Source organism: Panthera uncia, assembly GCF_023721935.1.
Source record: "Panthera uncia isolate 11264 chromosome A1 unlocalized genomic scaffold, Puncia_PCG_1.0 HiC_scaffold_17, whole genome shotgun sequence".
In the NCBI taxonomy this organism is placed as follows: domain Eukaryota; kingdom Metazoa; phylum Chordata; class Mammalia; order Carnivora; family Felidae; genus Panthera; species Panthera uncia.
In genome coordinates this window covers 25,692,123-25,764,211 of record NW_026057577.1, presented here as the reverse complement: position 1 = coordinate 25,764,211, position 72,089 = coordinate 25,692,123, and the positions used below count along the sequence as shown (strand labels likewise).

General features: G+C 45.0%; 1 protein-coding gene across 1 annotated transcript; it reads right to left on the bottom strand.

The window, feature by feature from the left end:
- Window positions 1-41,418: 41,418 nt before the first annotated feature.
- Window positions 41,419-67,105, bottom strand: LOC125935469 (solute carrier family 22 member 5). Its single transcript, XM_049649140.1, has 10 exons — window positions 66,672-67,105; window positions 59,446-59,549; window positions 52,989-53,143; window positions 51,815-51,986; window positions 50,488-50,614; window positions 48,682-48,782; window positions 46,788-47,002; window positions 44,444-44,626; window positions 43,283-43,418; window positions 41,419-42,918 (listed from the first exon to the last, which is right to left on the bottom strand). Exons 1-10 carry the CDS (start codon window positions 67,062-67,064, stop codon window positions 42,831-42,833), a joined length of 1,674 nt encoding a protein of 557 aa, XP_049505097.1. The 5' UTR covers window positions 67,065-67,105; the 3' UTR covers window positions 41,419-42,830.
- Between the last annotated feature and the right edge of the window lie 4,984 nt (window positions 67,106-72,089).

The window sequence follows — 72,089 nt, the reverse complement described above, 5'->3', positions numbered from 1 at the left end:
GCAGTGGTTTGGATCATAAACTTCACCGGTAAAAAAAGAATTTGATGAGAATTATGTGCCCACCAAATGCACAATTTGATACCACTTAGGAGAGAGGGTGGGTCCAACCCCAGAAGATAAGCCTGTGAACCCAGAGATAAGGACTTTGACCTTACAACTGGCGTCCTCGCACTACAAAGCTCTAAGAATTCCCAACCACTGCCAAATCATCACCAACAGCCAAGGCCTCAGCATAGAACCCTCCTTGCTGATACCTGCACTGAACACAGTAATAGAGAAGACAGAGGCGCATGGCCCTCGCCCTGATAAGAAAACTGTAGAGGGTATCCTGAGGAGAAGCCCAGGGAAGAGTGGAGGGTGTGGCCACCCCAGCCACAGCCTCCTTCAGATAAGGGACAGTGGCCAAGGGACATCTAAAGTGCGTAGAGAGTCTGGGCCAGCAGTTCTTCCTCTGTTCTCTCCACCCACCCTCATCCCTGCCAAGCTTTGATGTTAGCCCAACTATGCCCACCCCAGAGATCCTCAGCCATTTCCCACAGGTCCCCTCCCAGAGGAGTTCTTTAATTTCTTCTTACACCCATAAGGAGAACGAGCGATGAAGAAATGCAAAATCCCAACTCCCAAAAATGTGGTTTAAAAAGGGAAGCCCCCCAAAAGTTCCCATCTGTCGACTGAGGCAATAAAATGATGACTTAAAAAATTTGGGGTCTTTCCAAGTCATGGAGGAATATATGAACAGAGGAAGATGTGCTGTAGTTTTGAAACTCTGGCTTGGTGCCACACTTAGGTGATACCCAATGACAGTAAACACCCTCTCCCCAAAACCCTCTGCCCACCTCACCCTGCCCATATGAAGCCCAGACAATTCAACATTTATTGACCACGGACTGTGTGCTTCCAACCCTTCCAGGCGGTGGAGTCCGCAGCGTCGAGGTGCTTTGAGGGGCAGGTCAATATTTCAGTCAATATTTTCTGTGTACCTACACTGTGGTGGGTTTTGAGGTTTGAGGGGGCAAGATTTTGAGAAAAGCGTGGCTAAGAATACTCCAGCTTGGGAAGTATTGACCTACAAATAGCACCACAGGTGCAAGGAACAATTGACTGCATGGGGCGATCAAGGAAGGTGACCCAGAGGGGTAACATTTTAGCTGGGCTTTGAAAACACATTTTGAGAGGTATAACTGGGGAGAAGTGGCATTCCAGGCAGAAAAAACAAGGTGAACAAAGGTCAGGGTTGGGGTGGGGAGTGGGAGGGTTATGGACAGCTGGTTGTGTGGTGTGTGGCAGGTAGTCAGGACAGTGGTGCCAGAGCAGGGGATCTGGGAGCAGGAAATAAAAGGCAGGCTGCAGTTCCTGGCGGGCATGGACAGAGTGGCAGCTTGCAACTTCAGGATCTGCCAAACCATTCGGGTCAAGGTCACATTTTCTCCTGGGAACCTCCCAGCCAATGGCAGATCAAGGCAGGAATGCTAGGACCTGTCTATTTCTACCCAGAGTGTGACTCACCTCATGGGCAATCATCTCTGCATTGGAACCATTCCCTGGGCTGGCTGAGACCTTCTCCACACTGCAACATGGTTGTAGGATCTTCCCACCCACTTCTTCCTCAGGACTGAGACCCCTACCACAGTCAGACTGCCTCCTCCTGCCCCCTTCCCTTTCTCTTTCACAGATGTTACCTCCATAAGTCTCTTGCACTCCACGTGCCATCTGGGTGCGTGCCTCCCAGAGGGGACCCAAACAGACTGGAAAGGTCCCTGGATGGATGCTCAGTGTCTGGGCTCTGTCCTGTTGGCAGTGAGAAGCCATCGAGGCCTCCTCAACAGGGAGAGGTGCGATCACATCTGAATTTTGTGAAAGTAATCCAGCAGCAGAGTGAGGAAGGAACCAGTGAGGAGGAGCGGTATGGTGAAATGACCGTTTAAAAGGACACGGCAGGGGCGCCTGGGTGGCTCAGTTGGTTAAGTGTCCGACTTCAGCTCAGGTCACGATCTCACGGTCCGTGAGTTCGAGCCCCGCGTCGGGCTCTGGGCTGATGGCTCAGAGCCTGGAGCATGCTTCCGATTCTGTGTCTCCCTCTCTCTCTGCCCCTCCCCCGTTCATGCTCTGTCTCTCTCTGTCTCAAAAATAAATAAAAATTAAAAAAAAATAAATAAAAGAACACGGCACTTATTGATAAGAGGTTTTGGCAGCATGCACAATTTACTATGTAGGTACCCGTTTACTCAACAACCTCAATTTTAGAAGTCCTATAGGAACAATGGCACAAATGCGTAAAAATATAAAGACGAGGATGTTTATAGTAGCCTCACATATCAGTCACATGACAGTGGAAAACTCCACATTCATCTGCAGGAGGGAAGATGAAAAAATGGTGCATTCATGCAGTGAGATAATACCATGCAGCCTTTGAAACATAGGTGGTATAGGTCTCTTTGTACCATCTCAGAAAGACATACACAGTATATCGCTATTTTAAAAAGCTAGTTGCCGGGGCGCCTGGGTGGCTCAGTCGGTTAAGCGTCCGACTTCAGCTCAGGTCATGATCTCACGGTCCATGAGTTCGAGCCCCGCGTCAGGCACTGTGCTGACCGCTCAGAGCCTGGAGCCTGTTTCAGATTCTGTGTCTCCCTCTCTCTCTGCCCCTCCCCTGTTCATGCTCTGTCTCTCTCTGTCCCAAAAATAAATAAACGTTAAAAAAAAAAAAAAAAAAGCTAGTTGCCGAACGCATATACAGCACAATCTAATATTCATGAACAAAACTGTGCCTATGTGTATCTTTTACGTTTGTTTGTATAAATAAGTCTGGAAGGAGCTACTTCAACTATTGATAGAGGTTACTTCTTGAGGTGGTAGAGATTTCACTTTTACTATGTATTTTTTTTTAATTGAAGTAGAGTTGACAAACAATATTACATTAGTTTCAAGCGTACAACATAGTCATTCAAAAAATCTATATGTAATACTATGCTCACCACAAGTGTAGCTACCATCTGTCATCACACAAGGCTATGTTTTGTGTTTTTATAAAGCAGTATTCATACAGAACTTCTGGCTTTTATTTATATTTTGTTTGGGACTTTTTTACATTTTCTAATTTTTTAGGTGATGAATATGTTTCATTTCTCTTATCAGAAAACAAAATTTTAATTAAAAAACCTCCATGTCCACTTAGAAAAAGATATAAAAATTCTTCATATTATCTTTCCATAGAAAAAATAATTAAAAAAAAATGGGACAGTTAGGAAATCTGTCAATGGCCTGGTCTAGGTAAATAGGAATTTGAGGTGAGCTGGAATAGCGCTGAACACAGGGTGGTGAAGACAGGAGTCCCAGAAGAAGCCAAGAGTGCTACCCTGGGTAGTGGGTGGAGAGATCAAAGAGGGGGGAGTGGGGGAAGGCGCAGGGGGAGTATGTGTGCTGAGTGTGCTGGCCTTCAGGAGGCTCAGGCCAGGACAGCTGGTGTACGTGAGAGGTGATATTGGCTCTTGTCCCACACCTCAGGAGGCCAGTTGGGGATCAAAATTGATGACCTACAGGAGATTCAAAACTCACCAACAGCACTCACCAATGGACAAAAATGCTAAATATAAACAGTGAACCATTAGGAAAAAAACCTAGAAAGATATTGGTGGATATTTATCTCATCTGAATGGAGAAGGACTTCAAATACAAAAGCAAGTAGCATTTTAAAACTCTAGAAATTTTAACATTAAAAAAAACGCAACACCTCTGCTTTAAAAACAAAACTCATAAACAAAATCAAAAGGCAAGCAAAAATGGGGAGAATAATCACACTTACAGAGAAAATATTCTTCCTATGTAAAGAACACAGATAAGTAATGAAAAAACATGGTCCAGAATTTAAAAAAAACCCAAAAAACACAGAGCACTTTGTATTAGTTAGAATTTGGTGCAGTTACATATAACAGAAAACAACACTGGCTTAAACAAGATGGAGGTGATTTCTTTCTCATGTTAAAAAAAAAAAAAAATGCCCAGAGGTGTCAGTCCAGGGCCAGCATGGTGGTTCTAAGAGTCATTAGGGACCTATACTTTTTCTAGCTCATTCTACCCCAACCCTAGGGCACACTCTCATGGTCAATGTTGGTTGCTTGAACTCTAGTTATAGTGCTCTCATTTAAAAAAGTAGGCTGGGGAGGGGCGCCTGGGTGACTCAGTTAAGCATCCGACTTCAGCTCAGGTCATGATCTTGTGATTTGTGGGTTCAAGCCCTGCATCAGGCTCTGTGCTGACAGCTTGAAGCCTGGAGCCTGCTTTGGATTCTGTGTCTCCCTCTGCCCCTCCCCCTCCCCCTCCTCCTCCTCCTCCTCCTCCTCCTTCTCTCTCTCTCTCTCTCAAATAAATAAAACAAACAAAAATAAAGCAGGTGGGAGAAAGGGAGAATGAGTAGAAGGGCACACGCCTCTCCTTTTCAGGCAACTTCTTGGAAGTACCTCATGATACTCTCACCTTACATCTCATTAGCCACAAGTCAGTAACATGGCCATACCTAGCTGCAAGGAAGTCTGGGAAACATAATCATTTGGTTGGCCAGCAAAGGGCTCAGCTAACATCTGGGTTCGTTACTAAGACAGGGGACAATGGATACTGGGAAGCAACTAGCAAGTTCTTGCATACATGTGAACGGAATTATCAAAATTAATACAAATGTAAAAGATTTTTAAAGGGTCAACCTTACTAATAATCAAGTAAAATGTAAAGCAGCCCTCTTATGGTTTCCTCCAGCTATGATCTTGAAGGACTGGCCAGACAGGCAGGAGATGATGTCCTAATAACAACCTCCATATAGCTGTCCATGGAGAGAGTCCCAGGGTAAAGGCCCTTCCACCCGCTGAATGCTCCTGGCGCTTCTCCCCAGGGTCTTCCTCCAACCTAAGTGACATCAGATTCTGTAAATGCTAGGAATGGACAAAATTCTTCACCCAGGGATTCTCTAACTAAACTATGGCTACAGTTAAATTTTAGGTGTTTTTGAAAGTTCCTTAAAAAGTAATATCCTCATGCAAACTGAATCAGCAGTTTCAGAACTAAAAAAACCTCTGCCCTGTGCTTGGGGTGTTACAAACTAAGCATGAAAACTGACCACTGAAATAAAAACCAATGTCAGGCAGAATTAGGCAACCCCAAGTTAAGTCTTTTCGCAAATTCAGAAACTCTACTTCAGCTCCGAAGGATCGTAATGTCAATGCTGCCATACCTCAGAACACACAGAAGATATGGCAAGTGTGGAGTATGAAGGCTTGTCAAGTTCTGAGGCCTATTTTTAATAGTTACTATGCCTTTCTGCATTGCGGACTGTCTCCAGGCCCTTCTCATTATTTACTAGAAAGCCTGTCTTTAGCACCCATTTCTAATTTTTGCTCTTCTTAAATGGTTGTGGATAGGGAAACAAAAGTAGTAACAGATATTTAGTGGAATCTGGGGAGATAGGTGGTCTTCTCTGCATGGGGAACAGTGGGATGTAATGATTAAACATACACATGCTTAGCCACAAGTATCAGGAACACTTGGATTTGAGTCTTAGTTCTACCCTCTGCCCCATAGGCCCTTGGACAAGTTATCAAACTTCTCTGAGGCTCACGTTCCCTGTCTTACAATGGGGTGAATACAGTGCTTACCTCCTAGAGTTTATCATACTGTCAGGGTCCTGCAGGAAACAGATGGCATTCTCAAACTGGAAGGGTTTAAGGAAACCAACAAGGAATAGAGGGGTACTTTGGGTTAGCAACGGTGGGGAGCTGTTACCACCTCCAGCCTGAAGGTGTGAAGGACGAGGGTAGGGAGCCCAGAGAAGGTGGCTGTCAGAATGGGTGAGTTAGGCTGTAATGACCTGGGGTGGAGCCAGAGGAATAAATTCTTTACCTAATTTTCCTGTGTCCACTGATCTCCACTGGCCAAAGTCCGAAGCCAGAGACAAGGTACGTGATGACGTACTGCATACAGGTCAGCCTCCTGGGGCACAAAGGAGGTGGAGGGGGTGGGGAGCAGATGTGATGGGGCACGTGGAAGAGCATTTGGGAAGGTTAAACAAAAACAGAATGTGATGAGCTTAGCACAGTGCTTGAACATAGTAAGTCCACAAATCCTCAATAAATATTGATTAATTTTAGACTTTGGTCTCTCTCCCTCTCACTCTCTTTCTGGCTACCTTTTTTATTTACTGCTTACTTCCTGGTTTTCAACAGGTTGAGATGAGTTCCAAGTAATCAAGTGCGGTTATCTATACTGGAGGGTTTTGAGAGAGTAATGAGTGTGTAAAAAAGATTACCAGGGACTCTGGGGGCTGGAAATGAGAGAGGGAAACAAAAGAAGGGGAGAAGGTAAGAGGCAAGGAGGAGAGAAAGCGTATGTTCCCTATCAGGCTGGAATAAACACAGCATTATTTTACTTTATGATCATACTATGCATTTATTGGGATGTGATAACAGTCTTGGCAATTTTACAGCCTATTGAGACTCACCAGAGAGCCTAGTGAGACTTGCAAAGAAGGTCTTCCTGCCCTAAACACAAACTTTTGTTCCTACTTCTAGATTAATAGATTTTATCTCAGGGCTCCCTTCCCTCTAAAAAACCAGCAGTCAGATGTGTTCACGTGGAGGGTTCAGGTGACTCTTCTATTCTGATTTGGGAAATGGCTGCTCCGAGTGAGTTCGTCCTCCCATGGACGGCTCCTGGTGGGAAGGGAGGCCCGAGATTGGTCTGAGCTCGTGAACCTCAGCAGTCCTTTTCTCAAGACTTTGCCCGGCACTCACTTGGCCCCCTGGGAACCTCTTAACTCCACAAGCCACTCTCAGATGTCTGGTGCAGGCTCTGGAGCATAGTCTTCTCACATCTGCCTCACCTCCCCTCCCCTGCGAACCTTCGCACAGGTCGCTGTGCCTGGAACACACGCGTTCTCTTCTTTGCCTGGCTAACCTCATCCCCTCCACGACCCCTCAGGTGTCATCTCACCCAGGGAGCCTCACAGATAGTGTCTCCTCCCCTCAAGGCCCACAGGGATTGGGAAGCCCCTCCTTGGTTCTCTCCTCCACAGCACTTCCCACACAGCCTTGGTTTCCTGGCCTTAACTGTCACAACAGATTCAACACCCTTGAGAAGGGACGCTGGCAGGTCCATTTTACTTTCACCATGTCCAGTAGAGTGCATGGCACACAGAGGACACTCAGTAAAGGTTTCCTGAATGGATGTTTAGGGCATGATTCAGAAAATAAGAAATGTTACAAATCCCAGAGCATCAAGTTAACTAAGCTGTGTGTTCTAGAACATCCTTCCTCTCCTACTGGCACCCTGGCTCTCCTGCCCCAACAGCTATCAGGACAGGTAATCTTGTGACTATTCACCTCCTCCAAACTCCCTCTTCTTTTTCAGGTATTCTCTTGAACACCACTTCCTCAGAGGCCATCCCTGACCACCCAGTGCAACATAGCTACTTGGTCACTTGGTTACATATTAGTGTACTTTAATTTGCTACACACCACTTAATCCTACTGTTAACATTTTATTTATGTGTTTAATTACCTCCTATCTTCACCATTAGAGTAAGCAAGCTCCGTTTGATCAGGGATAGGTGTTCACGGTTTTAAGCCCAGCATCTAGCACAGTGTGTGCCACACAGCGAAGTGTTCATTACATATTTGTTAAGTGAATGCATGCTACTGTTACTGTGTTCTGATTTAATTCTACGCGTGTCTTCTATCTTTGCTGTTGGATCGGATACTCCAGAGAAACTTAGAAGGGCCTCCTTTATGGTATTGGAAGTGGGGAGGGGGAGCTCAGGTCCCTTCCCAGGCCAAGATGGGGTATGCTGCCTGCCTAGAGCTTCCACGTGGCCAGATGCTGAGGGTTCTCAGCCCAGTGTCTGCAGGTCCCAGATGCTGGAAATGCTCCTCTGGCTTTCTGTGAGAGCAGCTCCAGCTGCCCACGGCCCAGACGTACAGAGGAATGTGTCCAAGGCTCCTAGCTGGCCTGGCAGCTGGGTAGCAGGAAGCAGGCACAATGGCCACAGCACTGCGGATAGATGTCTTCCTTTCCCCGTATGGCCACCCCCAGAGTGCACATCACTGTGTGGCTAGCTGCAGAAACTGGCCCTGCTTCATGGTGGCTGGGCAGTGTGGCTCTCTGGCTCTGCTGTAGAGCAGGGCTAGCTTTGAGAAGCTGGAGCCCTGCTCCCGCCCCTCCTATTCCTGCAGAAATTGCTCTGCCAGCTCAGTGGTGGGCCAGGCTTGGAGTCTCTCACCTGCCCCTGGGCCTTCCTTGAAGCCCTCTAGTTTACTGGAAATCATAAACTGTTAGAGACAGCCTTTATCACACCCTGAACAGTGCACTCTTAATATTTAACGCCAGAGGCTGAAACAACCAGGGACGCTGGCCTCCTGGTTACTCCCAGTGACTGATATTTGCACCTGGTAATTGAGGTCAGATTTGCTTCTCTTAAGTCACATGATTTGCCTCAAGGCAGGAAGGTGTCGGGGGCCACTTGTTGCAAAGGGCCCAGGAGGTGATTATAGAAGCTGCAAAGGTTGTGCTTCTCAGGGAGCCAGACCTGGGAGCATGGAGCTGAGCTGGCAGCTGGTATATGACCCATGTGGGGCCTAAACCCCAACATTTCACTGAGAGCAAGCTTAGGATACCTTCTTCCCTCTAAAACACCTGCTGTATGGAGCCACTTTAAATCCTTCCTGGAATTGGGTGGGGCATTAATTAATTAACTAAAAAACTAATTAGATAGGTTGAATAGGCCACCTGGAAGATTCTGGTCACTTAAGGGTCTCCAAATCACAGTATAGGCCCCACCCTATCCAGACACCTAATCTTGCTCCAGGCTTTGCTTGACCTCAGGTATTTATCTCCTGGTTGTCATGGAAGCTGCTCAGATAAACAGAAACACAGCCAACCCGGCCCCTCTGCCAGCCTTGGATCCTTCTGAGAGCAGTGGAGCTCCCTGGTGGCCACTGGTGGCCCTGCCCGCTGGGCTGGAAGCAGCACTACACCAACTCACACGTGAGGTCTCTTTCACACGGTCTCCTGAGGCACACAGTGGATGCTCAATAAGTGCTCATTGCATGAAGGCACACCCGGGGGGTATGTTAGTTCTCAGGCCTCAAGGTCCCTAAAAAACCCCTCAGTGGCTGCTGTGGTCGGAGCTGATCCACCCACCCCAGTCACGTCAGGGACCACAGGCCAGGCTGGATACAGCCACTCAGCTCCTCAAGCCATCCAGTTGGCCCACAGGCCACCTCTCTGCTCTAGAGCCCAGTAGACACAAACCTGTGGGGAAGGAGCCAGCTGTGGTCTGGTGACTCAGTTGGAGGGAAGGCGGAGACGATGTCTGGTTACACCAGCACTGGATGCCACATACCACAGACACAGCGGCAGAAGGCCCCACCATCCACATACCAGTGGAACGTCACCCTTGCTGTCTGTGCCCAACCCAGGACTGAGCACACTCTCAAAGTGAGTCCCTAACTACTCCTGAGGATGTATGGATAGCCTGAAGGGGACACTGCAAGAGGACTGAGGACGAAGCCACTGTCCCTACAGACCCTAAAATGGCTTCCGGAACAGGATCTGCAGCGTCCTCAGAAAAGCTTCTAAGGTCAGGCAGATGTTCACCTCTGTGGCACACAGCTTCGTCCAGAGAGAGGGCTGGGGAACAGACCAGACTACGTGATCTCTCGAGGCCACCAAAGTCAACCACTGCCCTGTTTAAGGGAGGCAGGCAGGGGCTGAGTGCGGGCTCTGGCGTTGGGCCTGGGAAGCTGGGGTCTGCTGTACAAAAGCAGTGTAGCCTTGGGCATCATTCAACCTCTGTCTCTTCATTTGGTTGTTACATGAATTAAAGAAGATAATATAAGTAAAACTTTATTAGAGTAAACCCTCAATACATTTTAGCTATATAGTTATTTTTTTCATTCAAAAACACCAAACTAAACAGAGAAGAAACTGTGAAAGATGACATGGCATTACACAGCAGCAGGAACCGAATGATCCCCCCCAGATAACAGAAATGACTGCACATAACAACACAGCAAAGAGAGGTTTAAGCTCCTCGGCTCATTTTAAGCTCCTGAGTCATGGCAGATGCACAGCCTCTGCGAGGCTGAGCCACACGTGAAAGCTGTTTCCACCCACATATTAGTGGAGCCCAGTGATGTGCTTAATAACAATCAGAATGATAAAAATAGCCACAACAGGCCATGCACATGCACGTTTGCATATGTTACTTTATTTCATACTGCATATGCGTGAGGTAGGTATTCTCATTCCCATTTTACAGATATAGAAACTGAGAACTAAAGGGGCTAAATAACTTTCCAAGCATGCCCCACCCATCCACCCCTGCATGCAGAGAAGCAGAGCTGGGATTCAAATCCAGGCCTGACTGTGGACTTCTCCACTGCACTATCCCACCTGAAGCAAAATTCCAAGTGCTATCCACTTCCTGGGAAAACCCATCTGGGCAGTTCTTAACTCTCCCTTACCAGCAGTAAGGGCACCCCACTGTGTACCTAAGACCAATGGGAACAGTCCTCTGACCACAGGGTGACCAGGGAAGCTGCAAGGGACATCTGCTGCCCCTGCCCCAATGGCAAATGTCAGGTTTCCTTTTCCAAAGGGTTTTAAGGAGACTCCTCCCATACCCAGTTCCCAGGCTTAAGCCTGAGAGTCCTCCTACAGCAGTAAGGGCCCAGCTCTGCTCAAGGATGGAGAATTCTAGAACACCCAGCTGCCATCTGCATGCCTAGCCCAGCGCCCACCCCAGGCCAGGCTTGGTCCCTGTGAAGCCCCAGGGGGGGTCCGCAGGATCTGGCCAGCACCAGGCAAGGGTGGAGCAGAGGAGTACTGGAATCACACCGCCCCCAGGCCCACTATGCCTCTCAGAAAACAAAGAAGGAGGCCCCCAATCCTCTGCTCCCACAGGTGCCCGGGATTGAGAATCTTGTGTGTTGAGGAAGCCTTGCCCTTCAATCCCCGATAAAAGCCAAAACCAGCTACCAGAGGATTAGCCTCAGACACAATTATCCATGTGTATTAACATATTCTCTTGGAGACCAAAACGAATCTCAAGGCCAGAGCACTGGCCTGGGACCCCGTAAGCCCTGGCTCCTACTTCCAGCTTTGCCTCTAACTCTCTACATGACCTTAAGCAAGTCACTTAACCTCCCAGGTCTAAGGCTTTCCTTCCTGTTAAATGGAAATAATTACAGACAGTCATCATTGTAACCATCATTCCCTGAGGTTTTTCTCTGAGCCAGGCCCTGTGCCAGGAGCATCGTCACCTCTATCCCCGGAGTGCCCTCTAAGGTAGGTACTGTTTTCATTCCCGTTTTCAGACAAGGAAATTTTGGAGGAACCAGGGTCCACTGTTAGTATAGGTAGACGTGGGTCTCAGTATCATGTCTGTATATCTACTGTGACATAAAGAATTAATTCATAAAGATCAAGGACAGAAGTAAAAGTGTTTTGAAAGAAAAAAAAAAAGAGGAGGGGTGCGCTGCATAATAGAAATACAAATTGCAACCCCCTGGACATGATTTAAGGGATATTCCTAATCCATTTAAGAACCTTCTGTGAGATCTGTCTACAGAATCAGAGACCTCTAAGATGAGGAAAACCCTCAATAACTCATTTTTTTCCTTTCTCTCTCCCGTTGGACAGGAATGCTCTGCCTACTCAAATTCCATAGGTGAGACCAGAAGGATCAAGCAAAGGCAACCCAGGGACTCAGGTTGTTTTGTGTGTTGCCTTAGGGCGGCTCAGGACATCTTAGGTACTTAACTATTTGTTGCATAGTCTGTGAAGGAGTGAGCAAAGGAATGAATGGAAAACTTCAGTACAGACGGAGTCCTCTTGTTCTCCTGCCTGCGCTAAAGGATCAGGGCAGTGACAAGAGTCGACTTGTGCTGTGGCTGCAGCTGTGCTGACACCCTGCCCAGATCACAATCAGCCCTGCGGCTCCCATTTTGGAGGAAAGGCTTGCCCAGGGACCTGTAGCTCCAAAACTCCTCAGGCACTCTCTGCAGCTCTTGGAACGTGCCTGGACTGTTGCTGTGCAGACTATGGAGGCCTGGCTGGGTGCCTGCCCCTGCTTTCCCAGGGCTTCATAAAGGCTGGGAAGTGACTTACCCCAAATCCCCCATCTCCCCCTTATCGGTTCAGCCCAGGGAGTGACGCTGACAAACAAATGCAGTCATGTATAGACTCCCAGGGTCACACAAGGGTGGAGCTGGCTGAAGCCTTGGTGATCTGAAGATTCAGGCCAGTGCACGCATATATATATATCTACCCTGGGCTCTGGGGGATCCAACCTCCACTAGCCATGTGACCTTGGAGAGTTATTTGAAAAGAAAATATTTGAAAAGCACTGGTTTCCTCAGGTGTAAAATGGAAATAAAAGTCTCTCCTTTATTTTTTTTTATTTTTTATTTTTTATAAATTTTTTTTTTCAACGTTTTTTATTTATTTTTGAGACAGAGAGAGACAGAGCATGAACAGGGGAGGGGCAGAGAGAGAGGGAGACACAGAATCGGAAACAGGCTCCAGGCTCCAAGCCATCAGCCCAGAGCCTGACGCGGGGCTCGAACTCACGGACCGTGAGATCGTGACCTGGCTGAAGTCGGACGCTTAACCGACTGCGCCACCCAGGCGCCCCAAAAGTCTCTCCTTTAAACAGTAAGCTTGTGTTCCTGTTCAAAAGTCTTTACTTCCTATTCTTTTTTTTTTTTAAATACTTTTTTAAGTAATCTCTATACCCAACGTGGGGCTCAAACTCACAACTGCAAGATCAAGAGTTGCATGCTCCACTGACTCAGCCAAGCAGGCGCCCCCTTACTTCGTATTCTTTAGGGTTATTAAAGTCAAACTGCTTGGCTTGATAGTCAAATCCTACCATCACCCAAATCTTGTCAACTACCCTACTCATCATCACACCTCCCAACTCCAGTTTGCTGTCATGTCTGTATGCCTACGACTATTACCCACTTTCTTTCTCCCATTTGAGTTTACTAAAGTCTCAGGGGCAGGCCTCACAAAGCCTTCCCTCACTTGGGCTTCTCTGGCCATTCACAATTGGGCACTCAGAGGTGTTAGTACTGTATGTCAACAGGTAGGAATAAAGCTTTGACTCTCAAACCAGAAGGTGGGATCCTTGAGGGCTACCATCTCTTATGATATCTCTCCTGTCATGCATTGAATGATACCTAAAAATTCCTGTTGACTCACCCGAAGTCAGAATTCAGTTAAAATACCCCCAAAGGAAGGAAAATAGAGATAAAGAAAGAAACTGGAGGCAAACTCAAATCACTCCTATTTCTGCAGGTATGGTTGGTGTGAAAAGAAAAACAATGCTCTCTAACTTCAACCGAGACATGAGAAGTAGAGGAACTCCCTAAAAACAATGCATAGAATAAATCACAAAGACTAGCCTCACTTAGAGATTTCAGGAAGGAAAACACAGTTAAACTGAAAACTGTTAAGTCCTGTTTAAAAAAACAAAACAAAACAAACATAATAACAAAAAACAGCCCGGAAATGTTTTTTAGTACTGCATCTATCAAAGTCCCTTAGGGGCTTGATTTGTCTTTTAGTACATTCTTCCTAACACCTGCTTTTACTAAAAACCAACAGCTCAACACCAGAGCTTTGTGAGTCAGAAGCAGAGTGAAACTGGACACAGAGGTTCTCAGCTGTGAAGCACGTCACCCAGTTAACAAGCAATAACCATACTAAGTATTACCAGTCAGTGCCCTGCAGCCATGAGGGTGGGCCAGGGGAAGCTGGGCCGAAGGCAGATGGGTGTCACACATCACCCCAGATTCTCCTCCCACCTCGTTCCTCTCTCTGGTCCCGGCTTCCACTTCAACCACCCAGCAGCCAAACACACCCAGAAAAAAATCCTTGTACCACCCTCCACCCAGACTAATTCCACATCATTTCAAGTGAGACCTCAGGACCAATACGTATTTCTTTCCTAATTTTTTTAAAGTTTATTTATTTATTTTGAGGGGGGGGAGGATGAGGAGGGACAGAGAGAGAGGGAGAGAGAGAATAGCAAGGAGGCTTCATGCCATCAGTGCAGAGCCTGATGAAGGGCTTGAACCCATGAACCATGAGATCATGATCTGAGTTGACATAAAGAGTCGATACTTAACCAACTGAGCCACCCAGGCACCCCAGCCTATTTAAAAAAAAAAAAAAAAAAAAGTAAAACATAGAACTTAGAAAACTCAAGTGATATGGAGAATTAGATCTAGACACCTTTTGATTTTAGCCTTGTGTTATATAGTTAATCTCTCTGAATGGAAATCTACATCTACACAAAAAAATTGTCCCTTTAAGTTACAAACAACATCAACATAGTTCTATTCCTCTCTTAAATCTTTAAAAACTGGAATTGCTCATTACAACTTACAGTCATAAAACTTACAACTTAACAATCATGGCCCCCACAAAAACCCACACTCCAAAATATTCATAGTGTTATAACAGCCAAAACTCAAATCAACCCAAATGTCCATCAAATGATGAATGAGAGCCCAAAGGCAGTATATCCACACAATGGAATATTACTTGGCAATGAAAAGGAATGGAGCACTGACACATGCTGTGACATGGTGCGAAGTGAAAGAAGCCAGACGCAGAAGATCACAGGTGGTGTGGCTCTATTTCTATAATGTCCAGTATAGGATGTCTAGAAACATAAAGTAGATGAGTGGCTGCCAGTGGCGTGGGGAAATCGGGAGAGTGGAGGTGGGTGACAATTTAGGGGTGCACTTTCTTTTGGGGTAATGAAAATGTTATAAAATTGACTCTGGTGATGGATGCATAACTGTGAATATATTAAAAGCCATTCAATCATATATTTTTTTTGTTTATTTTTGAGAGAGAGAGAGAGAGAGAGAGAGGGAAAGCACATGAGTGGGGGAGGGTCAGAGAGAGAGGGAGACAGAGGATCTGAGGCAGGCTCTGTCCTGACAGCAAAGAGCCCAATGAGGGGCTTGAACTCATGAGATCACGACCTGAGCTGAAGTCAGATGCTTAACTGACGGAGCCACCCAGGCGCCCCTCAATCATACATTTTAAATGGATGAATTGTATGGTGTGAGAACTATAGCTCAGTAAAGCTGTTTAAAAAAAAAAAAAAAGTACAAGGAAAAAATATCTCACACAGGCTAGTGACTGTTGCTTGTGAAAGTGATTGGTGTCAATCTACTAGTTTGAAACATCCACAGTGAATGTGTCCTCGAGGCTCTTTGTGCTGAGGGGCTAGAGAAGTGCCCCAAAGTAGCACTCAGGAAGATGCCCCCGGGACAAAGAACAGCTCTTCTTCCACTGGCCACAGTTTTAACTGCAGCATTTTAGAATGCTCCGATATCAGGAGGCACTTATGAGTGGTCTGGCTTATAACATAAATGACATGGGCGACACTTCAGCTGTGGGTTGTACCAGTCATCAGAGGTAAGCTGAGACAGGGTCACACTCAGGGCGCTCAGGGTCGTCACCGTGTGCACCCTCAGATGGGTCACCAGACCTTCTGCACACAGAGGAAGACTCTTCCCACTTGTCTGATTTATGGAGGTTCCAGACCCTTCAAATGAACCATAAAGCTACCTTGCGCCAAGTACACAAGTATATGCATAAGGCAAATAGTAACAAAGGCAAATTTTGCTAGTGTGTCAATAATTCAGGTTAAAAGAAATAAAGAAAAATAGGATTATGTGAAGTTAGGATGTAGATTTAAGAGAGTGAGGTTATTTAGGGACTCTAATTTTGTTTTCCATTACTTCTACTTTGTTCCTTTTTCTGGTCTACAAGCACAAATATGATTCATCCTCTACCCATAGGTGGCCAGCCTCATTTTCTGATAAGAGGCAAGAGTGACAGAGACCTTGGGCTGTACACCCTGGCTTGCCACATATCACCTTTGTACATAATTTAATCTCTGGGCCCTGGTTCTGCATTTGTAACAAAGGAATAATATTTGCTATTTGACCAGGTTTTTGTGGGGGCCAAATGAGATATAAACCGCATAGCAGTACCTGACACACAGAGTCTTGGGGCAAAGCAGGCAGAGGGTAGGATGAAGGACAGGGATCATCAAGCTCCTTGCAAAGAAGGACTAATGACACTGAAGGAAACTGTCACAGAATCCCTGTCACACACGGCCCTAAAGGGGTTGCAAGTCAGGAAAGAACAGCATCAAACCAAGCAGGTGCTGAAAATCAGGAAGTCTCTCCTAGATCTCATCACAATGCCAAGAAGCAGCACAATGGCCTTAGCCTTCTGGACAGAAAGTACTCTTATTCCCAAATAGGAAACTTAGAATTATTATCTGTGGAGGGCGAATGGGGTCGAAACAGAACATCAACAATCCTCGCACAACTGCTCACATTGCGGGTTGCAGAGGGGAGTCCATTTTCTTGTCTCCCTGCTGTCCAGCCTCAGGGCTGCTTGCGGTGCAGACAAGTCCAGGGCGTGCTGCCATCTGCAGGCAAAACAAGAAAAAGCACAAGTCATGAACCAAATCATCCATCTGAAGTGCCTACCAACTGCCCTCCCCCACTCCCACCCCTGGCCTGTCCACAGGCAGCTGCAACAGCTGGGTCCACCCAGGTGCAGGAGCCAGGAGAACCCACTCAGTTCAGTTTGTGATCCCACCACAGAGTCACGACATAGTAAGAACTGTAAATTGTAAACTATCAAGGACTCAAGCATTTCTTAATAGCAACAACAAGCAAACTTACACAGAGCTCACCAAGTACCGGACACTGCTCCAAATGATTTACATTTAGTAACTCATTTAATCCTCACAAAAATGTTTTAGGGGCGCCTGGGTGGCTCAGTCCATTAAGTGTGTGACTCTTGATTTCGGTTCCAGTCATGATCTCACAGTTCGTGGGATCGAGCCCCAAGCTTGGCTCTGCACTGACAGCAGGGAACCTGCTCTCTCTCCCTTTCTCTGCCCCTCCCCTGTTCACACAAATGCTCACTCTCTCTCAGAATAAATAAACTTTTTAAAAAATTGAATATTTTAAAGGTCTCTGCTGCTTTGCCTGATTAGTAAGTTATCATGGAATAATTAAAATGAAGAACTTGATAATGGCCAATTTCAAAGAGGGGTCAGCTATGAAAACTTTGAGAGAGGATCTGAGCATCCTGCATATCATGCATCCCTCATTTATCAAGCACCTGTTATGGACCAGACACTGCTCTAGGACCTGGAATGAACCCAAAAGACAAAGTCCCTTCTAACGTGGGCTTCCATTCTGGTGGAGGGATGTGACAAGAGAAGGAGCAATAAACGCTGTGCAGAAGCAGCAGCAGGGTAAGGGAACAGAGGGTGATGACAATACCATTGATATGCATTCACTTATTCATTTATCCCCATGTACTTATTAACCATCTACCATAAGCAGGACATTGTGCTGGGATCCAACAAAGGGCAAAACCCAAACATGGTCCTTGCCTGTATGGAGTACTTACTCACATAGGAGAAGCATATATTAATCAAATGATCACTGAAATAAATGCAAAGGTATAACGACCTGTGGTTAAGTGTGACAGCAGAAAGGCGCAAGCCACTATGAGAGCATCCTAAAGAGGCCTGATCTTGTCTGAAGCCTTGGGAAGACCTGCAATGGAGTGTAGGGTAAAAAACACGTGCAAAGGCTGGAACACAGACAGCAAGCCAGAGGCTGGGTAGGGAGAGAGGACGTATGGGGAGGCAGCCCTTGTATGGCACCCCCAGCCCTGAGAGGCTTGCATCCTCTGAGGACTGGAGCACCACGTGAGAATTTTAGGCAGAGGAGTAATGTGATTAGATGTGTGTGTGTTTTTAAAATGCTGTACTACGTGGTAGGCTGAATAATGGCCCTTCCAAAGATGTCGATGTCTGAATCCCTGCAAGTAGCAAATATATCCCCTAACATGGAGAAAGGCAGAATGTGATAAATTAAGGATCTTGAGATGGGAAGATGATCTTGGATTATGCAGGTGGGCCCAATGTAATCACAGGTGTCCTTACAAGAGGGAGGCAGATGGAGATGTGACTATAGAAGAGGAGCATCAGAGCAGTACAACCTGAGAAAGACTTGTTGGTTCGAAAGATGGAAGAAGGGGCCATGAGCCAAGGAATGCAGGAAGCCTCAAAAAGCTGGAAGAGGCAACTAAATGATTTTCCTCCAGAGCCTCCAAAAGGAACACAGCCCTGATGAAACTTTGATTTTAGGACTTTGACCTTCAGACTTTGTGGTAATCTGTTATAGCAGCCACAAGAGACTAATACACATTGGCTTCTGTGACAAAATAGTCAAGAGGTAATGAGAAGTAGGGACCAGTTGGAGGTCACTGTGTTATCCAGGCAAGAGATGTGACAATTTGAATCACAGCAGTGGTGGCATTGGGGGTGGAGAGGAGTTGAGGGACCCTAGGAAAGGGGGAGTTGGCCAGTCAAAGGTCTTGCTACAACCTGACAGATGTCACTGGAATGCTGCAATAGGCCTTCTTGAGGCTCAGGACCAGGCTGTCTGGCCCTGGCCAGGGCCCAGCATCCTTTGCAGAAAGAGGAAGCCTGCACCAAGACAGTGAGACCACTCTCAGAAAGAGACATCATCTAGTCTCTCAATAGGGACCTGCTGACCCCATTCCCACAAAAGAATCCAAGAGTTTCGAGAAAAAAGTTCTGCAGTTTGCTAGGAATTTCTACTAGGCAAAAGGTAGAAATTGTTTCTGCCAAGCATTAGACCTTGCAGTGAACATATTTTTCTTCCCAACAGAGGTTTTGTAAACCTAGCAAGGAGACATCCAAATTTAAACATATGTATCTCCAACCCAGCTTGATGTGGGGCTCGATTCCACAACCCTGGGATCATGACCTGAGCCGAAATCAAGATCAAACACTCAATCAACTGAGCCACCTGACCGCCCTGGTTTCCAATTTTCTGATAGCAGAAGTCTCACTGAGAGGAACAGCTTCCTATATAAGAACATTCCATTTAAAATCTGTATCTGGGGACGCCTGGGTGGTTCAGTCGGTTGAGCATCCGACTTCGGCTCAGGTCATGATCTCACAGTTCCTGAGTTCGAGCCCTGCATCGGGCTCTGTGCTGACAGCTCAGAGCCTGGAGCCTGCTTCCGATTCTGTGTCTCCCTCTCTCTCTGCCCCTCCCCTGCTCATGCTCTGTCTCTCTGTCTCAAAAATAAATAAAACATTAAAAAAATTTTTTTAATCTGTATCTGAAGCTCTGATTATTCTTTAGTGTCATGTTTTGCACGTTTTAGTCATCCATACGTCACCATAACTATTTCACCAAAATTAAATACCATATGTACTATACTTAATATTTCTCTTTAAATTAATTAATTCCTGCCCTTAAATAATAAATGAATCTTAAAAGCAAACTTTATTTACTACTATAAATGGAAAACCAGCATCTTATGTCATAAAGGAAGGCAATCTTACAGACAAACACAATGGAAAACAAAAAACCGTTGTGAAAATATAGTTAAGATATTGCTATCCTTTTGCTCATTCTTTGATATCAAAAGGGAGATGGGGAAAGTTTAGAGAGGTGTTAAAGACATAGCGGCACCAAACTGACAGCTTTCTCCCTCCCTTGATCAGAACACTGAAAAGGAATTGACAGGGAATGAATAACTTTCTCAATATGCGAATCCTGTGAGACGACGCCACATATGTGTTCCACCTGGAATTACCCTGCACCACCTGACATTACCTCTCATAGGAACATGTCTTAGAATATAGTTCTAGAAGTAGAATTATTGCAATAAAAGATGTCGACACTTTAAGAAGCTTTTGATAGGGGCACCTGGCTGGCTCAGTCGAAGGAGCAAGTGACTCTTGATCTCGGGGTTGTGAGTTCGAACCACATGTTGGGTGTAGAGATTACTTAAAGATAAAATCTCTAAAAAATTACAATAAAAAAAAAGCTTTTGATAAACACCATCCAGATTAGTTTCACCACAGTTTTAATGTAAGAGTGCCCACTTGGCTCCAACCTCAAATAGTTAAGTATTATAAACACAAATGTTAAAACGTTAAGCGTTATAGTGTAAGATATTCACTAGCTGAATTTTCAAAGCGATTTTCATATTCCTCTAGCCAGTCTCTGACCCTGGGGCAGGACGATTACATGAACCTTCAGTTAGTGGTAAGTTTACACAAACTGATATTGCTCTTGGTTTAACCAAGCTAAAGTAAACTAAGTAAAACATGAGGAAGTGACTAGCATTTGCAAATACTTCAGAATGTTTTTGTGCCAGCAAAGGTCAAATGAGGCTCAGAATAGCATGGATTCCAAAGTAGACTTTTGAGAAATAAGGAAGCCAGAGAAGCATTACTCATGAGACACCAATCACTATAAATAATTCAGAAAGTCAATGAAAACTCTAAAAGAAACATATGTGTGAGCCTTCCTATCCTAATGTGATAGGGCCACTGCACAAATGCAGTTTAATGCACTTGTACAGATGAATGCAATTGTTAACAAAAGATTTCTAAAATAGAAAAAGAAAAGTGTATTCTGAAGTATGAAGAATTAATAACAATAGGAAGCTTCCAGATTATTTCAGTAATTCCTGGGAAGACATTTAATGTGTGTTTGCACCTATGAGGGAAAGTAAGGGAGAAGAGAATTAAAAACATAAAAAGTTTCTTATGTTTGAGAAGAGGTTAGAGGTTCTGATTAACTTTTGGTGTTTATAGGAAAACATAAATTTGTTTATGCTTAAGAAATTAAAGAGGGCTCCCTGTAAGTTACAGAATTCCAACTCATTAAATAAAAAGAAAGAAGAGGGGTGCCTGGGTGGCTCAGTCAGTTCAGCATCCGTGTGACTCTTGATTTTGGAACAGGTCATGATCTCACTATTCATAGGATCGAGCCCCGCATCTGGCTCTGTGCTGACAGCATGGAGCCTGCTTGTGATTCTCTCTCTCCCTCTCTCTCTCTCTGCCTCTCCCCTGCTTGTATAAGTAAACACTTCCTCTCCCTCTCTCTAAAATAAATAAATAAACTAAAAAAAAAAAAAAAGAAGGAAGGAATGGAAATAGATACCTTGATTAATCCAGAAAAAGTCATAAGAACAAAAAGAAAAGGAAGAACTCATGATAAATATTTGGCAAAACAAGAAGGCAGAAATAAGGCCCAAAATAAATATATGGTAAAACCTTGAATTGTGAGTAACTTGTTCTGCCAGTGCCAAGACAAGCAAACATTTCTAATAAATTTTAACTTGATAAATGAGCGATGTCTTGCAATATGAGTAGTACATGACACCAAATGTTACGTGATCACAACTGAGCCGATGGTTCTTGAAATTTGCTTTGATACACAAGTGCTTTGGTTTACAAGCATGTCTCTGGAATGAATTATGCTCATAAACCAAGGTTTTACTTGCATGTCAATTAAACTCTACTATTAAAAAACCAAGACTTTCAACTTAATTTCCTATTAGTTGGAAAACAGATAAGTAAATTATGATATATCATTTTAATGGATATGTGTGTGTGTGTGTGTGTGTGTGTGTGTGTGTGTGTGTATACACCAGAAAAAGAGGCCCAGGACATTCATAGTTTAGAAAAGTTGCAGAAAAATGCATAAGCAGAGAAAAGGATCCAGAAGAACACTAATTTGGTAATGGTGGTTGCCTATAAAGAGTGCGATTATAGGAGACAGGAGCAGGTTTTCCTATCTCACTTTACAAGTGCCTACACTGAATCTATTACAAATAGCATATAACCAAAGAAATAAGAAGGAATGAAATAATAAATATAAGGGCAGAATCAGTGCAATAGAAGATACACAGAACAAAAAATAAAGGTGATTAATAAAATAAAAGTATTTCTTTGTGAGGTTTTTTGAATTTGAATTTATTTTTTAATTAAGTTTTTAATTTTAAGTATGGTTAACATACACTTTTATATTTGTTTCAGGTGTACAATCCAGTGATTCAACAATTCTATGTATCATGGCTCATCACGATCAAAGTATTTCTTTGAACACAGGGAGACAGAACAAGAAAAATATGGGGGTAAAAAAGACTACAGAAAAAAAAAAGGCATGACAAATATGACAGACATTTAAAAACCTATAAAAGAACAATATAACTGTATTTTTCTATATAACTATAAATAACTATATAACTGTAAATAACTACATGACAATACATTTTGAAAACAAAGATGAAATCAATACATTTCTAGAAAAAAATGCCAAAATTGGCATAAAAATGTGAATAACCATTTAAGAAATTGAAGTTATTCTATTCTATTCTATCCTATTCTATTCTATTCTATTCTATTCTTTCTTTAGTAGGCTTCATGCCCAGCACAGAGCCCAACATGAGGCTTGAACTCATCACCCAGAGATCAAGACCTGAGCTGAGATCAAGAGTCAGATGCTTAATCGATTGAGCCACCCAGGCACTCCAAAACCAAAGTAATCTAAAAAACTTATTGTCCATAAAGTTTCAGGGCTATGACGTTTTACAAGAGCATCCTACTACCTTCCAAAGAACGGACACTCTTTCCTTAAATGTGTTACTCTGGAAAATTAAAAAAAAAAAAAAAAGGAGGAAACATCACCCAACTTAATGTTGTTATAATTTTGAAATTTGGAATATGGACTGTTCATAAAAAGAAAATATGGGCCAGTTTCACTTCTAAACATGGATGCCAAACACCCAAATAAAATATTACCTAACCAAATCCAAAAAAGTATTAAGAATATATCATAATAAAATATTAAAAAATGGTTCAAAGTCAGAAAATCTCTCAATGTAATTCACTACATTAATGGATTATGGAAGAAGTTACTGCTGCTCAACATCTCTCTGTTGTCCTTTGCCTCCTGGGAATACCATTAAACTTCCCAGCCACCTTAAAATACGTGGGACCAGGTGACTAGTCCTCGTCAACGGAATGAGAGGAATAGTGATATGTGTCCTCTCTTGCCATCATAGAGAACTCGCTAAAGGACTTAGGTCCTAGCAGTTGGGGAAGCAACTGGCAAGAAAGAGCCTGGGCTCCTGAACAACTAAGTGAAGGAGAGCCTACTATCTTCCCAACACCTTCGACTGTGTCTTGAGTGATAAATAAATAGCATTATTGGTTTAAGTCACTGAAACATTGGGGCTGTTACAGTAGCTAAGACTATACACTCTAATAATACATTGAAAACTGGTATGGGGAAGACGATTATCTCCCCAGATGATTATCTCCCCAGACACAGAGAGATCATTTGACAAAGTTCAATGCTAATTCGTGTTAAAAACAAAAACAAGGGGCACCTGGCTGCCTCAGTTGGAGGAGCATGCAACTCTTGATCTCGGGTTTGTGAGTTCAAGCACCACACTGGGTATAGAGACTACTAAAAAATAAATGCCTTAAACAAAACAAGAACCAGCTTTTGGGAGCTGAAACAGAATTAGGAGACCAAACCCCTGTCTTCCCCACTACCCTCTTTCCTTCATCGCTTGATTATTCATTACTTTAGCCCCATATTGATGCATTTTCTTACAAAATTTTTCATTGGAAACTAATGCATGAATTTTATCTATTTTCCTTGATATCTCAGATCATAAGGAAAGGGATACAAACCTATAGCTAACATCATACTTAATAGAGAAACTACATATATTCTTTTTTTTTTTAATTTTTTTAAAAAATTTTTTTAACTTTTTTTTTTTTTTTAAATTTTTGAGACAGAGAGAGACAGAGCATAAACGGGGGAGGGGCAGAGAGAGAGGGAGACACAGAATCGGAAGCAGGCTCCAGGCTCTGAGCCATCAGCCCAGAGCCCGACGCGGGGCTCGAACTCACGGACCGCGAGATCGTGACCTGAGCTGAAGTCGGCCGCTTAACCGACTGAGCCACCCAGGCGCCCCCTACATATATTCTTTTTAAGAAATGGAACAAGACAAGGATTCCAGCTATCCCCACCAACATGTAATAGAATTATAGAAAAATTAACCACTACAAGGAAATAATAAAAAGTAAAACCAAGTATAAAATTGGAAGGAACGAGTCAAAAGTTGTCAGTGTTTGCAACTGGTATAGTTATTTCACACAGGACTCTCAAGAGAATCCACAGAAAAACTATTAGAATTAATAGGAGTTCAAAAAGGTAGTTGGATATGAGACTAACTTAAAAACAACTGACTACACTTCTCCACACCAACAGTAACCAACCAAAGAGAGAGAGACAAAGAGAGAGACAGAGAGACAGAGAGAGAGAGAGAGAGTGTGTGTGTGTGTGTGTGTGTGTGAGAGAGAGAGAGAGAGAGAAGATATGTAACAGTGTAACCCATAACAATGTGACAAAATAAAAAAAAACACTTATAATAGTAATATTATTGAATCTAGGAATTTTTGTTTCTTAAGAGAGAGCAAAAGAGCAGGAGGGGGTGAAAGGGTAGAGGGAGAGAGAGGGAATTTTAAGCAGGCTTCACACTCCATATGGAGCCCAACATGGGGCTCGATCCCACAACTCTGGGAATATGACCTGAGCAATCCCACAATCCTGGGATTATGACCTGAGCCGAAATCAAGAGTTGGACACTCAAGTGACTGAACCACCCAGGCACCTCTCTAGGAATTATCTTAATAAAGAATGTATAAGAGACTTGTGGAGAAAATTTGAAAAACTGTATTAAAGTATATAAAATAAACATGAATAAATGCAGAGATAGACCATACTCACAAGTGAGATGGCATGACACTAAAAGGTGTCAATTCTTTACAGATGAACCTATGATTTCAATTAATTTCTAATCAAAACTTCAGAAAGACTTCTGTGAACTTTACAGATTTTAAAATATTTATTAAAGAATAAATCCATGACAAGCTAAGAAAAGTTTGAAAAAGAACAAAAAGGTAGATATTAAGATATGTTACAAAGCCATAATAAAAACAAAATCCAACTGGGTTAAAGATGTAAATGTAGAAGAATAACCGAAGTTAGTAGGAGAAAATATAGAAAAACTTTTTGATCTTCAGGTAGGTAAGGATTTTTAAAGTAAGATGCAAATAGCTCAAGCTAAAAGGAGAAAGATGATGGATGTGACTACACAAAGTTTAAAGATTTATGTCAAAAAAAAAAAAAAAGAAGAAGAAGACGATGTACCTAAATGTAAAAGCTGAAACGATAAAGGTCTTAGATGAAAACATAGGAGTGACCCCTTACAACCTTGAGTTAGGCAAGAATTTCTTAGATATGACACAAAAACACAACAGGTAAGAGAGAAGATTGATCAGTTGGATATCAACAAAATTGAACACCATCAAGAAAGTGAAAAGATAACTCACAGAATGGGAGAAACTATTTGCAACTGATACATCTGAGAAAGGATAAATATCAACAATATAGAAATAACTAACAATTCTATGATAAAAAACAAAGAATCCAACTTTAAAAATAGATCTGAATAGGGGCACCTAGGTGGCTCAGTTGATTGAGCGACCAACTCTTGATTTTGGTTCAGGTCATAATCTCACAGTTCGTGAATTCAAGCTCCACCTCAAGCTCTGCCCTGATGGTGCAGAGCCTGCTTGGGATTCTCTCTGTCCCCATCTCTCTCTGCCTCTCCCACTTGCTCTCTCTCTCTCTCTCTCTCTCAAAATAAATAAATAAATACACATTAAAAAAAAAAGATCTGAATAGACATTTCTCCAAAGCAGATACAGATATACAAGTGGTTAGTAAGCGCATGAAAATATGTTCAAAATCATTAACCATCAGGGAAGCATAAATCAAAACCACAATGAGCTACAACTTCACACCTGCTAGGTTGGCTATAACCAAAATGACAGACAAGTGTTGGTGAGGATGTGAAGAAAATGGAACCCTCATGCACTGCAGGTAAGACCGTAAAATGTTGCAGCTGCTTTAGAAAACCGTTTGGGACTTCCTTAAAAGTTTAAACATAGAGATACCATATGATCCAGCCATTCCACTTCTAGGTATATATCCAAAAGAAATGGAAATATGTGTTCACACAAAAACTGTACATGAATGTTCACAGAAGCATTATTCATAATAGCCAAAAAGTAAAAACAACCTAAGTGTGCACCAACTGATAAACAGATAAACCAAAAGCAGTATACCCACATGAGGAAATATTGGGCAATAAAAAGGAACAAATTACTGCTATAGGCTATAATGTGGATAAACCTACACTACACTATGCTAAGTGAAAGAAGCCAGTCACAACAAAAACATACTGTAGAACCCCATTTATATGAAATGTTCAGAAACAGGCAAATACAGACAAGAAGTAGATTAGTGCTTGCCTAGGGCTTGGGAGGAGCATATTGAGAGAAACTGGAGGGTGACTGCTAATGGAGTAATAAAAATATTCTAAAATTAGATCATGATGATAGTTACCCACTCTGTAAATGTACTATAAACCAATGAGTTCACTTTAAATAGGTGGATTTTGTGGTATAAAAATTATATCTCAATAAAGTTAATAATAAAAAGGAGACCATATGTGAGATTAACAGATGGGAGACAAGACTAGGGGAAGACTTAAAACATCCACATCTGACAAAGGACTAACACTTTAACATGTAAGGATACCAATACAGAAGGAACCATAAGAGACTCTTAAATACAGAGAACAAACTGAGGGTTGCTGGAGGGGTGCTGGGTGGGGGGATGGGCTAAATGGGTGATGGGCATTAAGGAGGGCACTTGTTGGGAGGAGCACTGGGTGTTGTATATAAGTGATGAATCACTAAATTCTACTCCTGAAACCATTTACTACACTATATGTTAACTAACTTGGTTTTAAATAAAATAAACAACAATACATAAAAACAACAACAAAAAAATAAGGAACAAAATGCAAACCCCATATAGAAAAATATCAGAAATCTGAAAGAAAAGAAGGGCAAATTAGATGGATAGGCAGTTCACAAATGACAAAACAATATGATGAGATGCTCAATTAAAACAGAAATGGAGTACTGCTTTAACCTAGTAGTTTGACAAAAATTAGTAAATTAAATAATAGTAAGTGCCAGCAGCTGTTGGAAAAGTGACTTTTCATGCACTCCTGGTGGGAGGAAACCGATGAAGTCATTCTGCAGCACAAAGTAGCAGTTTTTAGTAAAAGACAACAGTCTTTTACCAACAGTTCCATATCTGTCTATCAAAAAAATTCTTGCACAAGGCCACAGGGAGATACTCAAAAGGACGTTTGGTGCAGAACTGTTCATGCAAGCAAGGGCTTACAGGCCACCGATGTCTATCCCCAGGAGGCTGTTAAGTACTTGTGGTGTATACTTTTCATACAAAACTATGCAACAGCCAGGAGTAATGAATTAGACTTACATACAGCATTATGGTTTGACTCAAAAACATAATGTGGAAGGGAAAAAAGAAATAGTATGAGATTTATAGCATAATAGTATTTATTTAGTTAAGTGCAACAAAAGCAAAACATGACATATGTTTCAAAGATATACGTGTTCTAAGATGATATAATGAAATGTACTTTGGAAGAACGAACAAATATGCCAGCATGGCCTCCTGTCTGTGTGCGCATGGGGAGGAGGGTGTTGAGAGAGAAATGGAGTATAAAGGGAGGAAATAACAAAGTGAAATAAAATGAGAGACTCAAAATGGACCAAGGATTATAGTATGCCATGAACTAAGATATATGAGCAATTAAATTTGTGAGACCTGAGATACTAAGAAAAATAAAATCCCATGCATTACTTTTCAGTGAAAAATTTAAGAAAGTCCATCACATGTTGGAGGCTAACTCAATGAAACATAAAGCTACGGAGAAAAGAAGGTAGTGGGAAAGCCAGAGGCTTGCTTGGTCTCCAGCTGAGTAATTCAGTTTCCAGGGAAGAAAGAACACAGGGTGGTAGAAATGTAGTGGATGTTGTCCCCACTACACCACCTCCTCCCCCTGCAGACAGGAGACAGGGGAGCAAAGGGAGAGAACCATCCACTACAGCTGAACTTTAGTTAACAGGAGGGAGAGAACAGGAGGACATTATGGAATTCAGAAGAAAAGGAATAACTGACTGAATCCAAGAATCTGATTTTTTTGCCTCATGATAAAGGCAGCGTTTTCTAAAAGCAATGAATACTCAACACCGCCCTGGAGCAAGGTAGGAGAAGACCTCCATGCTTTAAAAATCAAGACCTTATGGGGGCGCCTGGGTGGCTCAGTTCATTAAGCGACAGACTTTGGCTCAGGTCATGATCTTGCAGTCAGTGAGCTTGAGCCCCATATGGGGCTCTGTGCTGACAGCTTAGAGCCTGGATTCTGCTTCAGATTCTGTGAGTGTCTCTCTGTCTCTGTCTCCCCTCCCCCACTCGTGCTCTCTCTCTCCCTCTCAAAAATAAATAAATGTTAAAAAAAATTTAAAATAAATCAGGACCTTATGCCATCTTTTGTCAAATTCGGATGGCTATTTTAAAAGTTAAGATTATTCAAGTTTTGTTTTAGTAATGGGCCTTATGATCAGATCCATGTGATTAGGCTGAATTCATTTTTATTGAGACAAACGCTGATTAAAAGGGGGTTCATGGTACTGGCTACAAAAATCGTCATCATTCGAATATAAGTCAAGTAAGCCACTTTACTTTCAACACTTAGTGCCTTCTACAGTGTATGCTTGTCCCACATAACTGGCTTTCTGGGATATACATATATACACACACATACATACACATACATACATACCCTAGATATATTCCTTCTTTTGTCTTGCCTTTTTCACTTACCCCTGGGGACATTACACATCTCACCGCCCCCCCCCAATGTCTTCCCAGTGGTTGTGTCCACAGCCTTGAGGTGGAGCCCAGTTCCCGCACCCCACGATCAACTTAGCGTTAACGGGACCAGAGCACTCATCTTTCACCCTTCTGCGGGCAGATGCAGTGGACAGAAGGTTTCCTGGTCTGGGAAGGACTCAGTCCCTGAGTGCACCCGTCCCCGACCGTTATCGCCAGCCCCAGGGTTGGAGCGAGCCCCTGTCTTCTCACGAACAGAGCGTTGGGGAGAGGGTGACGGCCTGGCCTAGCTGATGTCCATGCCTATGACCAGGAGAGGCGAGCTGCAAGCCTGCCAGTTCAGGGAACGGTTGGAAGGCACCCCAGGTGCGCCCAAGTGCGCCCTATCTGTAAAACGTAGAATGGCAAACTACAGGAGGAGTGGAGCTGAGTGGGGAAGAGGAGTCTCACAGGTACGAAGGGGTAAATTATGAGTTCCTCCCTGCTGAGCTCAGGTGAAGCACTCTGCTCAGCATTTTATACAACCCCCACTTCGATTTTTACTGAAGCCCGGTGGGGGGTGGGGGACCGGTGGCGTCGTACAAAAAGAAAACGTGCGATGGGAACCGTGGCCTGTCTTGCCGAGGTGCGACCTCGGCCCCGGGCTGCCAGATCCTTGGTACGCTGCTCTAAGCCCCCTCAGGTGGTCTTCAGCCGGGCCCGGAGGACAAGAGCCCTGCAGGCCCGGGCGCTGCCGCGTCGCCGCCACCCCAGCCCCGGGGCAGGAGCCCCCCGCAAGACCCGCCCGTGCGTCACAGGCCCGCCTGGCGTCCCGCCCGCCGGGTCCGCAAGGAGGAGCCCGCGAGGCGGCCGCCACGGGGCTGCGCTTACCTCGTCTGGCGCGGGTAGCGGCTCCAGCTCCCAGGCTCCTCGCCGACCGCCGCCGTTTTGTGCGTCCCTCGCCCCGACGGCAGCTGCGCCGGTCCGGGCCACGGCCACGGTCACTTTCATTTTCCTCAACAACAGCGGCAGGAAAGCGAAAGCGAAAACTGCCGAGAGGCGGGCCCCGGCCGAGCGCGGTGAACGCGGAGCGCGGGCTGGCAGCCAGAGGCGGGGGCTCAGGTCTCGGGCCTGCACGCGGGCGGCCGGGCGGCGTTCGGGCGGGAACCCAGTCCACCTGAGGCGCCGGAGCGAGCCTGGCGCGAACACCTCCGCGGGACGGGGCCTGGGCCGCGTCCGGGCAGCAGGTGGAGAGGCCCGCCGCGCGCCGTCGTTCGCCCGCGCGGCCTACCGTGCCTCGGCCCATCGGGGTTGCTTCCCAGGCCGCCCCTTAGCGCCTGCTTCGGCTTCGGGGCTGGTGGCGGCGCTTCGTGGGTTTCTGGCGTCCGGAGGGGGGTTTGGCCTGGGTGACCAGGAGCAAACCTCTGAGGGGTCTCGGGTGGGGTCGCTGGGCCAGCAGGGGTCGGCCTGTCCCCAGGGCATGCGCACTGGTCTCTCTGCCAAGTTGGCGGCACCGTCGCTTCAAACAGCCTGGTCGTGACCATGAGGTACCAGGCTCCTCATCCTGGGTCAGCAGAGAAATAAAAAGTCAGTGGTATCAAGGAAATGGGGCTCTTCATTTGATTAAGAAAAACTGAACAGCAAGCTTAAGACTTGGACTCCCTGGACTAATTGGTGCCCATCAATACCCAAGGATTTAGAGGCTTATCACTTATTGGCTGTGTGATTTGGGGCAGAGTATTTACTCCCTGTAGGATGAGGATGATAACCATACCTACGTCAAGGTTGTAGGACTTAAATGAACCGATGTAAGGGAGAAAATATTTGTTGTTGTTTTTCTGGATGCTTGATAGACTTTCTCTAATGTCAGTTGATATAATTGGAGATCTCTATGATAATAAGATAGTTTTCAAAGTTTGGACTGTGTTATCATGACTTAGAAGGACTGAGGAGGCACTGCAGTCATTTTGGAAGGCACCTTACACTCAGCCTGACAATTTGCCCCTATAATTATGCCAGTAGACCAAGTTCTCTTAGAGCACCGCTGCAGTTGAAGTTGGACACAAGTCCCCACAGCCCTGTCCTGCATCAGTTACTGAGATCTGAAAATACTTTTTGTAAGCCGTCCTACTTGGAAAATGTTGCTAAGACTCCATACTCCAAACACAGTTTGCCACGTGTTTGTTCATTTTTGTCATAGAGCAGTCTGATAACTGGAACAGAAAAACGAATTAACTGCCTGATCTGCCAGAGTCACTTTGGTTTGCCTCTTTGAAATTCAGGCACGTTCCCTGCATGATGGAGGACTTGATTTGTGACTCATGCTGTGGGTTTCTAAGTGTTTGCAGTATTTCCCTCAAGAGCACATGGGGAAGTGAAGCAGGCCAAATGATGATCTTAGAAAAATAAGAGCCCATGTTTCCCCCTCCAGGAGATGATGCTTTTGGTCTGTAGTATGAAGGAAAAGGAAAAAGAAAAAAAAAAAAAATCAAGGCAAGCCTTGGAGCTCTTCCTTGTGATAGGATAATCATTCTTGATTCCACGAGAGCAAAGTAGAGGTAAATCTATTTCTGCATAAAAAGTATGTCTGGGAGATGAGGGTTAGGAAAAGAGAGGTAGAGATCCAAGAAGATAAAGCCAAGTCCTGGTTACCTTTTACAAGATGTTACACATGTGACCAGAGAGGTGCCAAGAGGTAAAAGGCTAGCATATAGTCTATCAGCTTGGTAATTTCCCAGAGTCCAGATTTGGTCTTTGATACTATGGGATACAAAATTTCATCTTTTCAGTGTTCCAGTGTTGATTAAAAATCTATGTTGTAGAAAATCAGAATGCCAACTTCCTGATTTCATTCACTGTTTGCTAAACTGTATGCTAAGTACATTACATGCATTGCTTCATTTAATTCTCCCTGTAATCGTGCAGTATATTGTGATATTTTTTTCAGTTGAGGTACAAAAGATGAAGGAAATTCCCAAGCTTAGTAAGTACAGTATATAAGTGATCAAATAAAGCCCATGTGATTCCAAAACCTGGAGCTTAACCATTACTGTTAGATGCAAAACAGTCAGGAACATGAGACTGTTTGGTGACTGCACTCTCTTCTTGTAACTGTTCAATTTGGAACCTAATTGTTGAAAGGTGGCTTGGTGAGCTTGAAGTCAGAATCAGAAGAGTGAATTGTCTGATTTAATCAGCCTTGGACAGCGTGGTGCATCTTCCTCCACATCAGAGGTCAAACAAGCTGCTGTGAGGACAGGCCACTCACTCCTGCTGTCCTGGCCAGCGCTTCTCTTGGAGATGGTGGCTGGTGGACAGCCCCACCTGTATTACCTAATTTCTCCTTATTATGCCACCTGGGCTGTCCCTCCTCAGATGAACATATTTCTTTTTTAGGTAGAGCAAGGCCTTACTAAGTGACAGTACTGTTACACCTTGTAGGTCCTGGAGCCCTTATTTCTCTTTAAGGGGGCATTTTGTATATTTTTGCTTTGATGGGTTTGATTTATAATTTAACTTTCAAAGCGCAACTTTGTATCCCAACTCTTGGGAGGCAACTCACTTTCTTTTCCTTCCTACCTCCCTAGCCTTCTAACTCTAGAATAAAATCTTGTGCTACAGTAAGTTTTGCAACAAGCACATTATCCAGGCCTGCATTGCTTATCAGCAAAGACCCAAAATCCAAGTCCAAGGCCAGCCCTCAGAGATTTTACCATGGGCGAAGGGTGGGAGTAGACGTGAGGAGAGATCATGCAACACAGCTGGATAACAATACAAAGAGAAAGAAATAGAATTCGCTGGTTAGAAAATAAAACGCTTGGAGTGACTCAGATAAAAAGGAAAAAATATATATCAACTAACCCTTTTAGATACTTCCTTTTTTCAACAAATATTTTGTTGCAACTACAAAATGCAACCACTTTGCTAATGCTGGCAATGCAATAATGAGCAAAAATACACATAGTCTCTGCTATCAGAAAACACACTTTATAGTGAAGTAGTCAATCAGATAATTAGTCAAATTTAGAATACCATCCTAAATGCTGCAAAAGTGCATTTAATTCACTATGAGAGAGAATGACAAAGGATTTTGATTTGTGTGAGAGTCAAAGAAGGCAGAAAGAAATGATATTTGAACTGGTAGCAAAGGGATGAGGGTTAGTTAACTGAGTAAAGGGGCATAGGGTTGGAGAAGAGATGACTGGTAGAGGGAACAACATATGCAAGGGTCCAGAGGCAGGAAAGAACTTGGAACATTTGGGGAACTGGAAGCAGGTTAGATTGTCTATCTGATATCTATCAGATATCTATCTGATGCTCAGAGGGAGCAGAGAGAGGAAGGACAACCCAAGTCCACAGGAGGCTAAAGCTGTAACAGGGCCTTGAAGGTCATGCTAAGGACTTAGGTCCTTATCCTATGATCACTGATGTTGTTTAAGCAGATCTGATTTGTATTTTTTTTTTGTTTTTATTTACCTATTTTAAGAGAGACAGAGTGAGTGGGGGAGGGCCAGAGATAGAGGGAGAGAGAGAATCCCAAGCAGGCTCCACACTGCCAGCGCAGAGCCTAATGCAGGGCTCCATCTCACAAAACTGAGATCATGATCTGAGCTGAAACCAAGAGTTGGAAGTTTAACCAATTGAGCCACCCAGGTACCCTGATTTCTATTTTTAAAAGACTGTTCTGGGGGCACCTGGGTGGCTCAGTCGGTTAAGCATCCACTTCGGTTCAGGTCATGATCTCACGGTCCATGGGTTCAAGCCCCATGTGGGGCTCTGTGCTGACAGCTCAGAGCCTGGAGCCTGCTTTGGGTTCTGTGTCTGCCTCTCTCTCTCCCCCTCCCCTGCTCACAGTCTCTCTCTCTCTCTCTCTCTCTCTCTCTCTCTCTCTCTCTCCCTCAAAAATAAACATTAAAAAAAAAAAGAAAAGAAAAGAAAGATGGTCACCAGATGGGAGCAAGATGATGGTGGTGGTGGTGAAGGAGATAGAAATGGACAGACATGAAGGATATTTAGGAGGTAAAATGGTTAGGAACTTGCCAGTAGATTGGGTCTTAGAGATAGGGATAAGATAAGAGTCATGACTCCTAGGATGCATAATTGAGTGAATGATTGTGGTAGCTGTATACCTATACAGATCACTCTTCCAGAGAACCTTCTACCAAGAACATAGCTGAGAGCCACTGGCCGCCACCTTTATTTATTTATTTAAAAAAAATTTTTTTTAATGTTTATTTATTTATGAGACAGAGAGAGACAGAGCATGAACAGGGGAGGGTCAGAGAGAGAGGGAGACACAGAATCTGAAGCAAGCTCCAGGCTCTGAGCTGTCAGCACAGAGCCCAACGCGGGGCTCAAACTCACGGACTGTGAGATCATGACCTGAGCCGAAGTCAGACGCTTAACCGACTGAGCCACCCAGGCGCCTGGGCCGCCACACCTTTAGATGTGCTGCAACATTCACACAAGGCTACACGCTCTCTGGCTGCTCCTAGCCAATGAATGAACACAGTGGGGGTACCAGAGCCAGGCCATTTCTGCCCAAGGTGGGCCTCCTCTAACAGGCAATCTGTACTGCGGGAATTTCCATCAGTGTGGTCAATAATTTCTCAGAACTCATCTGCAGTTTGAAGCTCTTGCTGCCCAATCTTCCTTCCTTCCCTTCCCCTTTTCACAGGAGACAGACCTGCGTCATAATCTGAGTCTGACTATTCCTGTTCGTTCTGCCCTTCACCCTTCATAAACATGTTTCTCAATAAGTTCTTGCATGTTGAATCCCATCTTGGCATATGCTCTAGGAGGACCTGAACTGACACAATGACCCCTTTCTTTGAGCTGGAGAACTGTGTTAAAGGATCACATTTTGCAGGGCTTCGATTCTGCACATCTTGGATGAGGTGTCAGGTGGGCAGGGAGTTTCCATGTCTGCTTTCCTACTGCTGAGATGTGTTTGTGCTTTGCTACTGAACTATCCAACTATGTCCTCTGCGTGAGCTCATGTCTGGTCTTCTTTGTAAAATGCTTGTTCCACGGACAGTCTCCAAACCTTAGTTTAGAACTCAAAACTAAAACTGTTTGCCTCTGGAAAAATACAACCTACCACTAGCAAAAATATCCTTTAAATTTCTTATGGAGGAGGAAAAAGTAAACAAATAGAAAGCGAGTGGGCAATTGTTCTTAAACAGTTAAAGGTGAAGATTTTTGCTTTGGGTGGCCCTGGTTTCCTGTGAAAACATAGTCTTTCATAAGTGTTCCTAAAGGAAAGTACTTACATATTTGGCAACACCGATGGAAATCTGTCTTTCAGGGAGGAAAAGAAGCTGGTACTCCGAAAGGCACTCTTACTTTGATGTCTGTCTCCCTGAGCAAGGTGCCTTTCGAGAGCTGGCTGCCAGAGGATGACCCTGTCATGAAGACTGCAGTCCCCAGTAGCTTGCAGGAGTAAAGAGTGATAGGGCAGATATGTTTAAGTCCAACATTGGTTCATCCTGCTGACCTCAGGCTTGAACAGAAATCATGACTACAATATGAGTATTTGAACACTGACCTCTCTGATAAGTCAAACAATGTTTCCTTCACTAAGTACAGACCCCAGACAGCCCACACCCATCTCATTGTGAAGTGTGGAGGCTGATAGTAGATGAGATTACCTTTTCTCTTCTCCTCCTCCTCCTTCTTCCTCTTCCTCCTCCTCCTCTTCCCCATCTCCTTCTTCCTTTTTTTGTTATTTTATTTTTTTAATGTTTTATTTTATTTTTGAGACAGAGAGAGACAGAGCATGAACAGGGGAGGGGCAGAGAGAGACACGCACACAGTCCGAAGCAGGCTCCAGGCTCCGAGCTGTCAGCACAGAGCCCGACGCGGGGCTCGAACTCATGGATGGTGACATCACAACCTGAGCTGAAGTTGGATGCCTAACCGACTGAGCCACCCAGGCACCCCATCCTTCTTCCTTTTTTTAAACCAAGCTTTCAAGAAGCCTAGATACCATTAGTTTGCTTGGACTAAAAAGAGGAAGAAGCAGGTGTGGGCATCATGAAGTATGTTTTCCTGAGGGCTCTGGCTTTCATTAAGGGATGAATGAGTAAAACTATTTCTCCCAAAGGTAGTTATAATTTCCCACATGGAACCAAACTGAATTAATATGGACTGACTATTTGTAGAGCTAATGATTGCTTTAGGGAGGTCTGGAGGAATAACAGTATTATTATTGTCAACACAAATTTATTATTGTTGAGCACTTTACATGTTATGATCTAATTTAATTCTTTAAAAACCCCAGTGAGATAGATCATCTGTTCTATTATAGAGGAGGAAACCGAGTCTCAGAAAGATTAAGTGACTTGCCTAAAGTCATAGAGCTAGTAATTGGAGAAACCTACTTTTGGGCCTGCTGGACCGCACATCTGCTCCAGCAGTGTCCCACTGTGGGCACTTAGCCAATATGCTCCAGTGCCGCCCAAGAAGAGGATGTGTTTGAGCTGCACCTAGAACATGGGTAGGACTGGGAAATCAGAGATAAGGATGGATGCAGGAATGTGAAGGAAAAATGCAAAACTGGAAGTGTGTTATTTCAAGAATCAAAATACACTAAAAAATAGGTGATGGTTTGGGAGAGGGTTGGGGGGTGGTTAAAAAATGCTGAAAAGTACAAAGAAGAAAAAAATTCCTCTTTATTGTCATCTTGCATATTTACTTCCAGTTTTATTTTTTAACTAAAACCACTTCAAAACTTATACATGCTCATTATAAGAAATGCAAACTCTATACAAAGTATAATAAATGCCTGAAAAGCTTCCCTAAATCTTACCATCTAAAACATTGCTATTAATATTAGAAAAATATTCTATGCATTTCTTTGCATTTATACAGAGGAGGATGGGTAGGTAAAAATTATATTTCAATATTGTTTTCATTGATGAAAAGACTATCCTTTCCCCTTGAATTATCTTGGAACTTTCTTTGCAAATCACCTTCTTGACCACATATGTGAAGGTTTATTTCTGGACCCTCTATTCTGTTTTGTCTCTATGTCTGTCATTCTGCCAGTACCACACTGTTTTGATTACTGTAGCTTCTTCCTTCTCAACTGGCTACCTTTTGTTTCTTTTTCTTGCCTAATTGCTATGGCCAGAAGTTCCAATAGGATTCCAGGAGTAGCAAGTGGCTTCCTTGTCTTGTTCCTGATCTTAGGGAGAGAGCTTTGTTTCAACAGTGAGTATAATGTTAACAATAGGGTTTTCACAGGTGTCATTTATCATGTTGAGGAAGTTCCCTTCTATTTCTAGTTTGATGAGTGTCTTTTATCATGAAAGTAGGTTGAATATTGTCAAGTAATTTTCTGCATCAATTGATATGACCTTTATTTAAACCTTCATTTTATTCATGTGTTGTATTACGTTATTAATATTTTTACATTGAGCTATATTTGTGTTCCTGGGATAGATCCCACAGGGTCACAATATATAATCCTCCTAGTATGCTGCTGGATTTGGTTTGTTGGTATTTTATGGAATATTTCACATTTATGCTCATAAGGGATATTGATGTATAGTTTTCTTTTGAAGTCTTCGTCTGGGTTTGGTCTCAGGGTAATGCTGGCCTCATAGAATGAGTCAGGAAGTATTTTCTCCTCTTCTATTTTTGTGAAGAATTTGAGAAGGACTGGTATTAATTCTTCTTTAAATGTTTGGTAGAACCATCTGGTTCACCATTTGTTTTTGGGGGAGGTTTTTGATTATTAATTCAATCTCTCTACTTCAGTTTGTTTGGATTTTCTGTTTCTTCCTGAGTCATTTTTGGTAATCTTTGTGTTTCTAGGAATTTATACAGTTCATCTACATTGTCGAATTTATTGGCATACAGTTGTTGATAGTATTCTCTTATAATCCTTATTATTTCTGTAGGGTTGGCAATAATTTCCTCATTTTCATTAATGTCTTTTATATTTACTTAGGTTGTTCACTTTATCCATGTGCTGTATTCCTTCATGTGGATTTGAGTTGCTGTCTAGTATTCTTTCATTTCAGCCTGAAGGGCTCTCTGTAACATTTCTCATAGGGCAGGCCTCACTTCTTTCAGTGATTAGCCCCATTATCCACTTTCTCCATTTCATCTATTTGTTTTCTATAGCAGTTGCCAAAAATCTTTGAAGAGGGAAATAGAGGCCTTCATCCAGTCTGCTGTTGCCCAGACTTAGGAGGATTAGACTTCCAGATGTTGATGAATTTTTAGTATGGCTAAAGAGTTTAGGGGTTATTATGTTGTATTACAATGGTTAGAGTGTAGATACAATGTTCTACATTGTATACAGTGTTAGAATTTTCTACTTCCTTTCACCAATTTTTAAAGTGTGTTGTGTATCATGCTGCTTTCTTGTTTGGTTAATGACATTTGGAATTTTCAGAATTATTTTGTTCCTAATCAAAGGTTACATGGTAATTAAATGCTTCCAAGCTCTTCAGTAGACAAGCCCTGGGGAATGCTGCTACCATTGTATGCACTTAGTACTGTATCCTTGATGCGTGCAGCCTATTCCCACACCCCCACACATTCATGAGAAGAGCTTCTCATATGAGACTTCCTCTGAGGTAAAAAGAGCTAATCCGGTGCCTGGCTGCTGCCCTTTGGCTGGCCCAGCAGAGAGATGATGTTCCAGTGTCTGTGACAGCTTCTTGAGCAACTATACTTGAGTTAAGTCTCTTCTTCCCAAGGTGAGACTTTCTGGGGTGGGTCCTTCTGAGACTCCAAGAAGACATGTGACTTCTGAGAAACCTCTCATTTTGTCATCCTATATCAATCTCATGGGCTTTTTATAAGGATCAAATGAGAAAACAGGTGTATAGGCATACCTCGAGATAGTGCAGGTTTGGTCAGACCCCTGCAATAAAGCAAGTATCACAAAAAAGCAAGTCAAATTAATTTTTTGGTTTCTTGGTACATAATAAGAGTTATGTTTACACTGTAGTCTATTAAGTTTGCAATAGAATTATATGTAAAAAAAATGTTCACACCTTAATTTAAAAATACTTTGTTGCTGTGGAGCCTGGATGGCTCAGTCGGTTAAGCATTCAACTTCAGCTCAGGTCATGATCTCACAGTTCGTGAGTTCCAGCCCCACATCGGGCTCACTGCTGACAGCACAGAGTCTGCTTTGGATCCTCTGTCCCCCTCTCTCTCTGCCCCTCCCCTGCTTGTGCACATGCTCTCTGGCTCTCAAAAATAAAAAATAAACATTAAAAAAATACTTTGCTGCTAAAAAACTGCTAACCATTGTCTGAGCTTTCAGCCAATCACAGACAGCAGCTGACTGATCAGGATGGAGGCTATTGTAGGTTGGGGAACTGTGGCAATTTCTTAAAGTGGGACAACAATGAAGTCTGCCGCATTCAGTGACTCTTCCTTCCCTTACTGTTTCTCTGCAGCACGTGATGCTGTTTGATAGCATTTTACCCACAAAACTTCTTTTGAAAGTGGAGTCAATTCTCTCAAACCCTGCTGCTGCTTGATTGACTAAGTTTAAATCGTATTCTAAATCCTTCGTTGTCATTTCAACAATCTTCAGCTTCATGGCATCTTCCCCAGGAGTACATTCCATCTCAAGAAACCACTTTCTTTGTTCATCAGCAAGAAGCAACTCCTCATCCATTCAAGTTTTACCAGGAGATGGTAGAAATTCAGTCATACTTTCAGGCTCCACACCTGATTCTAGTTCTCTTGCTATTTCCACCACAGCTGCTGTTACTTCCTCTGCTGACATCTTGAACCTTCAATTTGTAAAAAGCACAACAAAGTGAAGTTCAATAAAACAAGATATGCCTGCATTTTTCCAACCTGATTTTAGGGCAATGGCACACAACCTCAGGTACTGTTAATACTGTGTTGCGTCCAGCCTCCATCAACCTAAAAACCCTTTAGGAAAAGCAATTAAATGATAAACACTTAGGAGAAAGATTTCTTGTGCTACTTACTTCTTGACAGAGAACAGGGCCCTCTGCCCGACTTCATTCACCATCACTTCGACTAGGTGTTAAGTAGAATAATTCTCTTTGGCAAACATCAGCTCTTCTGGAATTTATGAGAATGTTTAGGGAACTCTGAGAGAGAGGAGCTATTGCCAAGAATAAGAAAGATCATAGGTTTACTCTTGCTTTCATCTTTATCTGTGGTAGAAAAATTATTATTTTTAAAATCTGAATTGTTCATTGACTTTGTTTTGTCCTTTGTATTTCTGTGGCGATCCTGGTTTCTAATTCTTATGGGCTTTAACTGAGCACCAATTGTCCCTGTGACTTCAGATGATGCACCCCTCTCTCCTTGAGAGGAGGTACCTGGTCAGGATAACTTGCTTAGTATTCCCAAAGCCATTGCTCTGATGGAAGCAAGTCCAGCAGGCCCAGACAGAGGGCTTGGATTTTCAGATACTTGGCTCAGTCCTGGAAGCAGTGACATGGGCTATTGCCTGGCCAAAGGAAGAGCTCTAAGCGTTCAGTAATTATGCTTTTAGTCTGCAGAAGGCCACAAATGATTGGGATCAGTGGCATGGAGAATAAGAGAGAAAACTTAGTTAATCAGGAGCCCAGCACAGAACCACGTTTGAGGAGAGTGGAGAAGCCAGTAGGATTACATGAGATGAGCTTCCTTCCTTCCCACTGGAATGTGATGCTACTTGTTATGTTATACAACAGGCCTTTTGAGTTATCTGTCCAACACTGGAGCTTTTTCACCCAGGTCTATCTACACGTTCTAGCTCAAATCGCCCTGTGGCACGTTTTACATATACATGTATTATGGACTGTGTCCAATCCACAGTCTTCCTGGCCCCACTACTCCAGCCACTGTTGCAGTGACCAGTTCACACAAGCTTTGACCATCTCCACTGAAGTGCAACCTGACAGGGGCAACTGGGTGGCTCGGTAGGTTAAGTGTCCGACTTCGGCTCAGGTCATGATCTCGCGGTCTGTGAGTTCGAGCCCCGCGTCGGGCTCTGTGCTGACAGCTCAGAGCCTGGAGCCTGTTTCGGATTCTCTGTCTCCCTCTCTCTCTGCCCCTCCCCTGTTCACGCTCTGTCTCTCTCTGTCTCAAAAATAAATAAACGTTAAAAAAAAAAAATTTGAAGTGCAACCTGACAGTGCCTCACCTCAGGTCTGCAATATATTACCTCTTGCTTTCTAACCAGAGGAAAGGCCCTGCTCAGGACTCACACATGTGCAACCTGGAAACCTGGGGGCCTGACACCTATGGGGCTGCCTTTGATGCATGTGGAAAGGAAGCCGATGTATAAATGCTTCCCCCTTTTATCCACGAGGCAGATCAGATGGTTTTGAGATGCACAGGGCTCCTCAGAAGTTCTGGCTGGCTGGAGCAGTGCCTTTGGTGGTGGCCATCCTGAGCGTGCATCCTTGTACTGGGTGTCCCTCTTTCCCTGTTTCCTCCCCCTTGGAATCTTGTTCCCAAATATACTACCTAACTGCACAGAAGCACTGGTCTCAGGCCCTGCTTTCAGGAGAACCCAGGCACTTGTGCAAGAAGGCTGGCTCATTCCACTGTCAATTAATAAAGTAAAGGTTTCCGGCACACAGGAATTAAATCTTAGCCTGAGAGACTAATCACCGATCACTGCAACAATGAGCCCAAGCTGACCCAGACAAAAGTCAGGCGGTGGTGTGGCATGACTCACCAAATTGTGGAAATAAAGGTTGTAGGCAGCAGGTGTTATTTAAAAAATCATTTTATTTATTAAAACATCTTCATTTACCAAGGCACTTCAGTAGCTTTCACAAAAATATGGTTTTTATCCAGGTGAAGCATCTGCTTTTGGAGTGCCGTGGTAACATAATCATAAAAGACAGTTACACTGAACACAAAATATCTCCCAATGTTACACGACTGAAGTGAGCAACTCTGAAAGACTGTGAACACAGTTTAACTTTCTTCTTTGTAATTTTTTCCCATGATTAGGTATCACAAAAGGAACTCTTATAGTGACTTCATTTTTGGCACTCAGAGAAGTGCTTGTGGCTAAGGCTGATTTCTTTGCACAAAGGGCAATGGCAGGCCATCGCCAGAGTGATTCTGGGTTGGAAAAAAAACAACAAAGACACAAACCAGGAGGCTGAAGAACAAGCCTTTCCTAAAGTCTATTCTGAAGGGTAAATAACTTAAGCAGAAAAAGCCATAACAAACAACAAATGAACAAACAAAACACAAACATACAAAATCTACATTATAGTTTTGAGAAAAGAGATGAGTTTGCTTGCCTCTCTTTCTCACTGATACACTTCCTTCCAATCATACACCAGAAACCACAGTAGCTAGGAGATGTGATTCACACAGCAGTGGAAAACAGAATAAAAGATTCAATGATGCACCTTGTATGGGCCTGGACAAGCCCAAGGCTTTGATCAGATGTAAACAAGTCAACCCAGTAGTCACACTGAGTGGCACCAGAACTCACAAATCAATGCACTTGCCCTTCTTCCATTATCTGCTCAGTTCCCTCTGTATTAATTACCTTTAGGTTTCCCCAGATCTGTGCTCTCCTGCCTGGGGGAGCAACAATCCCATTTAATACCCCTTAAGACTAAGAAAGTGTGAGAAAGCAAACCCTCTGTGCAATTATTTGTTTTCCTCTAAAGTGCACCACTAGAGGGAAATGGGGAGAAGATTTGGGGGGATAATTAGACCTCCAGTTTTGTCAGGAGTCTTTTCAGGTGGCCTGAAATTAAGATGTAAATTTAGCACGTGCCTCTCTTATTCTTCCAGGTCCCATTGGTTCTGGCGAACAGTTAACTTCTTAGGGAGTGCCAAGTCCACCATCCACCAAATCCGGGAGTTAAGATGTATCTAAATTTGTCACTCTGGAGGGAAGGTAATGCCCTAGGGCCACATGCAACCTCTGAGTCTGGGTGTCCAGCCAGGAGCAAGTCAGACACAGAGGCAAGAGCATGAAGGGTGGAGATGTCCACTGCTGAAGGGCTCAGTGTCTGCACAACAGCACAAGCTGTTTCTGACAAGACCCTGTCCCTCTCCTCACCTTCTCCCCCACTGGATGCTGTGTTATAAGGCTGTACTTTTAACCACTTTGGAGCTTTCTTCACCATCTTTTAACATCCTTGTGTGGCTTGGAGTTTGCCTGTACTTTATCCTACAAAAACAAACAAAACTAGTGTTAGCAATGAATCTTTAAAAAAATGTCTACCAGTCTCTAAATAGTCAAACAAAACCCAGAACTGAGATGATCTCACTAAGGGGGAAAAACTCTTACAGCAGATTCTAAAAGGTTTCTCCTGGTCTCTTGCTGTCCCAGAGCTTCTGGGGTGGTGGAGATGCACATGGTGACACTGTGGTCTGTCTCAGACCAGACAGGACAGTCTCTAAGCACCTTGCCATTTCTAACCCTCTGATGGCTAAACTAGCCCACGGTGTCTGGGAGAGTTTGTAGGGAACTCTCAGCCAGGCCTGGACCCAGTGCATCAACACTGCAACCCAGCAACCCAGCACAACCTTACCCTTTGACCCTCAGCATCTGGTCAATGGTGTCTGGGAGAGGGGTGCCAAAGCTCTCTGGGAGGAACAAGGTGAGAATGGCTGTCAGGATAGTCAGACTTCCCATAAGAATGTAGGGCAGGAAGCGGTCGTAGGCACCTATGGCAAAGACAGAACTCTAAGCGAGGGATGCAGTCAGACTTGGCCTCCCTTCCTCCCTTTGTGCTCCCAGGACTCTAAAGGGGACCACGTGCCTTCTCAGCCTCTGCATCTCCCACAGTCTGAGCTGCCAGATTGAAACCTGGCACCTGGACAGGTCTCAGAACCCAGAGTTGGCACGTGCCCAGAGGTCCTGCAGCGCCTCACGGTACAGGGGAGGGGTGCGGGCTGGGAGGAGGGCACTATTCCTATCTCCCAATGCTGCATTTCCACGGAACTCGAGGTTCTCATCCAGGTACAGCAGTAACTCCTCCACCTCTCTAGATATGTCACAACCCGCTCACTTTGCCTTAAGGCCAGATAATGTGTTTCTGCTTGTCAGATTCATGTAGCATATTCACAACATGTTCTGGGTACTTTCAAGGCAGCCACCAACCCTCCCCAAAGATGTGCAGGCTGGGGGTGTGCAGGAGGGAGAAGCTGCCATGGGGAAATAATTCCAAAGAAGAGAAAAATTGTGCCCTGTTACATAAAATGGCACAAAGCATATCTTTACACAGTACAGAACCATGGTGTAAAACCAAAGTGTTCCAAATTACGGTAATTCTCAGTTCATCCATCAGACGTCTTGAATGGACATCCTTCCCTCCATGTTCCTTTTATACTCTGATTCCAAGAAGAAATTTCTTCAATTAAGTACATGGGCTCCCTATACCATGCTGCAGTTTCTTAGGACAAGGGAACTAGATTCTTTGATGGAAGGCCTGGGATAGCCAGAGCAGAAACAAAACTCTACTTATCTCACTGATTTCTAGCTAGTGCGTAGGTCGTTTTCTGTTTACAAGTGAGTGCCTCCTCCACAGTGTGCCTGGACACAGGCCCTCTCTAGGCACAGATCTGGTACTGGATGGATCCCATCTGCTGTGTGTGCCTGCTTTGCTGTTAACAACCCACCAGAGCTCATATTAAAGGCAATCAGTGCTTCCATGCCACGGCTCCTGCATGCCCCAGCCCACAGGACTTACCGAGGTAAACAAAGTAGGGGGACAGGATGCTCCCCAGGCGGGACGCTGTAGAACTGACCCCCACACCCATGTTTCTGACCACTGTGGGATACAGCTCGGCTGTGTACACGTAGACCATGGAAAAGGCAGCAGTGACTCCAAACTTGCCCACCATCACCAGGACAGTGGCCAAGTAATACAAATCTGGAAAGGCAAAGGGAAGGAAGTAGAAGGCACCAACCCACTGTACGCTGCTATTAGGCATTTTGTATCTTTTTTCCCGAAGCAAACATATTTTCTCCTTTCTGGGATATGGGGGACAGTTTCTTTAATGACCTTCTGTGGGATAAGAAGCTGTAGCCAAGATAGCCCTCCAAGTTGCTTCCTGAGAGGAGGCTGGGACCCACAGCTGTGTGAGGACATGCCCTTCTCAGCCTATAGACCACCAAAGTGAGCCTCTCAATAGCCCAAGTAAACCTGCTCTAGTCCAGAAGTCACTAAAGACATGCCTGGCGAGGGGTCAGGTGGCACCCCAGAACCGCACACTGCAGGCACTGTGGAATCAATGAATGACCTGTGGATGAATGGGGGTTCCATTCTAACTCATTTCATGCTTTCCCTCACTCAGGCCTTGATAATTCATAGGACAGCAGATCCCCAGGAATAATCCTATCTATCCTGCTCGCTGTACCAATGAGGCACAGTGGCCTGTGGGTCACCCTGAGCTCTGGTGTGAGCTCTATGTATATATGCCATGCCTGTGCAGAACACTGCCAGGCTCAGGCGCCCACACACAACCACCAGAGGCCCCCATATTCATGTATCTGGATACCATGATGGAATATGAAGGTCCACACACTGTTCTGTGAATTCTGGAAAAAGGTTGCCTCCTTATCCCATCAGTAGGATACCAAGATGGTTTTAAAAATAAAATCCACTTGAGGCACCTGAGTGGCTCAGCTGGTGAAGCATCTGACTTCAGCTCAGGTCATGACCTCACGGTTTGTGAGTTCAAGCCCCACATCGGGCTCTGTGCTGACAGTGCTGAGTGCTGCTCTCTCTTTCTGTACCCCACTCATGTGCATGCACATGCTCTCTCCCTCTCTCTCTGTCTCTCTCAAAAAAAAAAAAAAATTGGGGCTCCTGGGTGGCTCAGTCAGTTGAGTATCCAACTCTTGGTTTTGGCTCAGGTCATGATCTTATGGTTTGTGAGTCTGAGCCCCACATCGGGCTCTGCACAGACAGCATGTAGCCTGCTTGGGATTCTCTCTCCCTCTCTTTCTTTCTTCCACTTCCCCACACATGCTCACTTTCTCTCTCTCAAATATAAATAAAATAAACATTAAAAAAAAATCCAGCTAGGGGCGCCTGGGTGGCTCAGTCGGTTAAGCGTCCGACTTCAGCTCAGGTCACAATCTCACGGTCCGCGAGTTTGAGCCCCGCGTTGGGCTCTGGGCTGATGGCTCAGAGCCTGGAGCCTTCTTCCAATTCTGTGTCTCCCTCTCTCTCTGCCCCTCCCCCATTCATGCTCTGTCTCTCTCTGTCTCAAAAATAAATAAACGTTAAAAAAAAAAAATCCAGCTAATGGCCTGTGAGACCCATGCGGTGCCTGGCCCGTTCCTTCTCCATCCCTTCACCTCTTACCAGCTCCCTCCTTCTCCTCAGACATGCCAGAGTTATTCCCTCCTCAGGGTCTCTGTCTCTGCTGTTTCTTCAGCCTGAAATGCTCTATGTGTAGACCCTCTCACAGTCTTCGCCATCATTCCATCTACATCCTTGCTCATTTGCAAATGCCTGTTCTTCAGGGACACTGTCCATGACTGCTCTATTTAAACTAGCTCTCCACTGTCCTTTATTGTTATTATCAAAGGTGACCCAGTCTGCACCATATTAACCATTTTATTTACTGGTCTGTTGTCTTCACAACTAGTGTGCGAACTCCAGGAGGGCCTGGGGTTCTGTCTGACTTGTTTAATTCTGCGTCTTTAGCCCCAAGCACAGCACCTGGTCCACAGAGGCACTCCGGAGCTACTTACTGAATAAATACATGACTAACATAGGCCCAGGTTCAAGAGTAATGGGGTTGGCTCTTTCTTCCCCCTTACTCTGCAGAGGACACATATGCACACCTTAACTTGGGAGAGTTAATGCTCACCACCAGCTCTCACCACTCCCCCAAAGCCCAAGCCATGATGAGTGTCTGGTCCCAGGAGACACTTTCTCTTGATTTTGTGATGGAGAATGCAGATATGCAAGTAAGCTGTTTCTGCGTGATTTCATTTTCTTCATTAATGGGGGGACACAGCCTGGTAGAGAATGAGTGAGTCAGCAAAAACTCCAGACCACAGATGCATGTGGCCCCTACCTGGAGGCACCAGCTGCACGAAGAGGAGGACGCTACCGCCCAGGAAGAGGGCGGTGGCCATGGAGTAGCGCCGGGGCAGGTGCTGTAGCAACAGCCAGGCCAGCACGTATGCCGGGACTTCAACCACTGCCGACAGGAAGCAGTTCACATAGACATCCCCATGCAAGTTAGGAGTGTCAAGGGATAGCCCAAAATAGCCCACTGAGATGGTCATCCTGGAAAAGAGTGCGGGAGAAAGCTGGAGAAACAGCATCCACGTGCCTCCCAACCTCAACAACTTTTAAAGTACAATTAGCGCAGGAAATTCAAAACTATCCTTGCCAGGAGGACAGCGGGTTTAACCCTGAGCCTTACTTCTTAGAACAAAAGATAATTTCCTCCTAACCCCATGTTAACCCTGGACCACACCAATTTCAGAGCATTCCAAATAGAAAGAGTCCCAGCAAAAAGGCTTACATAATTCAGGTAGATTTACTTTGTTGAGAAAAAACAAAAACAATAACCACCTCCAACGTGCTTCTCAGCTTTAAAAACCCTAAGCCAAAGTACTTACAAAAGCTACTTCCCTACCCTGTGACCCCCCCGCCCCTAAATCCAGCAAGAGCAGAAGGAGCGAGAGAATGAGAAAAGAGGCATGTGTCAAGTAAGGTGTGATAGGACTGGAGGGATAAGATAAAACAATCATTAGGTCAAACATTTGGAGAAAGACCTCCTAGCAGACCCGCCATCTGTGGCTCTCAGCCCAGAGGAGGATGGACAGAAGCGGCTGACCGCAGCCCCACTGTACTTGTGGACAAGGGGAGGAGCTCCCGATGGCAGGGCTACATCATCTCTCATCTACAAGCTTCCCAATGTCCCAGGCCTGGACCCTATCCCTGGTAGGCATTCTCTCTGCTGATGACCAGCACTCTGGCAAACCAGACCTTTAGGCATTAGGATGTTTTGACTCATCTGCATGTTGAAACCACAGCTGGGACAATCAGGAAAAAGGAAGTGTCCAGGAGTCCCTGGGAAATCCAGAGGTGGAAGAGCACCTGGGTGAACCACAGAATAGGTGACTCATCACAGGCTGGCAAGTCTGTGGTGCAGGATGAATGCTGGTCCTGTCTGAGGCCAACACAAGTGTGGTGCACTGCCCTGAGGGGTCCTGGGCAATTCCTTGGAAGTGAGTGACTCACAGTATCCCCCAGGGAGCAAAATAGCTGGCTGCCTCAAAACTGACAGCTCCAGTAACAAAGGATACTGAGATGAAGCCTGCTATTGTCACCCAGCAAGCTCAGGTATTCTACAATCCCAAGGGTCTGGCCACTGAGCCAATGCTACCAAGGCACTAGGCTGTGCCCCCTGCTCTGGTAACTCACAAATGCCCTCCTGACATGCTTGGTGAAATGCCTCATTAAAAGGAGCCTGAGGACATCTCGGCTATGGGCCCTGCCTTCAGGACAATCTGTGAACATCCCAAAGGGAGGATGTTCTGCTTCCACATTCCCAGACAGTACTTAGCAGTCTCTGTAATGGGAAGGACATAACGTTTTCACTTAGCTCCTTTTTAAAGGCCTCCCCTGTCCTCGTCAGTCACTGTCTGAGGTGCAGGGGGGACAGAAACAAACTAGGGCCCACAGTGATCAAGGATCTGCCTCAGGACCTGGAGGGTTTCCCCAAAGACCCCACAGCTTCCCAAAAAGCCCCCACAACAGATTTCATTCTCCTTTTCTGAGATTCCATCAAGCTAAAAATTGCGACATGCCCACTTCTTTCACTGCAAGGCAGATCCCTTACGCTTTCTGATGACACAGGCTTTCAATTTGGTCTGAGACACATTTGCAAATGAGAGGCCTGACAGCCACTGCCAGAAGCTTTGTCAGGAAGCCTCAGGTAGGTCTCACTTACGCACCACAGAATTATGGACATGACAGTGACCATTCGGATATTCCGGGTTCGAAGCAGATCCAGAATGCTGTGGGACTGTTGTTTCTTGGAACTCAGGTCTTGTAGCTGCAGGAATGATATGACAAGGGTATGGGATGGAGAGGCTGGAGACTCAGAGATTCAATAACACACCTGAACCCTACCATCTTAGCTTTCTGCATCTCCAAGTTGGTGAGTGTTTTATGTTTCTTTCTTGAAAAGAAAAAGTGTGCTGAGTGTATCTTACGCTGCTGCAGAAGGCATCCCCAGGCCTTGTCGATGACACATCAGTGAGCAAGAATAAGGAAAAGCAGGTGACCCGTCCCTCAGGGGATGCAGCCAAGGCAGAGGCCCAGGCTGACAGCTCCTTCTCTGCCCCACCCCCAGCCACCATCGGTGGCCACATTCCAGGGAGGCCTCCCGAGCATTCCTTCCTGAGGCTGGCTCCCTGCCCTCTGGGTCAGAGAGAGAAACTGGCTGTGCACTTTATTGATTTGATATTTTTAAAGAATTAATGTTTTGAGTCCTCATACCATGTAGTTATTGGGTTACTTCCAAGGAAAAAAATTTCAGATAGAAAAACAGGAAAATTGACCTCAGCTTCACCCAGAGTAACTTCCTATGAAATTTGGCACAGCCAGGGACATTAATAAACCACACGTCTAAACACACTGATGTTGCTTTCTTAAGCAAACCCAGCTTTGGAGTTTGTTTTTCTCAAGTTAGCAGTTCAACCAAAGGTCAAATTTTGACTTTAATGGAGCCCCTGAAATAGCCTCGTTTCCTCAAAGATGTCAGTGGGGCTTATGGGTTCACCCAGACTGACCCCTCACTGAAAAGCCACCAAAGCTACCACACTTAAAAGCCCTCCCTGCCATCTACTCCCGCCCTGCCATCTGTGTGTCAGAGGTCCTTCCAGTACGTGCTGGGTGGGAGCTGTTGCTGGGCCAGCACTTAACTGAGGCCGGCAGGGCTGTTGGTGGCCAGCAGCTTCTCTGATGCCTGTAATAACTGGTCTCCCTTTCCTAAGCCCTGATCTGCACCTGAGTCCTGAGTGTTTCTCACGTTCCTTCTGCACACACTTCAGCATGACTGCTAGTGGCTGTTCTCACAGCCTTGTCTTCCCATCAGATCAGAGACACATTCCAGGACCCCATCAGCCAGCAATTACAACTTCTAACCTCTTGTGGTAGTCATGAGACTAAGGAAAACTGCCTGCTGTAGATGGTGGAAGGAGAGGGAACAGGAGGGAGAATCAAGACCCAGGAATAAGGTAGAGCCAGGAAATTACCCATGGCACATGAGAATAGGGTTTGCAGAGAAGGGTGGCATAGGTGGAAGAGGCGGATATCAAAAATGAGCTGGCTCCAAGATGATATGCAACACGAATGACTGGTGGGTGGAAGGACACTGGACATTTCTAACTCCAAACCTACTTTTGCTCCATATTTTATGTACTATTTTTTTTAAGATGAGAAACTACCTAAGACATGAGAAACAATAATTTCCCATGATGCCAACTTCATGCAAGTCCTATTACTCAGAGTGTTTATTATTCAAATTAATGGTTTAACCATATGATTGCCTAGAAGAGAATTACATAAGTATGACAACCAAAGGTGAAGGTGAAGAGATTTGGACAACTGGTACCTTCTCCTCAACATGTGAATTTGAACAGGACCTGCTGCAGGGCAGCTGGGGCTTGGGCAGAGAGAGGGCTGGGCTCCTGCGTGGTGCTGGCCTAAAATCATGGTCACGGACACCCTCTGCCCAGCTCCCTCATGGCACTTACCTCACTTGAGTCAAAGATAGTTGAGGGTGCAACAATTCCATTGATTTTGGCAGCCCTGCGGATGATGACCTCTGCCTCTTCAAATCGTCCCTGAGAGATGAGCCATCGGGGGGACTCTGGGATGAACCTGGAAGTATAAGCAATAATCTCACTGGGACAGTCCTGCCCAACAGACCAGGTGCAGCATAAGTGGAAGTGGGAAATGGGGTTTTAGAGTCTACATTTGGGGAATGTCTGGTGTTTCCAAGTGAGAAGCAAAGAGATGGTTGACACTATACCCACTAATGACCTGAAGTGTGAGCTTTTGAGTACCCTCAAGAGTGCACAAAATTTGGAGGGTCCTGCGCACCGGGACGAGATTGCTTCTTAGGCTGGCCACCTCCATTTCTAAAGAATGGTGGTGCCACCTGCTGGACACTGAGGAGAAAGGCATAAGATAAGTTCCTGAAGCCTGGCTTCTGTCCTGGGCCTGGCCCAGCCCAGACTCTTGCCCTGCTGTACTTTCCTACTTGTCCCCAGCATCCACAGAAGCTTCTGCACTGGCCTCTTAGCCTGTAGTTTTTCCTCACTTCCCACCCCTGCTGCATCCAAATGACTTGTCAGATCCCCTGCCTATGTTTATCAAAGCACCTGGGACTTTAAGATTTTATGGATCTTATTTTCTACCTCACCAAATGGACTCTGCCCTTTGGTCATGACCAGGAAGGACTCATGCTCTGCTCTGTGTCCTCTCCCACTATGCTCTGTAATGCTCTCTGCTCTAAGAGGAGCAGTGATCTCACCAACCCCACCTGCAAGGGGCAATTCCTGCCTCAGCCGCTCTGCTGTGTTCCCACTCTTGGTATGGACAGCCTCCTCTTTGCCTGTCCAAGTCCTCTATCTTGGAAGCCCATATGGAGCCTGGCTTCCTCCGTGTAAGCCAGGGGACTCTCACTTCCAGTGCTCTCCCTCTTCTCCCAGTGCCTGTGGTGTGAGGTCTTGGCAACACACAGCTGGAACCAGGGCCTAGGCAGTCTTGTCAGTCTGATAACTTCCTGAAGGTCATACTAGACCCCATCGTCTCCCGGCTACAACTTCTTCCTCTCCTTACGCTTCAATAAACCCAGCACAGGACTGAGAACAAGTCTGTTGATGTCTGGGGATTTTGTTTTGTTTCCTTTTTGGCTTTTCCGGTAGGGAAAAAACATTCTGAAACAACTTACAACTAATTTACACTCCCTGTCTCTGGGAGCCCAAATAGGGATTTGTGGCTTGCTGCTGCCCCCTAGTGAAGGCCAGGTGGAAGACATCCTGCCGATGGGCACCCCTGGGCACAGGCGACACTCACCACCAGAGCGCGGCACACAGCACCCCCGGCACCGTCAGCGCCAGCAGCAGCATCCGCCAGTCTCTGATGAAGTAAGCAAACAGTGGCAGCAGCATGTAGCCAAACGCATAAAATATGCACACTCCTAATGTGGAGAATATAATACGAACCGACTTGCCAAGGATTTCTGTTCCTGTTCAAAACAAGGGAGGAGTCATGTTAGCACTTTAATTTAGGTAATTTCCTTTTTGATTTTTTCTTACGTAATTTTCAACAGAAATGGAAGCAGCCACGCCCTAGGAAACGGTGGGATTCTGAACCCCGTGCAGTCTGAGCGCCCACTGGGGGTGCCCCACGCTGGCCTCTTAGGCTCCTCAAGGACAGTTCTACCTTGAAAATTTTATCACTTCCCCAAGCTGTAAACTAAAGATGCCACGTTAGGCCTCAAAATGTAATCCTCATGTGAGGAAGAATTTATTAAAGGGGAAGTCACTATGAAGGATGCACATGGGGGCTTAAAGGAAATATTTTTAAGAAAAGATTATTCTATTAGACGTGAAGAGAAAGAAATAATCCTTTCAGTATACAACCCAAGGAACCCAAAGGCCAATAAGCTAGAGTTGGATTCCTCCAAGCAGTGAGAGTGGGACTTTCAGTGAGAACAGGCCAAAGTACTGCAGTGTGTTCTTGGAATTAAAACCCTAAACATCACGAGACTAAAGTCCATTCATATCAATTCATTCTTTACGGTCAGTTTCCCTGGACACAATGCTTTACAGAAGAGGCAGTTTTCTTCCTTGGCAAGCCTACCATTCATGGCCCTTGCTCCTCACATCATGTCTCCATCTTTCCTTAGCAACCTTAGCTCTGGGAAGGCTCTTTTTTTTTTTAACAGATGATCTTGGGTGAATTATAGTAAAGTGGCTATTGAATACTAATGGGGCCAAGGGCCACATCTCAGAGACCAGAAAAGAACTGGAATTCAGCCTTCAGGCTACCGTGCTCCTAGTGACTCAAGGCTGGGCACTCAGAGGACTCAATTTCACTGCCTACAAAACTAGGTTCAAGCAGTGCTGGTTGGTGTTGCTACAGACCATTTCCCCTTGGGGGACATCATAGCTATCTCCAGAGAGTGGGTGGTGGGATGATGGTGAAACACAGGATCAAGTACTCAACTCCAACTTGATGGCCATACCCAGGACAAATGCTGCCACATAGTTGGAGATCTGGCCCATGCCCACAAGGACAAACAGTACAGCAAACATCTCAAAGTTCTTCGAGAAGATCTGTAGGAAGCTGAAGCCTGTCTGCATGCCCATGGTCACAAACAGCACGTTCTTCCGACCAAACCTGGGAAGACAGTGACAGAGATCCAGCTGGGAGGAGGTGGCAGAAATGGGCTCCACCAAGATGGGCTTCCCCCAGAGCTCTCCAGGGAGGGGCTGTGGACAGTGCTGCCAGGGTGCAGTACAAGGACAGTCCTGGTCTCCAGTCCCTGTGCTGTTACTTGCCCTCCCCACTCCCCAGGACCAATGTTCAGCCCAGGAACAAGGACTGCCCCCAAGGTAGTCCCAGAAATATGATAATGATTGCAAGGGGTTGAAATGTATTCATTATGCTTACACCCATACATTCAGAATGTAGCTTTTTACAAGAGAACTGGTTTACTTTGGAGGATGATGGAGAAACAAGTCATTTTAAATGAAGACTGGTAAATAAAGAAAAAGAAACAGTTGTCACATATCCAAAGAATGTCAATAGGAACCAATAATAGGTGAGGGGAAATATCATTTTATGAAAGTATTCCAACTATTAAATGAAAGAGAAGTGATAAAATTAGAATATCACCATATTACAATCTTTAATAAATGGACAGATTTGGGAATTATGTTTCAGTGACTGCTAATGGTCTTTTTATGAAAAGATAACTGAATACTGCATGCATGATTTCTAGTCTCACTAAAGGGTACGAACCTGAATCTGATCAAGTCTCTATATCCAACTATCAATATGCAAGAGACACAGAGAAAAGAGGAATATGCTGAAGTGCACCCTGAGTATGCAATCAGCAAAATCCAGACGAGAAAATTCTACAGAGGAACAATCCAGAGTGCAAGAGATAAAATATACGGTAAAGAAAAGGATGGAGGCAGAATCCCTTAATCAAAGTAGACTAAAAGACATATCAAAAACTTTTTAAGTGGCCAAGACTAGACTTGTGTTTAAAGATGCACATCGGAAGGATAAAACTACCAAAAACCCACAAGGAAGTAATTAGTATAAAAGTCAGGCTGAGGGACACGTGGGTGGCTCAGTCAGTTAAGCATCTGACTCCGGCTCAGGTCATGATCTCACGGTTTGTGAGTTTGAGCCCTGCATTGGGCTCTGTGCTGACAGCTCAGAACCTGGAGCCTGCTTCAGGTTCTGTGTCTCCCTCTCTCTCTGCTTCTCCCCCACTCATGCTCTGTCTCTCAAAAATAAATAAATGTTAAAAAAATTTTTTAAGTCAGCCTGGTGGTTACCTATGGTGGAGAGAGGCTGTTGTACTTGAGACAGGACATGTGCACGGGGGCTCCTGGGTGGCCAGCAAGGTTCTATTTCTTGACTCGGTGGTAGTTACAAGGTTATTTCCCTGGAATAAGTCATCAATCCACCACACACTTGTTCTGTGTGGTTTTCTCTATGTTCATTTAAAAAAAAATTTTTAACTGTTGGTTTTTTGGGGGGTTTGTTCTGTTTTAAAGATAGTATCACAGTCAGAGAGGAACAAGTCAACGTATTTCAACCAACCTAGCAGGTTCAGCTGGAGTCTGGCCAGGGCTGGCTGATACCCATTTTCATTCAATGAATGTTTACTTGAACCTCAATTATATACTAGGCACTAGGGATACTTCTGGATTATAAAAAAAAAAAAAAAATGTTTCTACCCTCAAGGGACTTACAGTCTACAGTTGGTGGGACAGACAGTAATCACATTCTAATCAAACAACCACACTACTGAAAGTACAATTACACATGGACACAAGCGCACTGAATGATCACCACTCAGGTTCACAAGGGATACAACAAAAGAAACTATTCTGGCCTGGGACTAGGGGTTGGGGACGTGGGCATTCAGGGAAGGGATCCCCGATGATGGGGAGCTGATGAGGCCCGAAAAAGAAGTTATTACTGACAAAGGGAAGTAGGCAAAAGGGACCAAGCATTCACAGTATAGTGGAGGAGACCAACATTAATCAGATAACACCTCTTATTTACCAATTTCCGATCAGTGCAATGGAGAAAAGGCACAAGGAAGCATGAGTTGGCCTTCATGGTTGAGGAAGGTCGGGGTGATTGGGGAACACAGAGAAGAGCATACACAAGTGCAGCTGGAGGAGACAGGAGGACATACACAGCCAGCAGCCAGCCTGAGTGGCGTCAGCTGTTCAACAGAAGGCTGCCGGGGTCGGTGTGTGTGTGGGGGAACCAAACCGCACAAGGCCTTGGTGCCATGTTAAAGAGTTTGGTGCTTGTCTCCAATGAAACAGGTTTAATGTTTGTTTTTGGTGCTAATGGCATCCAGTAGGTAGAGGCCAGAGATGTTCTAAACATCCTAAAATGCCCAGGATAGTCTCCCACAACACAGAATTTTCTGGCTCAAAATATCAATAGTGCCAAGGTTGAGAAACTCTGGTCTAGAAGGAGACCATCTCCCCCTGCATTGTTCCATAACAAGAGTACCCTACACACAAACCTAGGGACGGCCCCTTCCTATAAGGAGACAGGGATAACCTTTACCCATGCTTTCCCTTCCCATGGGTTCCCTGGGATGGTAGGGAAGAGAAAGACCCAGGGAATCCTTACATAGCACCAGTTTTTGGCAGTCCAGGGCTGGGACCAGAAATGCTTACTCTTAAAGTCTGTCAACAAAATGTCAACCACACATATGTTAGAAAACCAGGAAATATCTGACTACTTCTTTCTAGGGCTATGCCCTCTTGTAATTCACACACAAGAAGGTAACTCGGTATCTTCAGGTAAAATGCTGTGACAACCCAGGATTATTTTAACTGCTCTTGAATTTCAGGCTTATTAACGTTCTAGAAAGGAGACTAAATCTTTGCCCTATACAAAAAGTTACTGTTGATACCCTAGACAAGTTGAGGGCATGAATCTACTGCTCTGAGGTCATTTCTTTGGCATGAGGTCATTTTTTTGAGCCAGCTTACTTAGAAGTAATGAGATCAGAAACCGTCCATCCCGCCGAGCCTGGTGCCTCCCATAGGGGTGCAGACAAACTTGAGAGGTGATGCTAGGAGCTGAAGGCAGGGCTGCACCTACAACAGCTACACTTTTAGCCGCTTCATTTACTTGACATAGATGACCCTACTTAAAAGAAGTCTGCTCACGTTTTTTACGTTTTTAAAATACTGCACTTGCCCTTTAGAAGGCTAAGGTAGTCCTCAATGTACTCATTAATTTTCCTTCTACTGTTTGCTTGGGATCACATCTGTGGAACTTGAACACTTTCCTCAGGCATTCATGGTGTTCCTGGTAATCAGGTTCTCAGGCTAGCCCACAAAGATCTACTTAACCCATGACATAGTTGACCCAGAAAAATGCACTGAGTTTCAACTTTGAACTTGGGGTACTTCCTTCTTGATTTTTACATCAAGGAAATTCCTCTGAGTCTTAGCTGCCACTCAACCCCGTGAGAGGAGATTTCCCACCGACCAGCCCATTTGGAAGGTCTCAAAGAGCAGTCCTGGGCAGCCCCTGTTCTCACTCTACACCCTTCCCAGGCAATCTCCTCCACACTCGGGGGCTTTGCCAAGGGTTCTACGGAGCTGACGATTCCCAAATGTGTTTCTCCAGCTCAAACCTCTCATGGAGCACCATAGCTGTACATCCAACTGCAGGCTCATTTCATCCACTCAGGCCTCTCCCAGTCACACCAGATTCAGAACACTCAAACTGAGCTCCACTCTTCTCCTACAGACATGGTCCTCTTCCAGAGTCCTTTGTCTCAGAGAAGGGCTCTGTTGTACAGGCCCCAAATCTTCCTTCCTCTCCTGCATCCAACACACAGCCAAGGGCTGTTGGTTGGACCTCCTACCTCTCTTCTCCATTTCTACCACTGTCAGCCTGGTCCAAGCCATCATTTCCCACATAAATACTGTGACAGCCTCTTATGTGGTCTCTCCACAACCCCTCTTTCTCCCTTTCAGTCCTTTCTCTGCAAAATTATCAGATAATCGTTAAAAAAAAATACAAATCTGATTATACCACACTCCTGTTTTTACAAAACTCTCAGCTCCCCACTACTCTGTGACTAAAGCCCAAATTCCTGTCCATCAGCTAAGCTTGGCCTGCTCTTCTGCTTGGGCCTCCATGTGTCATGCTTCCTCTTCATACCACACTCCACACATCCACCACAGAGGACTTTTTTCCAGGTTCTAAAGTGTGCCGTCTCTTCTGGAGTCTAGGCTTAAGTACAGCTCTCTTTGCCCAGAATGCTCCTTCCTCTCTGCACCCCTTTATCGCTGGCCAGTTTCTACTCATCTTTCAACTCCCAGCACATTGTCATCTCGTCGGGGTAGTTTCTCCTGGCCTCCTCTGTCAGACTCTCTTAGCTTCCTGTACTACTTCTCTGTATCACTTACACCACAAAGGACAAGTACATGCCTCAATTGTTTAGTACATTCTGCCTTGATAGAAGGAAAATTCTGGAAGAGCAGCGCCCGAGAACAGTAGTCCACACAAAACAGAGCATCAAGGCTCTTTGGGCCCAGATCCTAGCTCTGCCACTTGCTGGCTTTGTGACTGTACAAGTGATTTAACTCCTGTGGGTTTAATTTTCCCTGTCTGTAAAAATAAGAGTAAGAATACTTCCTACTTCATAGGGTTATGATGAGATTATTTGTTCTTTCTTTTAAATTTGTACAGTGCTTATGAGAGTGTCTAATACATCTTAGGTGCCATGTATTTGTTAGATAAATATAAGTAATCAACTGATGCTTGCTGCTAGATTAAAGATCTAGGGAAGCAAGGTCTTTCCTCCAAAAGAGCAAGTGTCTCAGGCTCGTCTAGAATTGTCAATCAGTGGTCATGGCCCACCTGACTCTTTAATGCTCACTGGTGACTGCGGGAATTTGATCCTTTTCTAATTTTTTTTAACTTTATTTATTTATTTTTGAGACAGAGACAAAGAGCATGAGAGAGAGAAGGGCAGAGAGAAAGAGAGAGACAGAGAAGGAGGGAATCCCAAGCAGGCTCTGCACTGTCAGCACGGAACCGGATGTGGGGCTCAAACTCACAAACCGTGAGATCATGACCTGAGATGAAACCAAGGGTTGGACACTCAACCAACTAAGCCACCCAGGCACTCCGACCCTTTTCTAATGGCTAGATGACACTTGGGAAACACAAATCTAGTGAGAAATGCATTTATTTCTCATGAAGAAAGAATTCTCAGGTAAAAACAATAATCTAAACATGCCAGAACATCACCCTGAGTTTGTGCTATGGGACAATATGACTTTGTTCTTTAAAAAAATTTTTTTTAAATTTATTTTTGAGACAGAAAGAGACAGAGCATGAGCAGGGGAGGGGCAGAGAGAGAGGGAGGCATAGAATTCAAAGCAGGCTCCAGGCTAGGAGCTGTCTGCACAGAGCCCAACGTGGGGCTCGAACACACAAAACATGAGATCATGACCTAAGCCGAAGTGGGACACTTAACTGACTGAGCCACCCAGACACCCCTGACTTTGTTCTTAAGGTAGGATGACATTCTCATCCTGAACTTCTCTGTTAAACCCCAACCAGCTAGGAGAATGCTGGGACTCCACTGGGTGATCCAGTACAGCCAAGGACCTTGGTGAAGGCTATTCTCACCGTGGGCTTCTCCAACAGACCTTGGAGCCCTAGGGTAAAAAGACAGGGTATAATGGATCCCTCTGAGGACTTCATGGAAACTATGGACCTTCCTCCAGAAAAAAATGCTCATATATAATCTCTAAAATTTTGCATATAATTTCAAGAGTAGGTGAACTCCCTAAGCCATGAATGGAACTTGAGTTAAAAACCTTGGAATTACACAAATAAGCTGCTTACGGGCCAAAATAGCACATTTTCTGCTTGTTGTGAAGTAGGTAACATAACCAAAAGTCTCTTAGCTAAGAGGCACCATCCCCATGAACCCAAGAGTTCTGCCTGTTATGCCACTACCAGCTAGTGAGATCTCTCACCATGCAGAGAGAATGATGGTTTGGAAAATACAGAGGTGGTCATTCATTGTAGGCCTTAAGATGTACAAAAAATTCATCTGCATGTGTGTGGTGTCTACCTCTCCAAAGCTCAGGGACACGAAAGAGTCACCTAGGGAAAGCCAACTAGGCTGGTACAAGAAGTGAATTATGGCATAATTCTGGTTCAGTGGGATCATGGATATAATTCACTCAGATTGTTCTGCTAAGCAAGAATTAGAGTGGAGGTTGTTGGGTCTCTTTACCTGGTATGGAGTATATACTATAGACACAGCTTCCTCTTCTTTTAAAACACAAGGCCCTGGGCTGAGAGACTATCATTTGAAGTCAAACGCCAGGTACGTACATGCTCCTTGTTCGGTCCAATGGTCCCCTGCAGCTGCAGGAGACAGACACCCACCTTACCTGTCTGAGAGCTGCCCCGAAACGAAGGAGCCCACCAGCACACCCACGAAAAACAAGGAGACCGTGAGTGGGGCCTTCCAGTCGTCCTCACACACCAGGTTCCACTGTAAGGGAGCAAAGGGACATATCACTCACTTCTTTTGTTAAATGTTTTAAATTTAAGATTTCTTGTTAAATTAAATGAGAATATCCTGCATCCCTGCAGGTTCTGTTTACATTACTGCACAGGTGCATGACCTCATTCAGGCAGGCAAAGGCTCATGTGGGCAGCGAAGCAGAGAGGAGGTTGCCCCTCACAGGGAGAGTGGGCCCCTCCCATCCTGTTTTTCATGGCTTTCAGCTCCATTGTTTTGCTACCAATTTGAGGAGGGGGGGACAGGTAGGGAGCAAATACTGTGGCCTTTCATGGTCACTTCTAAGAATCTGTGGATGGGGCAGGGTACTCTTTCTGTGGGGTTGAGGCCATTAGGATGAATGGCACAGGAATGGGTCTAGAGTGGGACTCTGGGGCTCTAAGAGTCAAGGCATCCAGCAAAGGACTGAGGCCAGACGGCCCGGAATGCATCATGTGGATCTGTTCTTGCAGCTGGACCCAGGTCCCCACTCTGGGCCAGTGAGCCCTGGGATCCTTAATGCTGTGCCAAAAACACTAGGCCAAATTACAGCCAAGAGCTCTGAGCTGGGAATCAAGAAACTGGGTTTAGCTTCTGCTCTACTGTTAAGTGGTTATCAATGTCAGGTAAGATTTTCCTCCCTCACTGTGCCTTAATTTCCCCATGTGTAAAACAGGGATCGAGGTACCGAACAGGCTGCTCCGCTTGAGTTTCCCAGCTCCCAGTGCATAGTTCCATCTATAGTTACCATGAAAAGAGATCTGCAGGCATGGGGAAGCAGCTGAACATTCAGATGGTGGGTTGCCCCAGCCTAACAAGGAGCCAAAAAAAAGAGAGGAAAGGACAAAACAAAAAGCTTAGTGGTTCCCAGAAAAATGTTTCCCAGAACAGAGAAAGATGGTGCTCAGTAATCACCAAGAAGGCTGCCCTCCAGGAATGCAGACCCTTGCCCGTCTGGTGCCAGGCTGCTGGCCTGCCCTCCATGGAGCCTGCTGGCTTCCCAGTAACAAATGCGGGGGGGCGATGTGCAGCTTCCAAGAAAGCATTTCTTCCAGGCCAGTGACGGGGAAAAACAAGTCTGCTTCCCTGCCCCACTGGGCATGTGTGCACATAGCCTCTGGGCACCTCAGAGGGGTGTGAGGCAGTCCATGAAGAACCCCCACAGCTAACAATAAGGGTTACTTGGCCACATAACTGGCTCTCCACTCTGGAATAAGCATGCACCTTGGATGGGCTGAGAATGGTGTGGTGATCCTCACTGCAAGGAAGAGGTAGCAATCTGAAACTCAAATCTAGAGAAGTTTAGGGGCGCCTGAGTGGCTCAGTTGGTTAAACATCTGACTTTGGCTCAGGTCATGATCTCAGGGTTTGTGAGTTTGAGCCCCCCTTCTCTCTCTCTCTCTCTCTCTCTCTGTCCCTCATGGGATTCTCTCTCTCTGCCACTCGCTTACTTGTGCGCTCTCTCTCTCTCTCTCTCTCTGTCACACACACACACACACACACACACACACACACACACACACACAAATCTAGAGGAAGTCCAGATTAGCAGGAGGCAAGGATAGAGGAGCACCAAGGTCCAAATACTCAGGCAGCCCTCCCACCCCCGCAGCCTCAGTGGTGCTAGCACCTAGATACCATCTCTCTTCTAGGAGGGTGAGTGCTCCCAGGACAGTCCTCATACAGACACAGCTGCTACGTCAGGATGGGAGTGACCAGGGAGTGAGAACTGGGGGACTTGGTAATGGGGCGCAAGCCTCTGGCTCTTAGGTGTCAGAGCTTCAGGGGCCAGATTATGACTACCGCAGCTCCTGACTATGATGGGCTCTATTCCCAGCCAGCACGCATTACTTTTGTAGCAATGGAGATGCAAAACTGAAGAGTCAGTAGCTGCTTCTCAACAGGATTCGCATGAGGGGTGGGGACTGATACAGCTGAGCTAGACTGGAAATCCACAGGGACTTCTATAGTGAGTTCTGGAGCAGTAGACCCCTCCCCCAACAATGTCAGGTCTCCTGATACAGGCTTATAGGGAATTCTGTGCTGACAAGGCCAGGTGTTACCTGAAACCAGGTCAGACTATCCCCTGCAGGAGACAAGGTGTCTGTCATGCTCATCTTGGGATAGATTCCCAGGGCATCTCTCCAGTACCTGCAGCCTCAACCCCACCACTTGGTCCAGGCTGTCCTTACTCTGGGCAAGTGTGTAACTCCTTGGAGTAATTGGGCCCTTTATCCACCACTGAAGATTCTTAACAATCCTCAGGACCTGGCTTTGGGCCCTCCAAAAGCAAACCCGGGTTGACACTTCCTTCCTACTGGCCACAGACAGCCTATGAGTAGGGTCAGGAAAGATAATAGGTCTCAAAAAATGAACACAAGGGCAGCCATGGACTAGATCCTACCCAGCCAACCCATTCAGCCAACCCAACCTGTCAGCCACCAGGATTGCAGTGGGCTCCAGGATTTGGCTTGCATCCTCTTTAGCAGAGGTGGGCTGAGAAGCCCTTAGAGTCCAGGCTACGTATCCAAGATTTGTGTTTGCAGAGCAATCTAGTGTTCCTATCCTGAGCTCGTGGCTCCCCAGCCGTGACTAAAGCAGCTACAGACTAGCTCATGGATGCTTCCTCTTGGTTCGTGGGATAGGCTGGTACTGGCTGATGATAGCAAGTCTCAGTGTTAGAACTAAATGTGTGTTTAAGATTCAGGTCATGAGTCTAGCATTGTGACCCCTCAGCTGGGTGAGCTGTGAAAACAGACAGCCTGAAAAAATCTAAGAGCCACTCTGGCAAGGGTCCAGACTTGCCATCCTTCCTGTTCAGAAATGTGCCTCTCTACTGGTGATGGTTTCATGGATCTCTCTCTCTCAAAGCTTTTCAAACTGTACACTTTACTTATGTGCCATTTATTTTCTGTTATTTACACCTCAACAAAGCTGTTAATGTTTTTTTGTTTTAATGTTTATTTATTTTTGACAGAGAGAGACAGGGCATGAGCGGGGGAGGGGCAGAGAGAGAGACACACACAGAATCCAAAGCAGGCTCCAGGCTCTGAGCTGTCAGCACAGAGCCAGACGCAGGGCTGGAACTCACAGCGAGATCATAACCGCGAGATCATGACCTGAGCCAAAGTTGGACGCTCAACCGACTGAGCCACCCAGGCGCCCCAAAGCTGTCAATGTTTTTAAGAAGAGAGAGAACTGTGTCTCTTGTATGCAGTATATAATTATAGCTGCTTCTCAGTTATGGGAAATAGAGATGTGATGTAGATCCCTGGGACTAAATGTTCTAACCTGTGAGTTGGCTGGAAGGGAAAAAAGACAGGGTCTGTGCCCATAGGGCAGAAATTCTTCCTGTGATGTACCTGGCCTGACCGCATCAGTGGTCAGACACGCTACGCTGGTAAGCACCACCTGTTACTGAATGCCATGTGTTCCTACACACATTTCATCCTGCCTCCTGCTGCAGTTAATGGCAGATCCTTGCCCCAAGGCTGTCTGGGCAAGGAGACAAAGAATTTGCTGCCATATCCTCTATATAACACCTGGCAGTGCTCTACAGAGGAGAGGCTATTTGGTACATAGTTGAGTGAGGGAATAGATAAATAAAAGGGCTGTTAACTTGCAACACCACAGTATCTTTTGGGCTTGGACCTTAGGCTTGGCTGCTCAAGGCCCAGATGAACCCTGAGCTTCAATGTCTAGAATTTTTTTTTTCTTTCTTTTTTTTTCTATTTAACCCCCTCTCTGTGTCAGCTCTAAGAACTTTAACCCAGGGTGTCGGTTCTTAGCTAGCTAGAGCAGGGCTCAATCTGACCACTCATGTCTAGATGGTTCTACTAAGACTGTGTGTACAGGGGCCTCAGGGACCCAACAAGTAACTTCTCTGGTTGCCATGAGCTCCAAAGGCAGGGCTGAGGGTCTGCTCACTCACTCTCCCTTGAGTGAGACATGTCAGCAAAGACCTAACAGTGAGGCACAAGCTCCGGGTCTTTCCACACTGAGTCAGCCCAGCCCTGCCTCCCCGGTTGATGTGGTTTTTCCTTCAGGCAGGCTTGTAGATAGCAGTGAGGGCTGTCCTATCTTCCAAGACTCAGTACCTGAGATAAGACTGACAGAAAAGCCAGTCCAGAGGAAGAGACTTTCCAGGACAATAAGGAGTGAGTCAGAGTATTGCCATGGGCTGGGGCAGGAGGCTTCAGAGAAGCAGAGAATGGCCAGAAGCAAGGAAACACACATGACTGCCAGGTCTTAGCTGAAGACACCCTAACTGATGGGTGCCAGAAGAGCTAGAAGTTTCTCAAAGAATCTTTCTGGCTGCTAGCTGGGCTAGAGAAATACCAAAAAGCAGGTGGGCCAGGCAGCCTGAGAAATCACCCAGGTTTCAGAAGAGGGGTAGTCCTGAATCAAGAAGCACTCAGATATTGGAGCAACGCTGCAAGGTGGGGTGGCTGATTCTCTAGTACTCCAGGAATGACTGAGGGGCAGGGAAGAGGCCAGTCTAGAAGCACAGGGACCACCAAACTATTCCCGAAACATTCCCTTTCATCGCATTCCTTTTCACCTCCTTTCCGCCAATCCCAACACCTTGTCGCAGATCCATTTAGGGGCAAGACACAGTTTGTGGGCTGGGAGGTTACATTTTCTTTAAAATATTTTGGTCAATGCTTTCTGACCACCTCCAAGTTTCCCTTCTATGAATTAAACTGTCCTTTCCTTCTTTAGCTCTCAAACTTTAGACAACATTTCTTAAGTTGTTCATTAATCCATTCACCAAAAATTTCCTCCAGTACCCTGTCTATATCCAGCCTCATGTCAGGGAGATGCAAAGAGGTAAATCTACCACAACGTTTAGTACTACATGTACATACTTGATAACTTCAACAAGGAAAAACAATTAAACAGGAGACCTACAGTTTTCATCTTCTGTTGAAAAACAAATAGGAATTCAATACCAATGTACTTATAAACACCTCTATGTATGATTTGGGGCTGAGGGCAGGCTTGAAACTTTATCAGACATGGAACTGTCTGCAGTGATCAGCAGGCCAGGTCCAGGTTGGAAGACAATGGGTCTTAGAAAAATGGAGCCATCAGAATGTTAATGCAATAGCTTCCAGGGGTGACTATTCACCTAAGAGGAACAAACAGCCTTGGACTTAAGAGTCAGACATTCCAGAATCCCAAAACAAAGGGCTAAGTAATGTATTAACCTTGTCTCCTTGCAAAGGCTGAAAATGTGTATGTAGGTAAAAGAGCACGCAGCTCTTATGAAACTGCCAAGACAGCTAAATAAATAGGCTAAATACAAAAAAGGAAAAGCCTGACATTGGCAGCAATGTAGCTCAAGGACCCTTCCACTATAGTCGACCTTTGGGAGCTCATCAGTGCCACCACCAGTCTTAGCCCAAGACAGGATAGGGGCAGTGAAGCAAGAGCAAATGAGTAGGGTAAGCCAAGGGACTCTAGAAGTCAGGGTAAAATCCAAAGAGATGCCATGAGCTTCTCGTGAATTCACTGCTTCCCCTTTCATTGGGCAGCCAGAAGCAGAATTTGCAGGGACTCCTGTGTCATGAAGTATGGCTTCCCCTTGGTGGCCTCAGCAAGCAACCTGAGGGACAGCCTCTGCTTTCACAACTCACTGGCTTCCAGGGGTGTGACAGACTTGCTTATGACGCTAGGAGCGAGGACTTGTAATGACTAGGAGTTTTGATTCTCTGCCGACTCTTGGGTCACAAAGCACTGTCAGCTACCTCCATTCAGTGCCTCTCTTGTCAAGTATCAATACCTCAGGACAGTGGAATGATATCACTAGCTGAGAGATCCCAGTGGGGCTCAGATCACACTTCTATTACATATACATGGCAGTAAGGAAGCACAGATGCTGGGGACATCGAACATCCAAACATACAGAGCACAGGTGTGCACATCCATAGACACAAGAGGCTCAAGGCAGTGATCAGACTCCCTTGAAGGGTGACAGCCTCCAGAAGCAACATAAAAGGAGCCTCCAGAACCCCTGTGGGCTTACAGGAGGGTTTGATGCCATATCAGGACCTGTGCACACTCCCTTTTAGAACTCTCCCTGTGAACCCTGCCCTCCTTCCAGGTTGTTTCCAGCTGCTCCAGACTGGAGCTAAACACTCCAGATTCAGCGAGATGCCATTGCCAGGAAGCTTTCTCTCATCTGTGAATCCCTGATCCTGACACTTTGTGAACCTGGGCACCTAGGTGCCTATGGAGGACTCTTTTCACTGCTCTGCTAGTTCATTTCTGCTTGAGACCCCAGGGAGTCCAGTATCTGAATAAGATGCAAAGCACATCTACAAGCATCCGTTAACGTGATGCCATACATGTAGTACTAATGACTGCAGGGTCACTGGGGGAGACAAAGCTACCCAAAAAGGAAAATCCAAGGGGTTGGGGAATAAGAAGCACCCCCCCCATGCTTCCTATGAACTAAAGTTGTATGCTTTAAATCTGCCCAACGACATGGCCTTCGAATATTCTAAAGCATTCCAGGTGAACAAGTCAGCCTGAATGGATGTTCAGATGAATGGGTCCTATAATTCTGGTAACTAAACATAAGCAAAAGGTAAACAATCCCTGATAGGGTATGACTAGACAGACATTTTGGATGAGGGTGGATGAGGAAAGAGTAACTGGAGAAAGGAGCACCGTGACTATTTTATACACATGCTTCCCTTAGTTTTACAAGTTCTTAAGAAAGGAGTGTTTCTCTCTGAACAGATGCCAAGTGGCTAGAGAAAAAGCGGTGACAGCCCCTTGGCCCAAGCTCTGAATTTGCTCAACACCCCCATCTCCATCTAGAAAAAGTCTTTGATTATTCACGGTCTTAGAGTATCTATCAGGGACCACCGTGGCCTTCTTGGCACCCTCTCCAAGGTGGCCATTAACATAGGCGGCTAATAGGACACTCGTGCTGGAAGGGGCATGGTCTGGTTGGAAGTCACTTCTCAAAGCGTTGCCTGGAGGATGCCCACTTTGAGGTGGATAGTGTATTGGGAGAGAGAGAGTGACAGCATCCAGCGCACACCTTGTGGGGTGCAGTGCGAAGGTCCTCCCCACGTCCTCGGCCCCGGGGCTAGTACGCACCTCAGTCACGATGGTGGACAGGTAGATATCCTGGCTAAACTCCCAGCCATCCAGGCAGCTCTCCTGCTCCAGTTGCTCCAGATCTAAGTCGCGCCCCGGCTCCAGCCCCAGTGCCGAGAAGTTGGCGATCGCCGCGAGCCGGTAGCGCCGGCAGCTGTGAGGCACCTTACGACCGTCCTGCAGCCGCAGCGGGATACTGTGGTTGCGCCACGCGCTGCTCAGGTTCGCGGTGTCGGGCACCCGGCAGCGGTGCTCCGGGGTCGGCGTCAAGAACACGACTGACATTCCATTGAAGCCGTTGGGGATGATGCTGGCGCTGAGCAGGAAGAAGATGAGGCGCTGGAAGGGCCCCCACTTGCCCAGGAAGGCGGTCACCTCGTCGTAGTCCCGCATGCCGCCTTCGGCGGCCAGCGGCGCGCTGCCCGGGGTCGAAGGACGCGGGAGCGCGCGGCAGCGCGCGGGGGCGGGGGCCGGGGGTGGAGCGTGCGCGTGCGCGTGCGCGTGCGCGCCAGGCCCTCGTCGCGCGACCCAGAGAGGGAGGGGCGGTTTGTCGGCCCTCTGACTGAACGGGCTGTCGCGCTCCAGACGCCATAGCGGCCTGCCTGCAGAGACCTGCTTTACATAGAGCTCGAGGCTGGGGCGGGTTCTGGGCTTAGCGGCGCAGACGGAGAGGCGGGACTGGGTCTGTGCGTGACGGCGGGTGGGCGGGCCCCAGCCGCTGCGCGCATCTGTGGCTCTCACGGGGCGCAGATGTGGGGTCTAGCTGGTTGGCGCCGGACCTCTGCAGGAACAGTCTTGGTCTTGCAACCCAGGTAGCCGTGGTTCGGCTTAGGAAGGCAGTGAGACTCGGCGCCTCGGCGTCTGGCCCAGCGCGGAGCCAGGGGAGGGGATGGCTAGACCACCGGAGTGCGAGGGTCAAGTATAAAAATACCGTCCCTCCCCCCCCGCCAACTTTTTACTGACTTCTCTTGAGGGACTGTGACTGGCCCAGAGTCTCCCTGCCAGTTAACTGACCTTGACACCGCCCATCCTTGTAACAGTGGCAGGGATTGTTTTGAAAGTGGAACCGTTAACTACCCTAATGGAGAGGCTGGGAGCAATGACTTTTAATTCTAATCCAAATGCCCTTTCCATACTTTGGTCTGCGTCAAGCCCCTTTGTTGTCCTTTAACTTGTTAAATGTAAAAATTTAACTTCCAGAGTATTGACGACCCCAGTCTAGGATTAAATGTTCATTCAGATTAGGTATTTCTGCACAATTGGCTCAATAGCTGGTAAAAAAACAAAACAAAACTAGATGCTTCTAAAGTTTCACTGTCCAATAGATTACGTTTATAATTTAAGTTTTTCTAGTAGTCATATTAATAAAGTTACCAGTTTTAGCAAATAAAAATATAAGATACCCAGTGAAAATTTGAATTTCAGTTAAAAGAGAGATAATTTTATAGTGTTAAAATATAAGCAGGAACATATGAAATTCACATGTAACTGGGTGTCCCATATTTTATCTGGAAACACTACATATTAAGGAAAGTAAAAAGGAATGGATGAAGTTAGTTTTAATAATATGTTTAATAATATATTCAGTCCGAGATTTCCAACATTATCATTTCATCATGTAATCAACATAGAAATTAATGAGATATTTTATATTCTAATATAAAAAAATCATTGATCTTACTTTTCTTTTTCATACTAATATTAAGAATCCAGTGTGTATTTTACGGCACATTTCAATTTGGATTAACCACATTTTAAGTGCTCTGTAGCCACATGTAGCTTTAGTGGCTATCTTATTGGACAGCACTGTTATAAAGCCTTTAAAAATTAGGGCTGCTAAATTTAACATTGCAGTATATTCCTTTTTTTATAACAGTGGCTTGGTGATAGGGAACTAAATGTATATTGTTTAAATGTAATCTCTTGGATAAACACTCTTTAATAGTGATTATATTCTAAATTGAAAATAAAAATAGAGGACAAGCCAGCATGTTTTATGCAAGAAAATATAAACATTTTCCTAAAACATAAAAACATAGATTTTTAAAACTTGAGATAAAAGTGTTAACACAGATACTAGTCATTTTGTTTATACGTACAATATTCCTGCCTCCTGAAGATGTCTGGCTATGCCTTCAAAAGTGCACTTAATCCTTTCTAACATCTTATCTCAAGTAACAGTCCTTTTCTGGAACTAACTGAAAAGGAAAACCAAGCTTCTTGAAAATAAACTTTTTTTGTATCAATTCTCAAAATTGTTTCAATATTTCAAAATAAACTAAAGCTTCTCTGAGAAGAATGCTGACCTGCGCCCAGACCAAAAAAAGTGAAAAGGTCTTAAGAAATATCACTTGGACATCAGAAAACACTCCTGAAGGGTCTGAAAACAATTCAGTAGGTTACCAAAAAAGATTTTAAGAAAACAAATCTTTTACCAAAAAAGGCTTGTCTATGTGTACAAAGCAAAGAGCAACCTGTAGCAGCAGCTTCCAGTTCTAGGTGGGGCAGTGATTACTCTGAATGCTATTATTATTGAAACTGCATCTTTTAAAAGAGAGATTAAGAGGCACCTGGGTGACTCAGTCAGTTAAGCGTCCGTCAGGATATCACTGGTCACGTGTTTGAGCCCCACATCGGGGTCTGTGCTCACAGCTCAGAGCCTGGAGCCTGCTTCATACTGTGTGTTTCCCTCTCTCTGGGCCCCTCCGCCACTCATGCTCTGTTTCTCAGAATAAAAAAAAAATGTTAAAAAAAATACACAGATTATTAAATAACGGATTAAAATAAGGAAGAATAAACATCTATAACTCCTTGATTTATCTTCTATTCAACAAGATAGAATTTTGGAAACTTTATAATTACTTCCAGGTTAAGAGAATACAGTGCATTAGTTAAGAGCATAGTCTCTGGGTATAGCTATCAGCATTCAATTACTGACTCCTTCAAGTCCTAGCTTGTAAACGTGAGCAAGTTTATAAACTTTCCAAACCTCAATTTCCCAGATGGTAGTGGTGAGCTCAGTGCCTAGCTAGCACATGTTAAGTGTGAAATAAGTATTAGCTATAGTTATTTTTATTTTTGCTTATTGACTAAAGAAACACTTTTGGAACTACAAGTTCTCCATAGATTTGGAAATGTTTACATTAAGTGAGCTGAAGCAGGCAGCCCTTAACTTGCCTGAGGAAGGAGAAGCCTCCAAAGAAAGAACTCCTCCTTTGGGAAAAGAGAGGAGGTCCAGGTTTAGCCCAATGTTATAGCTTCATTATCGGAGTGAAGGATGATTCAGAGGGTCTGCCCAGGCAATGCTGTCAATTCCACAGATTGTGTACAGATTTTATAGAAAGTGAAATCTGGAATAGCTATTTTTTTGACAAGATCTCTGTGACATTCCATTTGCCTTCGCCTCAGAACATCAGAGTATGACTCAAGAGTGGAGGAATAGGGGTCTATCCCCCTCATCAGACAACATCCCAAGTAGCATTTCATCACCCATGCCTATCAACACTTTGGGTACAGTAGAACAGCTGCAGTTGAACTTGGCATAGCAGGACTTCATTTGTCAGTGGGAATGCAGTACTTTTGTGCCACTGGTGCCCTGGTGTCCACTGCAGACACACCTCAAAAATAATGACAGAATAGTCTATATTCATGGGCCCAACTGTGGTTAGAGGTTTGACTTTGAAGGAGTTTGGGGTTGCACAGATAGAAGAGGCAGAGAAATCACATTTGTGCTGGTATATGGTCCTGCCTTTTAAATCCCAATGTATTTTGTCCTGGACAGATAGATAACTAACCGTGAAGAGAATGAACTGTGAAACATTCTTAGGACTAGCAAAAATATGTAATGAAATACTGTGAACAAGTTTTTAAGGACTTAGATGTCTGGAATTTTACTTTGAACAAGTGTAATTTCCAATGTGAAAACCTACAATCTGGCTTCAAGAAATACGGGACAATTTTTAAATTCCAGGTAAATAATTACACATTGCTACACACTTCAGCAACAGTAGGAATGTAAAATCATTCCCCTCAGGGTATACCTGCATAAAATGAAATGTCAAATATGTTGCTTGACTTTTGAAGACTGGTTACCACATTCTAGAATAGATAGAAAAGATATTGGTGATAGCTAATGTTAGAAATATCAGTTCAGCCAAAAGGCTTTTATGTCTGTATGTGATATAGAAGGAAAATTGAGTCATTGATGTTACTTACTTCTTCCTTCAGTCAGCAAATAGGATGTAATGTGCCCAACAGTGTTCTGGGTTCTGGGAATCGAGGAAACAAACAAGGTATCTATTCTCACAGAGCTCACACTTTAGTGGGGGGATGGTGAAACTGATGATAAACTTGTGAAAACAAATATGAATTTCTAGTAGTGGTAAGTGCCAAGAAAAGATAGAAGAGAATGACAGTGTAAAGAGTGACAATCAGTGGGTGACTACCTTAGATTGAGTGGTAAATGAATATTTTTCTGAGAAGGTGATAGCTAAGCTGAGACGCAAGGCATCACAAGGAACCTATCACGTGAAGATCTGGGAAGAGAGTGTACCAAGCAGAAGCGCAGCAAATGCTAAGTCTGCAAGGAAAGGGCATGTGCTTGGGGGTGTTGGAACAACAGAGGGAAGACCAGCGTGACTGGAACATAGTGATCAAAGCTAGTAGTGATGGGACATAAGGTCAGAGACATTGGAGGGAGGCCAGTTTGTATGGACACCAGATCATCTAGCGCCCTGTAAACAGTGGCAAGGAGTTTGGATTTTATTATAGGTGCGATGAGGAACTATCAGAGTATTTTTAAGTAGAGAAAGAAAAACGGGTGGTTTCTACCATAAAAAGAGCACTCTGGTTGCTATACCAATTGACTGGAGAGGACAAGAAAGAAAAACAGGTCAACTGCTTAGGAAGCCAGTGTGGCACCACAGGTCAGAGCATATGATGGCCTGAAGTACAACAGTATCTGTGAAAGAGATGAACGGATAAATTCAGAATATATTTTGGAAGCAAAAGGTAACATGACTTACTATGGGATATGGGCAGGAGGGGAGGAAATTAAGGACGAATCCTGGAGTTTTGGACTAAGCAACTTGGTGCCAATTTTTAGAATGAGGAAATTGATGGGGTGGGTGGGGGTGTGGGAAATTACAAGTTTTACTTCCTTTTAATTTTTTAAAAAGTTTATCACGGTAAAATACACATGACATGAAATTATCATCTTGACCATTTTAAGAATACAGTTCAGTGGCATTAAGTACATTCACATTGTTGTACGACCATTCCTGCCATCCATCTCCAGAACTCTTTTGATGTTGCAAAACTGAAACTCTGTCCCCATTAAACACTAACTTCCCACTCTCTCCCTTCCCCCAGCCCTTAGCAACCATCCTTCTACTTTCTGGTTCTATAAGCTGGACCACT

Bases quoted from the DNA above. Each gene is read 5' to 3' on its own strand.
- LOC125935469 (XM_049649140.1), bottom strand. From the start codon at position 67,064: ATGCGGGACTACGACGAGGTGACCGCCTTCCTGGGCAAGTGGGGGCCC. The intron at 53,144-59,445 runs GTAAGGTGGGTG...CTGTCTTCCCAG, and splicing joins TCGGGGCAGCTCTCAGACAG to GTTTGGTCGGAAGAACGTGC. The intron at 50,615-51,814 runs GTGAGTGTCGCC...TTATACTTCCAG, and splicing joins CTGTGTGCCGCGCTCTGGTG to GTTCATCCCAGAGTCCCCCC.